Below are 70,980 nucleotides of genomic sequence, written 5' to 3' on the forward strand. Positions count from 1 at the left end.
GACAAGATATTTTATAAAGAACCCAGTCAAACTCTTTGTGGCAGAAGTGAGGTGGCTCGGTAATAATTAATGAACAGTGTATGTTAACCTGGTTATTGGGATGTTTACTGGAGGGCTATATCGGGTTCAAACACCAGTGTTGTTGGGAAACAAGCAGGACGACAGAACAAAGGCTCAAGACAAAACACCTCTCAGCACACACTTGTGGTTGTTACAGGACAATGGCAGAGTCGTTGGCCATGAAGAGACTGGCTCAACCTGCCAAGGAGCCCACCAAACTGATTTTGGACCGCAGGGCCTAAATGCCTGGGAACTGAAAAGACAAAGGAACTCTCACAGAATAGCAGTGACTCTCTCACAGGATGGTAGGGCTCTAGGTAAGATAGAGATGCATGTATGTAGACTACATTGTTTTAAAATCCTTTTCTCTAAATGTTTTATTCCTACTGTTCAGATTAAACAATACTTTGGTCTGGTTTGCAGACCCTCTGGTTAGTCAAGTCACCAGAGATCAGAGACCCCTGCAGGGCAGAAATGCAGGGGCTGAGCCCAGTCGGACCTGCTGGATAAGCACAGTCAATAGGCAGAGTGCTGTAGCCCGGGGCCCGGTCTGAGTGTGGGAGATTCATGGGATTCCAGGCCAGGAGAAGAAGGCCCAAAGTTCTGAGACCTGAGGGGTTGAACTCAGAATCCATGAAGGGGACAGAGGTTAAGTCCAGAACGTGTCTCAGCAGAGATGGGCCCTTGACCGCATTGGTAGGAGGAACGGGCAGTTCCAGCCCTCAGAATCTTCAGGGCTCTTGGCAGCTGGATGGGTCACCTGTCACTACCCTGGTGACCAGACCACTTCAGCTCAGGATGGCAGATCAAACCCTGCTTAGGGAGGGGATGTCAAAGCTGTTCTTACCAGAGGGGCTGAGCAACTGAAATTCTCACAGCTGCTCAACAGACCACAGATCCCTAATGCAGTCACAGGGCAGAAACCAAAAACTCAGGGCACCTAAAAGGAAGTCTGTAGTTTCTTCCTGCCCAGGTCCCAGGGATGCTCAGCCTAGCTTTAAACTGTACCCACCGTGGGCAAACTCCTGGGTACCCCACTCCATTGCAGGTAATGTATATAGCAGGCAGAGATGCTAACAACAGACAAGTACAGAGTGGATACATCACAAACAATGCAGCAGCTTAAAAAGACACTCTGTGGAGACACTGGCATGCACACTGAAATACACAAAGATCCACAGACAAGAGCCACCAGGTACACATGCACTAACAGGGATGTATTCCCTTAACACCACATGTTCCTACATTAAAGGCAGGCTGCATGGACACAATTATACACACAAATTTCTCATTCGCATATGCACGATCACTAAATAATACGCATATAGATTATATACAGGAAACACAAATAATGACACTTATGCAGCAAGCAGAGGAGATGAGCGCATGAATGCATGCATGCAATGTATTATAAACTGAAGTTCTTTGTCTACAAAGAACACAGATATACCAACATACAACAGAGGGGCAATGATATATGCACACACCCCCATCATAGTCATACAGAGTACAATACATCTGGTATATGTACGCATCTAGCTATGCATGATGAGTAGATTCATAGACTTTAAGGTCAGAAGGGATCATCATGATCTAGTCTGACCTCCTGCACATTGCAGGCCACAGAACCTCACCCACTCCTGTAATGGACCCCTAACCTCTGGCTGAGTTACTGAAGTCCTCAAACTGGGATTTAAAGAAGAATTCATGCTGGGTTAGAGAGAATTCAAGTTCCAGAGAATTCATGCTGGGTTACAGGATTCAAGTTACAGAGAATCCACCATTTACACTAGTTTAAACCAGCAAACGACCCATGTCTCATGCTGCAAAAGAAGACTAAACCCCCCCCAGGGTCTCTGCTGATCTGACCCGGGGGGAAATTCCTTCCCAACCCCAGGAACACACACAGGTCAGTCCTGTAGCCACTAGACACATGCATATCTGTATGAAATATACACATGCACACTGTGAGATGGGGAAACAATCACATATGGGACACTCCCAGGCCAGAGCTGAACAAGCCCTTTTACTTACTAATCAGACGTCCGACGCAGCGTCTAGTGACAAAACTCAGCCTCAGAGCAGCTTTTGCTATCACGAGCAATTTGCTCCAGTTGGCTCAGCCTCTCCGGTGCAGTGCCATCTGAACCAGTCGCTCGCCTCCAAGTTCCTGTCTCAGTGCAGAAGGTGGATTCAGCAAACCACACACAAACTTCTGTTATCTCCAGGGGCAACCAGGAGTTGACTGGGGACTCATCACCCCAATAATTTTAAGCAGCTTCTAGGACTGAACTAATTTAGGATTTTAACTCCAATACTGATTTGAAAAGAAACAGCTCTGTCCCTGTTCCAAGGTGCTGCCTTTCGTCTGGGCTCAGGAGCTCGGCTAGTAGACCATGGGGCAAGGCTGTAGCTTATAGCCAAGAAATGAAGTAAACTTTCAGATGAAAGGGGATGGGGCAGCCGGTGCCCTCAACAGTAGTGAAAGAGTCTCCGAGCTGGTCTCTCTCTCCCCACTGCTATAGCGTGCGCATCCCCTACATGGCCCCAAAGCACCAGGTGTACTTCACAGGCGTTAATCACAGATGGCTTTGTGTCTGGGGAATGAAATGGGAGGAGTGATAAAAGCTCCTCCTCCCCCCTCCTTCTGATACCACTGGGCTGGGACTGCTCTGCTTCCCAACAAATTCCCACTCGCCCTCCATTTGGGTCTGGCTGAGTCTCCACCTGCCTGGAAAGAATACAGGGGTATCCATTTCTTCCTTTCCCTTGCCCTCCCATTATGGGAGGCAGGCATTTCACAAATCATTCAAGAAATAGTGTGGTGGGACAGAATAGCCATCCGTCACACCTCCCTAGCAATTCTGGTCTGAGGATCTCCAAGCACTTCACAAACCTTCATGAATTAACGCGCCCAGCTGCTCTGTGCCTCACAAGGATGTTAAGTGACTCACCCACTAGTTCCGAGACCTGAAGAAGAGCTCTGTGTAAGCTCAAAAGCTTGTCTCTCTCCCCAACAGAAGTTGGTCCAATGAAATATGACCTCCCTCACCTTGTCACACTGAGCCACTGGCATTCAGAGGCTGGGATGATGAGGGCTACAGAATAAACTGGGAGAATCAGGACTAGAACCCAAGTCCGCACAGCGCCTCCTCCTGGCTTTAATCTATATGGCACGGGATACCGCAATCAGCCATAACACTAATATTTTTATTTCCATTGTGTCCATGCCATGCCACGGCTGTCACTCGGCCTGAAAACAGCAGGAAAAGACCAATATTTTAATAGCATATGCCTCCATCACCACTTTGGACCAGCACCTACCCAGCAGTCAGAGAGCAGGACGTAAAATCTGAAACACAAGATTACCAGGGAAGCGAACAGGGTCGGTGTGGAGATCATCAGGAGGGCAGAATTACGTGGGAGACATTTTTCATGAGGCCATCTTTTCAGGGGGTATTAAAGCTTTTCAAAGGCCATTGTAATGAGAGACAGTGGGGGCGGGAGGGAATACTCCATTTGCAACTCAGAGCATCTACAGCCCTGAGGTTTATACAAAAGGGGTATTGTATCCGATCCCCAACTATGTTAAAACAGCTGTTAGGTGTAGTGGCTAATTACTTGGCTAGATCAGTTGGTTACCACCTCCTACAGAAGTCTCATAATATTTGGTGTTTCTCTAAAAGTCCTAGGCTCTGGTGTTGTGTGATTACATGAAAAGTCTCAGCCTACACTGAAAACAAAAAAGTTTCTAGCCCTTATGGTTGCAGAGCAAACGTTGAAAATGTGAATCCTAAAGGCTGAAAACCCAAAAGGCAAATGAAAAGAATCCAAAGTGTACTATAATTATTCTCAAATCTTATGATTTTGGGGGCCTCATTAATGGTTTCTGCATGTCTCAAGTGCTAGATGGCAAGAGTGCTAAATTTATGCCTTTGACCATCACGCCTGCCTCAAGCTGGCCCCGGCTGGCAGTTCCATCAACAATTGCCTCAGTACCAATCCCACTAGCCCACAAAGCAGAGCTGGGCTCAGGGGTTTGAATGGGGCGAGCACCAGCTAACCATGCTTAACATCTAAATTCTGGTCTCATGCCAAAGGCTCTTTACCTGGCACCGGAGAAGAGCTTGAGCAGCTGAGACCTGCCCCTCCACCCAACTCATTTCATGAGTGAAGGAGCACAGCGCTGCAACAGAAACATGCTAGCAGTTAAGCCCCCATTTTTGCCACCCCTTGCTCTTAGATTGGCCTGGTTTTTAGTACCCTGTGGCGCAGGAGTCTCGCATATTAACAGCGAAGATGCCCTTGGGACCACAAAGGAGAAATCTGATGCTCCTCCCCTTTATGCCAGCACGGTGAAGGAGAGAGACAAGGAGATGCAGACCCCAGACCAAGCCCACAGACACCTAGCAGAGCTCCATGGGAACTCCAGGGGCCTGTTTGTTTCCATTCCTGTGAGTCGTGGCCAAGCAACTGCCCTGAGCACCTCTGTCACACAACCCGCTTCAAATTTCCCCTTACCAGCCTCCCCAGGGAAGCATCATTACAGACTGGGAAACTGAGGCACAGGGGTTAAGTGACTCACCTGAGGCCACTGTGGGAATTGTGCTGCCAACTTCCCGAAAACCAGGGACAGTCTCTTTTTGCCTCAGAAAAGCTGCCTCCATTCAAGGACTCAGGAGCTTATCCTGGCCAGTGGAAGCTTACCAGATGCCCATGGTTCCCTGGCAAATCATTATAGAAAAAGGTCAGCAAGAGCAGCAGAACAGGACTTACCTTAACAGACCCAACAGTCGCTTATCCAGTCTGGTTTCCTGTCTCTGATGGAAAGGATGCCCCAAGGAGAAGGGGGCTGCTCCTCACCTGGAATGCCTCTGCTTGCACTGACCAGAGGATGTTTGGATTCTGATGTCAGCCCTGTTCCGCAGCCTGACAGGAATCAGGTGTTGTCCCCAGTGTGCATAGAATTCTTCTTTGAGCCAAACTAGTCTAACATGCATTTTGTTAACTTGAACTGGAGCAGCAAAACAAAGAAAACAAATGCCTCATTTTCCAGCTTTGTGGGTGATAGAACTAAAAGTGAAGATTATAATGCCAGACATGGATGGCCTTAAACCATTTGCCTCAGGAATCTGCCAAGAACTTTGCTGAAAAATATGTTCCTCACCTTAGCAATGGAGCTAAGACTTATCACACATCTGCCCACCTTTATTCGAATGAAGCTCCCGCTGATCTGATGGCTCAGGCATTGTCAGTTTCATCCAGAACCATTTACAAATTTGGAACCTAATCCTGTAAACCAGGGTAGGAAAACTTTTTGGCCTGAGGGCCACATAGGGGTTCCAAAACTGTATGGAGGGCTGGGTAGGGAAGGCTGTGCCTCCCCAAAAATCCTGGCCTCTGCCCCCTCCCACTTCGCACCCCCTGACTGCTCATAACTCCCTACCCATCCAACCCCCACCTGCTCCTTGTCCCCTGAGCACCCCCTCCCATGACTCCCCCCACCCCTAACCACCCCCCTGGGACCTCACCCTGTATCCAAACCCCCCTGCTCCCTGATTGCCCCGACCCCTATCCACACCCCCACCTCTTGACAGGCCCCTCGGGACTCCCCCACCTAGCCAAACCCCTTTGTTCCCCATCCCCGACCACCACCCCGAGAACCTCTGCCCCCTGCCCCTTATCCAACCCCTCTCCCCACCCCCACCCCCCGCTCCCTTACCATGCCACTCAGAGCAGCAGGACTGGCCACCATGCCTCCCAACCGGAGCCAGCCACGCCACCACGCTGCCCGGCAGGAGCTCGTAGCCCTGCCTCCCAGAGCTCTGGCAGCATGACGAGCCGAGGCTGTGGGGGAGGGAAGACAGCAGGGGAGGGGCCAGGGGCTAGCCTCCCTGGCTGGAAGCTCAAGGGCCGGGCAGAATGGTCCCGCAGACCATAGTTTGCCCACCTCTGCTGTAAACCCTTAATTAATCCCATTGAAGAGAATGGGACTATTTGCATGACTATGGACCACTTTTGTGGCTGGTAAGAGTTTCAGGAGTCTGTTCCTATAAAGGAAGTTGAATCCCTCATTGAAATGCAATGTTTGGGTACAATACCCTAAAGCAGTTTAGGATACAGTTCTACTTAAAATTTGTCTTTTAATAAGTCATACACATCCTCACCCAACTCCCAAATAAACAGACTGAATACTACATATTTGGGGGGAAGTGAGTAATTAAGCATGTTGATGTTTGTATATACAAAGGGGAGTGTCAGAGGGGACAGCGTGGGGAGGATTCACATGGAGGGTCATGTGGGGATGTCACATGCCCCACCCCTATGTCCCTCCCATGAGTGCAGTACCAGCAAGAAATGATTTCTACTTGCACCACTGGGTGAGTGGGTTCAGAGGCCACCTCTCAGGGTCAGGATGCAGGTGGCCAGGTCCAGTGGCTAGAGCAGGAGTCAAACCAAGAGTCAGAGCTAGAGACCAGGGGCAAGGGTCAGAAACAGGGCAGGACCCAGGGAGTCACACAGGCAGGGTCCAACATAGCAGCCAGAGAGAGCCTAATTGTGCAGAGAGTGACCAGATAGCAAGTGTGAAAAATCGGGACACTTTTTTCGGGGGGGGGGGGGGGGCGGCAATAGTTGCACATATAAAAGACAAAGCCTCTAATAGCAGGATGTCTGGTCACGCTAGTTATGCGGATACTTCCCTGTACCTCTCTTCAGGTTTAAATAGGAAGCCCTGGCCAATCAGTGGTCCCTGTGTTCCTCCAGTCAGGGCCCTGGCGTGTCCCTGAGGTAGCTTCAGGTTTCATGGCCTCTCTGCTCCAATACTTAGTAGCAAGCTACTGGGTGGGAGCAGGGAAGCACTAGTCACCTGGGAATCTTGCAGTCGCAGGGTTCGGAGTTGTGGGGGGTTATAGCACCATTAGCCAAGAGGCTGCTAGCACATGCCAATGCTTTTGTTTAAAAATGCATTTTATTGATTGTATAAATCTGGAAATATCACACACACATATGATCAGCAGGACATTTGCCTTATACAAAATAAACCCATATTTCACCTCTGGTGGCTACTCACCAATTGCCCTCTGAGCAGACACAACAGGCCTGATCCTGCAAGTTGCTGAGCGACTCCTGCTCCAAATGATTTCAAGGAGGGTGAGGGCACTGGATGCCCCACAGGATCAGTCTCTAGCCTGGATTGGAAAGCACAGCTTCCTACCGCAAACATCTCTTCTCAGGAGCAGGGGCCACCACAAGAGCTGGCAAAATCATAGCAGATTCTTTTTTGACATTACATGGGACTGGAGTGATACAGTGAGAAGAGCAGGCCCATCTGATCCCGTTGGAATGGGTAGGGCCCTTCCCAAAAAGGAATGAGAGAAGCTGGCGTGACAGCCCTGCAGACTAAAATCCAATCACCCCAGAATAACCCAGGCAGAAGCACTACAAGATCCCTGCCATACTCCCTCATGCCTGTTCCTTAACCTTGAGATGAAGGAAGCACCTGTAGGCAGTTAGCCATCCCACCCCAGGCACTCCCCATCATTTCATGATGAGACAGCTGAACAATCAGCAGATTTCAGCTTCCGCTGTAATAAATCTTGATGTTCTCCTCAGCTCAGTCCCGAAGCACAGTTTGCACCCACAATTATTTATGGGTCGATTATTTAGGTGCCCAAGTATCTGATTTATAGGCCTGGTTAGTTGGTACAATGCAAGTCTATGTGGCAGTTTAAATGACATCTAAAATTACCTAAATTGCATCTGTGTTTATTTATAGATGGAATAAGAGAAGCCTGCTTACAACAGGGCTAAAAATCTGGCCCAAACTCTGGGTGTATGTAATGATGCATACATCAGAACTAACTGGAAGTGTCCCCATTACAGCCATGAATGGCTGTGAAATTATACTATACAAGCGCACACACTAAAATGCACCATTCAGTTGCATTGTTTCCTGCTACGTACCATCCATCCCATTTCTTGGATTTGCACCTTGTGTATTTAGATTGCAAGTCCTCTGGGCCCACTTTCCGACAGGTCTGTAAGGTGCTTAGTGTGTTGGTGCTATATAAATATTACTGCACACAATCAGCATTCAAAATGAGGGGTGAAGTTAGATGCCTCTGCAAAAACCATAGTGGGCTGCAAGTGAGCTAAGCAAGTGATTTGTGTACGTGAGCTGAATGGTTACCATCTTTCCAAAACAGAAGATTGCGGAGATCCAAGAAGGTGGATGGCAACAGTTTCCAGATTCATCACATGGCAGTTTTTTAGCCAATAATGAGCCAAGAATGGTCCTTGTCAGCATCTTAGGGCCACTTCAGTTGCTCAGTAGGTCATACTGACAACAGCTCCACACCAGTTACTGTAGCACAGAACAATCCTTTTCTACCCCAGCCCAAACCTGTAGCCCCGTGCATTCCAGGAGTGCTACAAGAGTTGATAAACCATTCTATTATCCAGCGGATATGCTCTGAGCAGGAGATCCCATTTATCCCCCCTTTACATCCAAATACCAAAGTCATCGTCCAGGCTCCTAGACAATACCTGAACACTGATAGCGATCTTACAGATCCCCTGGCAGTCTTAAGGATACCAATGTGCCTTACAAGCTAAATAAATATGGATTGCTTCACCCGCCACATAAAAAAAAAAATGCAGCCTTCCCTGTGATGAGATATAGTAACCATTTAAAAGTGCACAGCCACTCAACACGAATTTAGGGCAGGAGATGTAGAAGGGCCTAAATAAAACTACAGGGGAATCTTAAGGAGTCAATGTTTAGTTATCCGGCTGGAATTTGGTCAAGAGACCAGGGCTGACCATATCCAAAATGCAGTGGAATTTCTGATGGCCACAGGTGCCCAGAACGTCAGTTTTGTCTCTCCTCCAAAAGATGGCATCAATAGCAGCCTAGCATCCCCTGATAGAGGGCTGGGGTGCTGGTTCAGTGCAGATGCAGAGGAAATAGAGGACCACCTACTGAACGACCAACACTACTTCTCGGAGTGTCTGGGATACCCCTGGAGGCTTCCCATCCAGGTACTAACCGAAGCCAGCTTACCACACCATAGTTATATTTATAGAGCAGTAGCAATCTGGTAAAGCCACAGCCCAAAGCAGCATAGCTGCAGGACACAGACCAAAATTCATTGTTTATAAGCAAGCCTTCTCCAACCCTCCCAAATGCTTCCCTGGCTGCATGGGCAAGAGAACCCAGCCCTGCATTTCTTACTCCTCACCTTCACCCCCCCCCCCCACACACACACATTTCCTCCAGCATTGCAGGTACATCCCAGTCTGTTCATCTTCACTCCAACAGCGGCCAAAGGGCTCAAATCCACAGGGAATCTACACTAGGAGAAGTGGGCCAGTCACTTTAAGAAGCACACTGAGTTTACTGTTCATAAGTGCTCTAGTAAGGATTCACACATACACACACAGAGGCTGTCTCTCTCCTGGGATGGGTAGGGCTCTTTATCTCCTTAGCCAAAGCCAGGTGTTGATGAGACATGCAGAGACTAGCACAGAGTAGACCAGAAGCTCCTTCTGACGCCAGCCAGTACATTGCTCCTCCAGAGTCCACAGCCTCCCAGAGATCTTGTTCAACTGCAGAAAAAGCAGCCAGGTCAGTTACAAGTTATGCAGCAAATGAGGGTGTATATGCCGCTGCCCCTAGCTTCTACCAGCAGGTGTCTCTGTAGGGTTGGCACAACAGCACCCAGTGCGAGGGTGGGAGCTCACAGCTACTCCAGATCTACCTCTCCCAGCAGGAGAGACTGTCCTGGTGTGAAGAGGATCGTCATCTGGACCACATAGACACAGCAGGCAGTTGCTTAAGGAAGCAAAATGTTAGGGTCCAGCAGAGCATCATTTAGTGTCAGTGACTGAAGTCTGCCAGGGTCAAGCACTTTCCCAGTTGCCTTAGGACAGTAAAATCCCTACAGCCAGCTCTGAGTATAGGAGCACTGGTTGCGAGAGGAGCCCACAGATACACTGCCCTTGCGGGCACCCCAATAAGAGGGGAGGCTTGGATCAATGTAAGAATGCTAGCTGTGGAGGAGCCCACTACTGGTACTGGCGGTACCTGCTCTGATTATCCCTTAAGCAGCTTTCACAGAGTCCAGTTGCAAAACATCTCCTCTCTTTCTCACCTGTTTCCTCATTGCTATGATGTCAGTCACGCCAATCTCCTCCAGGGAGCTTTCTGAGGCTGGCCCTGCGTCCTGGGAGCTAGGAAGAAGGAAAACAAAGAGATGCAAATGTGCAAACAGAGATCAAGAGATGCAATCACATCAGCTCATGTATACAGCCAGGAGGAGGTGAGGGAAGGGTTACCCACACAAAAAGCACACCTGTTGGATGGGGAAAATCTGGGGGGGGAGGGGAGGGATGAACAAAAAAAAAAAAAAACCCACCAGATGTTATTGTGTAGCATGTCTTTTTAACCACACCACAGCCACTTAAACCCTAACAACATGCAGCCCTCAGTTACCATCATTGCAAAATATACAGCACATGCTGCAATGGGTAGTGTTATACAGCTGTGTCTATATTGTTAGAATCCCAACATATGGAGCATAGAGAACGTGATATTTACCATTTGGCAGTTTGCCACACACAGAGTCATTAAAACACAAATTAGGGCCAAGGCCTCAGCTGGCATAGCTCCATTGAAATCTATGGAGCCATGCTGATTTACACCAGCAGAAGATCTGCCCCATAATGTATAAAGCTGCTATTTTTTTCCATTAAAAATCGAGTGGTGAGTGTCTGTCCCAGTGCATGAGCCATGGATCTGTTAAAAGAAGGGTTGTCTAGTTACTGTGCATGATCTCCAGCAGGGTCACTTCACTAGGCAAAGGACCTTAGGAGAAATTCTACATGAGGCCTTAAAAAAAAAAAAAAAAACCCGAACAGAACATGAATGGTGGGGTTTTTTTTGTCTGTCTGCTTCTTACATCACCAGTAGCAAAGATCCCACCATCAGCACTAGTGACAGACCTGCCCATGTGTGAGACAGAAAAAGCTCCACCTTGCTCTCCCATAGCCGCATTGATTCTGCAGGGCTGCTGGGAGTAATAGCTTTGTCTCAGGAAAGTCAGCAGATAGGACTCGAGAGGACAGGCTGGGTAAAAGGGAGCTGCCATTTTCAGAGTCAACTTTTCTAACACAGTGCTCCAAACAGATTTCGTTGTAATTGTAAAATACGGGCCAGCCTCAGATGTCATTCCACTGACTTCAATGCTCCCAATTTACACTGTCTGAGAGGCTCTGGCCCAAAATGTGTACATATAAGACAGATGGGAGATCTCTGTGGATTTGAATTATTTTGCAAAGTTTGCTCTGGGGAAACCACCACAATCCAAGACAGTAAGATGAGGTTTAAGGAAATGGATGCTGATCAATATTATATCTTCATATAACTCTAATACAATGACAAAAGTAAAAATAAATAATTGTGATGCAGCAGTGTTTCTGTCACCAGAGACATAAAATATTAACAACTGAAACAACCCACAATTTTTAATTGAAAAAAAAAATCATGCCAGGCCTGGGTAGTGCCCATTATGGTCTAGACTGAAAATTATCTTTAATTCTAACCCCCTTTTTCCAGTGATGCAACTTTCAAGAATGTCATCTAGTGGTAGATTTACCAAAGGCTTGTTTCTGGTTATGAACGTTGGAGCACAATCAGTCGTCATTTTTTACTCTGTGTGAAAATAAACTTTTCACCTATCAGAAATGGCACATTTGGCTAGGAGAAAAAAAAAAATAGCCAAAACTCAGTTTCAAACTAAGCTTGTTTTGTAGAGAAAACAGACCTCCAAAAACAAGCCAGGTTTGAAGAACGTTAGTCAAGCAGCTTTAAATGTGTGAATGTCACTTTGTGTCTACACAATATAACTTCCGTTTCCCCTGTCCTTCCTCAAAATCATTTGATTACGGAGGTCCTAGCGTGCTGAGAACACAGATGTGTAAATTCCAGGGGCTGCATAGCTCAGCGTAATAGGATCCTGAAAGGTAATTGAAGGATGACTGAGTTATAGCCACTGGTGTTGGGAGCCTACAAAGCTTATAAACTCTGTAGAGAGGAGAGCTGCTGGATCAGAAACTCACGTCAGAGGCTCAAGATCATGGAATCTGTTACCAAATAGCTCTGGATTTTGACTCCGTTTACCGCTCCAAACCCATTCAATAAAACCAACTAGGTAGTGTTAATGCAGAACCCGAGCACTCGTGTAACATTAAGGCAATAGCCTGAGTCACGAGAATGTCACAGGAGACAGATAATTTGGGACAGTCAAGGGAATTATTGATGTTAGCAGAGGCAGATGGCCAGAAGAGTTTCAGATAGTCCAGGCTGACTGCACAGCTAGTTTCCCCTCACCCAGTCATCATAGGCTAGCAATTAGGGGTATAAAGCAGCAAAGAGCACGAAAGTCCCCCCAAAGAGAATATTCTGAACAGCTCCTCTCCTGCTGCGCTGCCCCCGAGGGTTAAAAAGCGCATCTCTGCTTCATGCCACGTTGTGTCTTTGAGGAATGTGAAAAGCGACAGCACCTACACACAGTTGTGCAGATGCAGGCCTGAAGCAAGCCAGATAGTCACCTCGGCTGAGCTCGGTCTCGGGCAGACTTCTTAACACGGTGGAAGAGTAGGTGACCCAGGAAGTACACCATCTGGAAGATGTTCTGCAGGGAGTAGATCCTGCCATTCTGAAGAAATGCAGGGAATGGGGGGCTGGGCAGTGGGCTTGTGTCTGGCCTGCAGGGCATATACAGAATCACTCCGGTTATTACCTTCTGGGCTGGGCGGCAGTTCCCCTCCCCCTCCATTTACACTGGTGCACCAGGGGACCCAGGATTGGGTTGTTCTCAGTATCCTTATGATTGCGCCAAGCCTTACAGTGGAACGTAGTTAGCAATTGTACCATCTCACTTACACCCAGGCATCATGGAATGGATACTTAAATTAGCTAAAACTAACAATCAAGGACTCATGGAAGACAGGTGAGGTCCCAGAGGGCTGGAGAAGGGCAAACATAGTACCTGTCTGGTTTGTTTGTTTGTTTTAAGAGGGGAACAAAGAGGACCCAGGAAATTATAGACCAATCAGCCTAACTTCGATACTTGGAAAGATACTGAACTAAATTATTAATCAGTTTGTAAGCACCTAGAACACAATAGGGTAATAAGCAATGACCAACATGGATCTGTCAAGAACAAATGCCAAACCAACCTAATTTCCTTCTTTGATGGGGTTACTGCCCTAGTGAACTGGAGGTGGCAGAGCAGTAGATGTGATAGATCTGGATTTTACAAAGGCTTGGGACAGTCCCACATGACATTCTCATAAGTAAACTAGCAAAATGGGGTCTAGGTGAAACAACTATAAAGAGGATGCTCAACTGGTTGAAAGATCATACTCAGAGTAGTAATCAATGGTTTGCTGTCAAACTGGGAGAGGATCGAGTGGGGTCCATCAGGGGGTCTGGCACGATTTAATATTTCATTAATTACTTGGATAATGAAGTGAAGAATGTGCTTATCTGCAGATGTTATAACACTATGTGTGAGGGATTGCAAGCTCTTTGGAGGACAGGATTAGAATTCAAAATGCCCTGGACAAATTGGACAATTGGTCTGAATTCGACAAGATAAAATTCAATAGAGACAAGTGCAATGCTTCACTTGTGCATTTTATTTTTTCCTTCCCAACTACAAAATGGGTTATAACTTGCTAGGCAGTAGTACTGCTGAAAAGGATCTAGGGGGGATAGTGAATCACAGACTGACTAGGAGCCAAGAACGTGACGCAGCTGCAAAAAAGGCTTAATACCATGCTCGGGGAGGGCTGGGGGGGTATTAGCAGAAGTATCGTATGAGACCGGCAAAGTCATTATCCCATGCTCCTCAGCCCTGAGGCCTCAGCTGGAGTATTGTGTCCAGTTTTAGGCATCACGCTTTCAAAAAGATATGGGAAAACTGGAGAGAGAGAGAGAGAGAGTCCAGAGGAGAGCAACAAAAATGATCAAAGGTTTAGAAAACCTGACCAACTGGGCATGTTTAATTTTGAGACTAGAAGGCTGAGGGGAAACCTGCTAACACTCTTCAAATATGTTAAGGGCTGTTATAAAGAGGACAGTGATCAATTGTTCTCCCTGGTCCACTGAAGATAGGACAAGAAGTAATCAGCACAGGAGATTTAGATTAGATATTAGGAAAAACTAAGGGACAGCCATCCTTGCATACCATGCCCTGCCAGCCCTTGGCAAAGTCAGTCTTCATAGCATTAGTAAAAGGGAAAGGAGGACTGTGTTTCCAGGAGTCAGCAGGCTCAAGTTCTATCCTTGGCTCTGCTACGGATGTGCTAGTGTAACACTGGGGCAACCTCTCTGTGCCTCAGTAAAACAGAGGTGACGCCTAGCTCAGGAAGGTGTTCAGAATCTTAACGTATTGCTGGTGAAGGGCTCCAGCCTTCAAAGATGGACGGTCCGAGAGAAGGCCAGCGTGCTGTTAAAGATCAAGGAGGGAGATCAACATGGCTCTGAGAAACACGGCCTGTCCAGCCTGAGCTGGTCAAGGCTGACCAGGCATCAGCCACACCTTTCAGCAGGATAGTCAGGCCAAGGGCTGACAAGGCCTTGAGCCCTCAGTGAGCCGAGAGCTCCTCGTACGGAGGATCACACACGAGAGGATGGATCATCTGATGCTGGGACATCATTTAAATAAGAGCATTTTACTGGAACTTGCCAATATGGGCTTGGTCCCTTCCTTCCATGCCGCTGCCTGTCAATACCCTTAGATCGATGGGGGGGATCATGCCTTCCATAGCGTGAGAGTTCTGCTGGGCCAATGGGCCTTCTGAACACAATAAGAGAGGCTGAGCATTCAGCCTGGGAATTAACCCCTGGCAGTTCTCACCGGTCAGGCTTCTGGTTCGTGCAACGCAAGGCAGTCTGGGGGGTCTCGCTTAGAGTTCTCTCCTTCCGCAGTCTGCCATGGTGGGTCTGTTAGAACGCACACACAAACCAGAGTATTAGTACTGACTCTGCGAGTCATTCCCCTCATTCAACCCTTCAATGATCCCACAGCATCCCCTATGCTCTGCCATCGTCAGCCAGGGGTAGGAGGCAGCGGAGGGCAACAACCCCAGTAATTCATTAGAACTGCTACAGCTCTATTGCAGCCCCACCATATCTACTGTGAAACTGCAGTGCCAAGTGGGTTTTAGCACAGTAAACGAATGTGCTTTCACAGCCACGTGGGCCTGATCCCATGGTCTTCACTCCAGTAAAGACCCACTGGCATCAATGGGAGTTTTGCCTTGAGTAAGGACCGTGGCAACAATTTCAAATTCATACTCTGCCACTGGGGTAGCACAATAACCTATTTATGCAATAGCCTCCTGGCCTACACAGTAGTTATCTTAGCCCGCTTCTTATACAGTGCGACACATAATATATTATGTCATAATTATACAAGCATTCAGGCCATAAAGGCATTAATGTGACATATTGTGTTTAGATCCCGGAACAGCATATGCCAGAACGCATCTCCACACCAGCCTTGCCCATGATCAGCCTTGCTCCACGAGAATACATAAAAAGGACAGTGTCTCAATGCAAACGTCATATTCGAATGAAACCCCTTATTGAAGCTGAAAGAATTTGTATACAACCTTGTTTGAAGTTTGTTTATTCTCTTGCATTTCATTTGGCTCAGACAGCAAAGCTAGACTGACCTGTTTATGCCTTGGTTTGATCATAGGCTAGCCTCCTGCCATAGCATATGAGGAGACTTAAAATATACAAGGGGGGGCGGGCGGAAACAGATGAGTTTTGCCATTCCATAGGAGCAGGAGAAGGCCCAGTGAGCCAACCTTTCTTGGAAATATTTCCACTATCATCGAGTTTTATGGAACAACCTTGAACTTGAGCCTGAAGTGCATATGTGACCATCCCATGCAGTGTCATCCCTTCCCAGCAGCAGCATTCCCTTATCACCCACAGTAGAGCTACATGAAATTTGGTAGCTTCCTTTCACAGCTGGCTGTGGAAGCATTTCCCTTGGTTTCAGTTCACAGCCAGGACCTGACTGGAGCCAGAAAAGTTGGAGCTGGCATTTAGATTAATGAGTGAGCTCTGAAGAGAGAGAAATTAAGCTCTACATATCTTAGCACTCCTGTAACGCTCCAGGGGGTGAAGGTGCCTTAGAGAAGGCCTGGTTGGAATGTCTGGATGACTAAAGATGCAAGTTTCTACCTGTAATCGTTGGAGAACGAAAGACAGCTTCTTTCTTCTAGATTAGTTTTGCGTTAGAGTAAAAATTTGTCTCTGGATTATTGAACACTGTTTTGACCCCAAGTACTGATAAAACTAAACTTCTTTTCCTGTTTGACACAGTAGAAGGGTTGAAAAGGGATCCCACCACCCAGCTGGCCTATATTTGGGACACACCTAGTGCTTAATTTGTGCCAAGGCTGAGCCCCAGCACCACTAGGTTTGGCAGTTCGTAGCTCTGGCACCTCTGGGCTTGCTGCATCCATTAGGACTGTAAAAAAAAAAAAAAAATTGCTTGAGCCCTGGCACCTCTTTCATTACAAATTAAGCACTGGACACACCACATGAAACAAAGTGGCACCAGAACACATTCTGCCCAGAGGAGATAACAGCAGTGGACATTAGTGGTGGGGCAAAAATTAATTCAGAGAGAACCCCTCCAAAGATCTCTTGTTCTGGACAGAACCAGAGTTCAGAAGAGTAGACTGCGACATGAGTCATCCTATTGAGCTATTCTGCAGAGGTGGGAGCTCTCCTTTTACACATTGTCTGTCTTGTCACTTAAATCAGGACTTCGTCACAGGTACGGGGCACTATCAGGTGGGCTATGGGATGCAGAAGGAAGACGACACTGGGGACAATTTCACTATCCCAGGAATTTTTCCTCTGGGAGACTGCCTTGTTACACGTGCCCAAGTCTGTTCCAGATACAGTACCGATCGCTTGCGTTTCTGGGTGCCTGACTGGGTCGTGGTGTCCAGAAACAGGAGCTCCCCAAATCCTGTAGGCTGGGTGGAAGGGTCCTGAGGCATATGCACAATAGAGGGGTGCTGCCTTAGCTGGTCCAACAGGAGAGGCCTTCGACTATCATCCATCATCTCTACAGAGAGGAAAGAGCGGGCAGTTAGAAACATTTGCCTATGTCCCAGAACATAACAGCATCGTGTTCAGACTGGGGGCTGGGGGTGGAAGTGATGTCGAAATCCCTGTGTTTCTATGGCTACCAATACAATACCCCTCCAGAAAAACACACAAAAAAAACCCAAAACCAAAACCACCCACACCCCTGCAGCTTTGACAGTCATTGTCTGCAGTCTTTATCCGGTGCCTGTTCCAGGTTTTCCCATAGAAATCCATTTCAGGATTTCCTCCCCACCTCCCTCCCTCCAGCAATCACTGGAGCACTCTTCCCCTTAGCTGAAAGTGGGGCAGGCTTCAAACTACTCACCCACAGGCACATGGAAATCCCATGCCGGAATTCTTACACCCACATGGACCGGAAACTGAATGGAGAATGATGACAAAACTCCTCTAAGACATTCACTGCTTCAGGCAGAGTCTAACCGTGCCCCTATTTAGCCTCTAAGGCCCATGAAAACAAGTAGAGCCATCTGGCACTGACGGCAGCAGTTGGCTACTAGTCAGCATGTTCAATCTCCCCAAAAGCCAGGCTCCAGAGAAGGAATCAGAGTTTTACCTCCAAGTCTCTAAAAAAAAAAAAAAAAAGAAAGAAAGCATTCCTTGGACACACACCACCAGCTGTGCTGAGGATAAGCCAGCCTTACTCTCAAGGCACAGAGAAGAGGCTAGTACACTGCAGTTTGGGCGTTGGTGTTCAAAGAGTAGGGGCCCTGAGTCCTTGTTTACCTGGCATCCCAAGGAGGAGACTCTACCAAGGGGGGGGGGGGAGATCTGGATAATGCAGATTGTAGCTCCACCTCCCCCAAGCAGGGACTTCAAGATATTAGCCAGCTTGAGTGGCACCAAGAGGATCTTAGATCTTTCCCTCCTCCACCCTATCCCTCTCTGATGAGCGCACGCACACTCATTAACCTTGGCTGAACAACACCCACCTCAAGCCCTCTGCCCCTGAGGCTGCACAATCAGAGCAATTCTGGATCCTAAACGCTGTTGCTCCCACATCTGGAAGCCTGCCTGTCACCAGCTCCACAAGCACTGCCAGAACCAGCCTCACCGTGGCCTGGCTTTAACCCTCACTCATATCTCTGGCACTTCCTCTTGGCTAATTTAGTCTCTCTTGGCTCCTTGCTGTCTAGGGCCCAGAATGCAGCAGCAGGACTGCTCTGCTGCCCCAGAAAGCTGCATTACTCCCGCCTCCATCACCATCTCTGGCTTCATACCCACTTCCAGACCTAAATCCACAATTTCCCACATGGCTTTCAAAGCTCTCCATAGACTCACGCTGCTCCAGCTACACCGCCATACTGCACAGCTACCTTCTCCTGCCTCTTCACTCTGCATCTTCTCTCCACGCTTGGAAAGTGTAACCTCTCCTCCCTCATCTCTCTGGAGCCCATTCCCTCCCTGCCATCGGGCGCTTTGGCACCTTTACTAGGGTGTGATGATCATCACTTCCCACATCATTCTAATACTCCTCCCCACACCTCCCTCATGCTACAGGAAGACAGAGATCTTTTGCCTCTTCGCCACTCCAGCCCCTGCTTTTCCCCCTTCTCGCCTCTCACACGGCAGCCGCCGATGCAATTCTCCCAAACAAACCCTCGGTCCCCACTCTCAGTGCAAAGTGTGTTGGGATCGGCCAATGGGGGATGCTACACAGAGTCCATTGCATTTGATCCTCTGTGCTAGTCCATGTCCAGTCAGAGCCGGCCCATTCCATCACCTGCCAGCGACAGCCTATCAGGGATGTGCATCCGGAAGGAAGGACGAAGCTCCTCAGCTTCTCTCTCCTTTCCCAGTGGGTTGGACTCTTGCACCACCTGCAGCCTGCTGGGCACCTGCATGCGCTGATTGATGGCCTCCATGAAGCTCACGTCGCATGGGGCTCGGTTCACCTCCAGGCCCCGAAACGGCCACATCATCATTTTATTCCCAGCCTTACTTTGGCAGCCTGTGAGGTCACACAATAAAAAAAAAAGCCAACACAGCACTGAAAGAAAGTTATCAACACCAAACCCTCTCACATCCTGCCATGGTGGGCACAATTTAAGATGCAAATGTAATAATAATCCCTAACTCTCATACAGGGCCTTTCATGGGCAGACCTCAAAGTATTTTACAAGGGCGCCCATCTGTGAAATGGGGGGTGATACTGGGGAAACTGAGGCACAGAGCAGTGCAGTGAGTTGCCCAAGGTCACCCAGCAGGCCAATGGCAGAGGTAATCAATAGAAAAAACCAGACACTGTTTTAAAAACCAAACAATGGCACACCCTAAGAATTAGCTGGTGGGAGGAGACAAAAAGATTCTGATAATGATTAAAAATGGAAAATTCCTGTCGGAGGGGAAAACCATGTTCATACTCACATTTCTCCATATGCAAAGAGCATTCCTTACTGCTGAAAGTAGATGGCAATGAGCAAGAAAGTAGTAAATTGTCCATAGGAAAGAGCACAGTATACATGGTACAGCCAGGCAAAATTTTTCCACCAAAAAGGTTTTGTTTGTATTTTTGAGGGAAAACTGGGTTTTCAATTCAACTCAGAATTTTATTTTATTTTTTTCATATGAAAAGAGTGTTCTGGCCACACAAAATTTCAAGTCTTTGTCAAAAAACAGAGAAACGTTTATTTTCTTTCAGGGAAAAAGCTGAAATTTTCCTCTGGGAAATTTCAACAAAAATTAATTCCCCGCTGCCATTTTCAGAGCAATTTTCTGCAAGAAAAAGGCTTGTTTTCTGAGCAGCCCTAGTGTACCTTTAAGAAGAAAATGGTCACAGTCTCAGAGAATCATAGAAGATTAGGGTTGGAAGGGACCTCAGGAGGTCATCTAGTCCAACCCCCTGCTCCAGGCAGCACCAACCCCAACTGAATCATATCAGCCAGGGCTTTGTCAAGCCAGGACTTGAAAACCTCCAAGGATGGAGATACCACCTCCCTAGGTAATCCATCCCAGTACTTCACCACCCTCTTAGTGAAGCAGTTCCCCTTGAGTATCCAACCTTGACCTCCCCCACTGCAACTTGAGACCATTGCTCCTTGTTCTGTCATCTGCTACTGCTGAGGACAGCTGAGCGCCATCCTCTTTGGAACCCCCCTTCAGGTAGTTGAAGGCTGCTATCAAATCCCCCCCTCACTTTTCTCTGCAGACTAAATAACCCCAGTTCCCTCAGCCTCTCCTCATAAATCAAGAGGGGCTTTTCAAAACTTAATGTTTCAGTACACAGCAAACATAGCCTTGGTCTACACTAGGAGTTGAGGTTGAATTTAGCAGCGTTAAAATCTATTTAACCCTGCACCCGTCCACATGACGAAGCCCTTTTTTTCCCCGACTTAAAGGGCTCTTAAAAATCAATTTCTTTACTCCACCCCCGAAGGGGATTAGCGCTGAAATCGGCCTTGCCGGGGTTGAATTTGGGGTACTGTGGACATAATTAGACTGTATTGGCCTCCGGGAGCTATCCCAGAGTGCTCCATTGTGACCGCTCTGGACAGCGCTCTCAACTCAGATGCACTGGCCAGGCAGACAGGAAGAGGCCCGCGAACTTTTGAATTTCAATTTCCTGTTTGGCCAGCGTGGCAAGCTGCAGGTGACCATGCAGAGCTCATCAGCAATAGTGACCATGATGGAGTCCCAGAATCGCAAAAGAGCTCCAGCATGGACTGAGCGGGAGGAACGGGATCTGATCGCTGTATGGGGAGAGGAATCCGTGCTATCAGAACTACGTTCATTTTTGAAATGCCAAAACATTTGTCAAAATCTCCAGGGGATGAAGGACAGAGGCCACAACAGGGACTGGAAGCAGTGCCGTGGGAAACTTAAAGAGCTGAGGCAAGCCTACCAAAAAACCAGAGAGGCAAACGGCCGCTCCGGGTCAGAGCCCCAAACATACCGCTTCTATGATGAGCTGCTTGCCATTTTAGGGGCTTCAGCCACCATTACCCCAGCCGTGTTGTTTGACTCCTTCAATGGAGATGGAGGCAACACGGAAGCAGGTTTTGGGGATGAGGAAGAGGATGATGATGAGGAGGAGGTTGTAGATAGCTCACAGCAAGCAAGCAGAGAAACCGGTTTTCCTGACAGTCAGAAACTGTTTCTCACCCTGGACCTGGAGCCAGTACCCCCGAAACCCACCCAGGGCTGCCTCCCGGACCCGCCAGGTGGAGAAGGGACCTCTGGTGAATGTACCTTTTAAAATACTATACATGGTTTAAAAGCAAGCATGTTTAAGGATTAATTTGCCCTGGCATTCGCGGCTTTCCTGGATGTACTCCCAAAGACTTTGCAAAAGGTTTCTGGGGAGGGAAGCCTTATTCCATCCACCATGGTAGGACACTTTACCACTCCAAGCCAGTAGCACGTACTCGGGAATCATTGTAGAACAAAGCATTGCAGTGTACGTTTCCTGGCGTTCAAACAACATCCGTTCTTTATCTCGCTGTGTTATCCTCAGGAGAGTGATATCATTCATGGTCACCTGGTTGAAATAGGGTGCTTTTCTTCAGGGGACACTCAGAGGTGCCCATTCCTGCTGGGCTGTTTGACTGTGGCTGAACAGAAATGTTCCCTGCTGTTAGCCATGGGGACGGGTGAGGGGCTAGCCACGTGGTGGGGGGAGGCAAAATGCGACCTTGGAACGAAAGCACATGTGTTGTGTATGTAATGTTAACAGCAAGGTTTACCGTGAAAGAGTGTACCCATTGTTCTATAAAATGTGTCTTTTTAAATACCACTGTCCCTTTTTTCCCCCCCTTCCACCAGCTGCATGTGTTTCAAGGATCACAGAATCTTCTCCTTCCCAGAGGCTAACGAAGATTAGGAGGCGAAAAAAAACGCACTCGCAATGAAATGTTCTGAGCTCATGCTGTCGTCCCACACTGACAGAGCACAGACGAATGTGTGGAGGCAGACAGTGTCAGAGTGCAGGAAAACACAAAACGACCGGGAGGAGTGGTGACAGGCTGAAGAGAGGGCTGAAGCTGAAGGCAGCGTGATGAGAGGAGGCAGGATTCAATGCTGAGGCTGCTGGAGGATCAAACTCATATGCTCCAGCATATGGTTGAGCTGCAGGAAAGGCAGCAGGAGCACAGACTGCTGCTACAGCACCTGTGTAACCAACCGCCCTCCTCCAAGTTCCATAGCCTCCTCACCCAGACGCCCAAGAACACGGGGGGGGGGGGGCCTCCTGGCCACCCAGCCACTCTGCCCCAGAGGATTGCCCAAGCAACAGAAGGCTGGCATTCAATAAGTTTTAAAGTGCTGTGTGGCCTTGTCCTTCCCACCTCCACCACCCCTCCTGGTGCTTCTCTCTTCCACCACCCCTCCTGGGCTACCTTGGCAGTTATCCCCCTATATGTGTGATGAATGTGAAGCAACAATGACTTTATTGCCTCTGCAAGCGGTGATCGAAGGGAGGAGGGGAGGGTGGTTAGCTTACAGGGAAGTAGAGTGAACCAAGGGGAGGGGGGTTTCCATGAAGGAGAAACAAACAGAACTTTCACACCGTAGCCTGGCCGGTCATGAAACTGGTTTTCAAAGCTTCTCTGATGCTCACCGCGCCCTCCTGTGCTCTTCTAACCACCCTGGTGTCTGCCTGCGCGTAACCAGCAGCCAGGCGATTTGCCTCAACCTCCCAGCCCGCCATAAATGTCTCCCCCTTACGCTCACAGATATTGTGGAGCGCACAGCAAGCAGTAATAACAGTGGGAATATTGGTTTCGCTGAGGTCTAACTGCATCAGTAAACTCCGCCAGCGTGCTTTTAAATGCACATTCTACCACCATTCTGCACTTGCTCAGCCTGTAGTTGAGCAGCTCCTGACTACCGTCCAGGCTGCCTGTGTATGGCTTCATGAGCCATGGCATTAAGGGGTAGGCTGGGTCCCCAAGGATAACTATAGGCATTTCAACATCCCCAACGGTTATTTTCTGGTCTGGGAATAAAGTCCCTTCCTGCAGCTTTTGAAGCAGACCAGAGTTCCTGAAGATGTGAGCGTCATGTACCTTTCCCGGCCATCCCACGTTGATGTTAATGAAACGTCCCTTGTGATCCACCAGTGCTTGCAGCACTATTGAAAAGTACCCCTTAGGGTTTGTGTACTCACCGGCTTGGTGCTCCGGTGCCAAGATAGGGATATGGGTTCCGTCTATGGCCCCACCACAGTTAGGGAATCCCATTGCAACAAAGCCATCCACTAGGACCTGCACATTTCCCAGGGTCACTACCCTTGATATCAGCAGATCTTTGATTGCATTGGTTACTTGCATTACAGCAGTCCCCACAGTAGATTTGCCTACTCCAAATTGATTCCCGACTGACCGGTAGCTGTCTGGCGTTGCAAGCTTCCACAGGGCTATTGCCACTCGCTTCTCAACTGTGAGGGCTGCTCTCATCTTGGTATTCTTGCACCTCAGGGCAGGGGAAAGCAAGTCAAAGTTCCATGAAAGTGCCCTTACACATGTTAAAGTTTCGCAGCCACTGGGAATTGTCCCAGACCTGCAACAATATGCGGTCCCACCAGTCTGTGCTTGTTTCCCCAAGCCCAGAATCGGCGATCCACCACATGAACCATTAGCACCATGATGCCCACATTGCCAGGGCCCCTGCTTTGAGAGAAGTCTGTGTCCATGTCCTCATCACTCTCATCACAGTGCTGACGTTGCCTACTTGCCTGGTTTCGCTTTTCCAGGTTCTGGTGCTGCATATACTGCTGGATAATTCGGGTGGTGTTTAATGTGCTCCTAATTGCCAAAGTGATCTGAGCGGGCTCCATGCTTGCCGTGGTATGGCGTCTGCACAGAAAAAAGGCGCGGAACGATTGTCTGCTGTTGCCCTGACGGAGGGAGGGGCGACTGACAACATGGCTTACAGGAAATTAAAATCAACAAAGGGGGTGGCTTTGCGAGAAACAGAATGGCCCCCTCAAGGATAGAACTCAAAACTGGGTTTAGCAGGCCGTTGATTTCATGGAGGGAGGGAGGAGAAAAAGAATACAAAACAAACCTGGTCTATTTCTTATTTTGAGCCACTTCATCTATCTTTATAGATCTTGCTGGCAGCAGACTGTGCAGTACGACTGCTAGCCATCGTCATCTCCTGGGTGCTCGGCAGAAGACGGTGCAGTATGACTGCTGGCCATCGTCTTCTGCTGGCTGCAGATTAAAAGACAGTGCACTGCCGGTAGGACTGAATCGCCATGAGACGAAACTTAAAAGGGAAATGACCTGGCTGAATCACTCCCATGTTTGCCCATACGCCCCTGACCTCATCGAGGTTGGTTAAAAGAGCACCTTGGACTACATTGACGACTGCTACCAGTCATACTGCACTGTCTGCTGCCAAAATGCAGTACCGTGTCTGCCAGCACCCAGGAGACATACAGTGACGGTTAGCTGAGTGGGCTCCATGTTTGCTGTGGTATGGCGTCTGCACAGGTAACTAAAGAAAAAAGGCGCAAAACGATTGTCTGCCCCTGCTTTCACGGAGGGAGGGAGGGAGGGAAGGGGGGGGGGGCCTGATGATATGTACCCAGAACCACCTGTGACAATGTTTTAGCCCCATCAGGCACTGGGATTTCTACCCAGAATTCAAATGGGCAGCGGAGACAGTAGGAACTGTGGGATAGCTAACCACAGCACAACGCTCCGGAAGTTGATGGTTGCCTCAGTACTGTGGACACACTCCGCCAATTACATGCACTTAGAGCGTTTGTGTGGGGACACACACAATTGACTGTATAAAAACGCTTTCTACAAAACCGACTTCTATAAATTCGACCTCATTTCGTAGTGTAGACATACCCCATAGGTGTAGCAGTTTTACTGTTTAAAAAGCTACGAGCGAGAGGAGCTAGGCAGCATTTTTCAAACTATGGGTGAGGACCCCAAAGTGGATCATGACTCTGTTTTAATGGTGTTGCCAGGGCTGGTGTTAGACTCCCTGGGGCCCAGGGCCAAAGCCTGAGCCCAGATTATAGGCCCCCTGCCTGGGGCTGAAGCCCTTAAGCTTCAGCTTTGGCCCCCCTGCCCAGGGCGGCAGGGCTTAGGCTTTGGTCCCCGCTCCCGGGGCCGTGTAGTAATTTTTGTTGTCAGAAGGGGGTCGTGGTGCAATGAAATTTGAGAATGCCTGAGCTAGAGGGAAGGCTTTGGTGGGTGGGAGAGTAAATTCCATGTGTTCCAAGGCACCCAGACAAAAGCACAATCCTCTATGAAGATTGAAGGTGTGCAATGGTGAACTTCCTAACAGGTGGGTTGAGTCTCAGTGGAGATGCTTGTTAGGACAAATGTCAAGGAGATGATCCCAAAAGTAGCCAGGGAATACAACCAGGGCTTTAAAAAGCAGTAGGGCCACCACTGTCAATCACCCACTCGGTAGGCACCCAGTGTGCCGAGAAAGCACAGGGGAGAAGCTACTAGTCAACAGAACTCAAGCAACGTCCAAACTGCTGTTACACCACATGGTTATCCTGTTAAGATAGTTGTCCTTTCACAAAGTCTCCATGGCAGGCTGGCCTAAAGGCCTCTGCCACAGAGCACAATGTGACAGGGACTTTGCACCACTCTGCAGCCAGCCGCTGGTTGAAGAGCAGTGCCCAATGTGACAAGAGGATCTGGACTAGACATGGGGAAGGGGCAAGTGCTGGGGTAAGTGGGGAAAACCCCAGGGATCCAGGAGGTGCATGCAGGGTCTGGCTTGGGTGGCTGGAACATTGTAAATGTACATGGGAGCTTTACTAGCGTGTCTGTACAGTGCCTTGCACGATGGGGTGATGAATGTGGGTTGTCCCTAGGAACTTTGTGACCAATATGCTTATTAAATAAACAATAGAGGAAAAAAAAAAACAATCAATCTATGGGCCCTGCCCCAAAAAGTAACAAAAAAAAAAAAAGAATGAAAAGCAGGAGGGGAGCAGTTCTGGTAAAGGAGTGTATGAAGACCAACCCAGGAAGGATTCAAGAAACATATTTCTCCAGCCAAGAGAGTTTTGCTGTGGATTTATTTTAAACAGCTCAATTCTTTTTCCCTAGAGAAAATCATCATCATCAGATGGGTACTGGGGCTCTAGCCACAGGCCCCCACCCCCCGCCCCCCCCCCCCCCCAGCAGCTGCTCTTTTGAAGCTAGAAACCTCACAGAACAAGCCACACTGGCTGGGTGCAGCAGGAAGTCAAGCAGAGAGAGGTGCTCTCCATGGGGCTGCAAGAGGGGGAGAATAAATGCTGGGGAGAAAAGCACCCGAGTTCCACTCCCAGCTCTGCCGCTGACTTGCTGAGCGACCTTGGATATGTCAGTCTCCCCACACCTCCATTCCCCCATCTGCACCAGGGAGATCACACCAAATTCATTCATGTTTGTGGTGCAGTCAGCTCTCTCCAGGGTGGGAGTGGAGGGGAAGCACAAAGATTATGTGGGCTCCCCAGCTCACACAGCCACAGGGGAGGCAGCATAGCTAAGCTGATAGAGCACTGGGTTGGGACTCAGGAGAACTGGGGTCTATTTCCCAGCTCTGCCTGAGTGGCCTTCAGCAAGTCACTTCCCCGTTCTGTGCCTCAGTTTCCCCTCTGTAATATGGGGATAATGACACTGCCCCCTCTTTGTTAAGCTTTTTGGATGTAAAGCACTGCATCAGAGCCTGGTGTCAGAGAAGGCATTAATGGCCAAAGAGGATTTTAGCTGGGAAGAAAACATGCAGCACGGCTTGGCTCAAAAGCCTCCCCCAGTTTTTGTTCTCTTTATAGGTTCGGCGGCAGCAGGGAGAGGGAAGGACTGAGAAGCAGGCCAGCAGCTAGGCTATTTCCATCGCGGGGTGGTGGGGGGAGGGATGAGACAGAATCCAATCAGAGCCACATCTCAGACCAATCCCTCTTCTCAGTCATCCTGGCTACCTCCCACTCCACACCTCCCACCACACACCCTGTCCCCACTAGCCGGTCCCCTGCTGGATCAGGATTTCCGTAGCAATGGCTGCGGTTCCCCAGGGAGCCCAGCAGGGGCGCCGAGGGGCTCAGAACCTCAGAGAGGAAAAGAACCACCCGAAGGATGGCAAGGGGAGCGGAGGCACCAAAAGGGAGATGAGGTCAGAGGAGGAAGCTTCAGGAACACAAGTGAACACACTGGGGCCCAGCCTTGTTGATGGCAGTATGCCCCCAGTCTATTTTTAGTAGCATTGCCCTGATTTTCTGCCCAGTCACCCATTCACTTGCCTTCTGAATCCACCACGGCACCAAAGCCTTCGGCTCTGTGTGGGATCTAGATACACAAGCTCCTCCCCACCCTGTCCTGACACCCACAGAGGTGTCGGGCAATGGATGGCACTGCACCACCCTGCAGAGATGCCAACTTCTCCTTGTGACAGTCCCCTCCGATCCCTTTGCCCTCACAGGCTGGGCAGACAGCCCCCAAAACCAACATGCAGGTAGCACAATCAGAGAGTCCAGAGGCTTGGCTCTGAAGATGTTCCTGAGAGTTTGCTCGGCCCAAGGCTGGCCTCAGATAGGAGGGATGCATGGTCCCCTACGGCTGAGTAAAGGGGCTCTGCTGAGCCAGGCATGGGAGTTTCAAATAGTTATCATCCGGCTTCAGGGGCTGATCACTTTAAAAATGTGTCTAGAGGGTCATTAAATCTAACTGGAAAAATATATCAGCCAGGCAGTTGCTCTCGACAGCCTGCTGCATAGGGGAAAAGGGCCATATCCTGGCCCATACGCCCAGGGCCTTTGTGCCACTTGGATGGTCCAAAGAGCACAGGGTCATTGGGGATTGCCCTGATGTCAGGGGAATCCCAGGGTGCTGTAAAACCCCGTAGCCAGGTCTATGTGCCCCATTCCTTTGCAAACATAGGGGACACCCTGGGTGGGCTGGGATAGCATGGAGCCAGAGTACAATGCGCTGCATCCATTCTCAGCTGGCAGAGGAGACTAAATGGCTTCATGCAGAGCCGCCCTCATGCTGCTCTAAGTCATACTGGTGGCTGATTCAGCCCCCAGGGCTGAGGCTCAACAGAGCTAACAGAGACCTTAGAGCCACTCCCCACCCTGACCGTCACTCAAGGTTCTGCACTGAGCACAGCTCAACCAGGCCCAGAGATCTGGCCCAAAGAATCTATCGCAGGAGACTTTCAAAGCCATCAGAGGGCAAGTTTTTATTATTTGCACTACAGTTGCACTTGGAGGCCCCCTCCCGCCCCAAAAATCAAGAATCAGGGTTTCTTTGCAGTAGGTGCTGTACAAATAGTATAACAAGCAATCCCTGCCCCAGAGCTCACAACCAGGGTTATGAGAAAGCACAGCAGGTGAAAGAAAGGAGAGGGTGGGGTGGAAGGACCAGGTGACTGCGAAGCAACCCATTTCCATCATGATCAGCAGTCTCCCTTTGCCACCTGCCTCAGTCAGTCAGTTCTCTCTTCATTAAATCAAGTCAAATCTTTACTTAAATAAAAAAAATAGAAACTTATCTGACATCAACTGCTAGAATCTCCTGCTTTCAAGTGTACGCTCAAGAGAGCTGCGTTCCCCCAGGTCTGTTCCACAGTGTCAAAGTGGGGGCTTCTCCCGACAAGTGTCAGTTCAATGGCATCCTCAACTGAGTTGTTCCTTGAAGCCCCATTAGAAGAACAAGAGAACATAAGAATGGCCATATGGGTCAGACCAAAGGTCCAGCTAGCCCAGTATCCTGTCTTCCGACAGTGGCCAATGCCAGGTGTCCCAGAGGGAATGAACAGAACAGGCCATTGAGTGATCCATCCCCAGTCATCCAATCCCAGCTTCTGGTAGTCAGAGGCTAAGGAGACCCAGAGCCTGGGATGATGTCCCTGACCATCTTGGCTAACAGTCATTGATGGCCCTATCCTCCATGAACTGAGCCAATTCTTTTTTGAACCCAGTTATACTTTTGGCCTTCACAGCAACCCCTGGCAACAAGTTCCACAGGTTGACTGTGTGTTGGGTGAAGAAATACTTCCTTACGTTTGTTTTAAACCTGCTGCCTATTAGTGTCATTGGGTGACCCCTGGTTCTTGTGTTACGGGGTAAACACTTCCTTATTTATTTTCTTCACCCCGTTGATGATTTTATAGACTCTGTCATATTCCCCCCTCCCACCTTAGTCGTCTCTTTTCCAAGCTGAGAAGACCCAATCCTTTTAATCTCTCCCTGTGGAAGCTGTTCCTAATGTGCCTAATCATTTTTGTTGCCCTTCTCTGTACCTTTTCCAATTCTAATATCTTTTTTGATATGGGATGACCAGACCTGCACATAGTGTGGGCATTCCATGGATTTACATAGTGGCATCAGGGCACTCCAGAAAAGCAGTTGCTGAACTTTATGCATATGATTAAGTCCATTCACAGATTGTTATGCCGGAGGTCAGAACAGATAAACGATCCTTGTTGGCCTAACAAAGGCCAAGAGAGAGTCACTGTATCAAAGACCTTACAATATTACGCAAGATGGGGGAGGGGGGAACTGAGGCATGGCGAGGGGAAGTGACATGCCCAGGATAATCCAGCAAACTAGTGGCAGAGACAGGAATAGAAGCCACATTTTAGGAGTCCCAGTCCACTAAACCGCTTTTTATCTGCGGTATTGAATCAGGGCCTGAATGCAGATGCTAAAGCAGTGACAGGCACTTCTAAAAAACCTGTTACAAGCTTTAACAGCATGTACCCCACACTGCTATCCCAGAACGGTCTGCAGAGCACATCCTTAAACTAGCTCTGTCCTCTCTTCCATCCCAGCCCCCCAAATCCTGAAAAAATAGAAGTATCTTGCAGCGAGCCTTGGAGATCAGTAGATCTAGGCCAGGGGTGGGCGAACTACAGCCCACACAGGCCGGATCTGGTCCATCAGGGCTTTGGATCTGGCCCGCAGGATTACCAACCCCGTGGTGCTGCGGGGCCAAGGCAGGCTCCCTGCCTGCCCTGGCCCCGCACCACTCCCGGAAGCGGCTGGCACCACGTCCCCGTGGCCCCTGAGGGAGAGGGGGCACAGAGGCTCAGCGTGCTGCCCTTGCCTGCAGGCACCGTCCCCCGCAGCTCCTGTTGGCCAGGAACAGGAAACCACATCCAATGGGAGCTTCGGGGGAGGTACCCGCAGGCAAGGGCAGCACACGGAGTCCTCTGCCCTTCCATCCCCTAGGGGCCGCAGGGACATCGTGCCAGCCACTTCCAGGAGTGAGCCAGAGCCGGCAGGGAGACTGCCTTAGCCCCGCTGCATGCCACTGCCACCCTGGAGTGGCTCAAGATAAGCAGCACCATGCCGAAGCCCAAACCGTGAACCCCTCCGCTCTCCAGCCCCCTGCCCTGAGCCCCCTGCCACACCCCACAGCCCTCCTGCCCCCCAACCCCCTGCCGTGAGTCCCTGGTACACCCCATACCCCAAATCCTTGCCCTGAGCCCCTTCCTGCACACCACACCCGCACCCCAACCCCCTGCCCCAGTCCTACATTCATGGCTCTGGATGCCATTTCCCCACTCAAATATGGCCCTCAGGCCAAAAAGTTTGCCCACCCCTGATCTAGGCCCTGGTAGACCAAGAGACAAAGTAAATGCCAGAGTCAATGAACCCTCACAGAGAGGCCCTTTCTCCAGACCCCTAGCTCACTGGTCACAATTGTAGTGTATGCAATCTATGGTCTTTTCCTTCAGGTTTTTGCTGTGTTATAAAGCAATGTGGGTCATTAGAAAACTCGACATTAAAAGAAGCCATGCTCAATTCCTGCACAGTGGAAGATCTATTCGTTTTCTAATCACCAATGGAAATATCACAGCTTTTAAAGAGCTCAGGGACCAGAGGGGAATGAGGACGTAGGCCCCAAGGAGAGTCAGACTAATAAGACTAAAAATTCAGCTGTCAAAATACATGAGAATGAAGGGCTCAAGCAGATGGATTTCCTTCTTTAAAAAAAAATAAAATAAAAACTACACAAAAAACAAACAAAAAAAACCAAACACCACACAATCACCTTTCTTCAGGGCTTTATTTGCAGCCGCAGAACGAGCCCATCACATCAGCAGAACAGGAGTGGCTTTTGGGCTGATTCTCTGCATTTTAAGCATCAAAAGTCAGAGAAAGTTTCTGACTCAGCCAACCCTTCCTGAGGGGGGCACTCAGGAGCCCCTTGTCTGGAGGGAACCACCTGCCCTTATTCCATGAAAAGCTTCACCAGGTACTGTGACCCCACAAGTGCTGGATGGGGGTTTAAATGTGCATTAAGGACCCTGTGGAATATCTGCCCTTCTCCTCTGAAGACATAAGGTCTAATCCTGTTCAAGTCACACATGGAAGTGACTTCGTTGGCCTCAGTTTTGTCAATCTTACTGTAAAGAGAGGACCGGAACACTAGGCAACACCCATTGCTGGAATGTAGGGTGCTGCAGAGCAAGGGTGAAGGGGCACTGGCAGAGCTGCATGGAGAGCCCAGGGATGAACCAGAGGTGCTGAAGGTTTGGGACTGAGATGGATAGGCAGAGCGAGTGGGTGGGTGGGACCGGAATGGCAGGGAGGGCTGAGATGCATGAATGGAGCTGTGAGTGCCTAGTAGGGGGATGGCAGGAGGCACTGACTGCAGATTTAGGCTAGAGGTGCATTGGCAGAGCTGGGGGACAGGAAGTGCTGAGGAGCATTTCAGATCCCACACACACACACAGAGCTTTGATCCAAACACTGACCTTATTAGGCACTGGCAAGGGGACAGTGCATTGCTAACAGATCCATTCTTTGGATCAGATGTTAAAAAAAATTGAGATCACTTCGGGCTCCCAGTACTGGGAAGGTGTCATGTGCTTCACACAGAGAGTAAAGGATGACCAGCGTTTTGTGCTCAGTCTCATTAAACCCTCCATGAGCTGTGGCAGTTGGGTAGGAGCTATTATGGATTGCTTAACAGGCCACGTTCTGAGCCAGCGGGGGTAGAAGTAACTTTCCTGACATCTGCCTACACCAGATTGGAATTTGATCCAGCGACTGCTATGTTTGCTTGCACAGTGACTGCATTCCCACAGGTAACCCGTCCCTGCAGAAAGCACTCCAGGACACCTCAAGTAGCAGAGGTGTTATCGGAAACAAGTGCATTGTCCTGCTTAATGAATCAAGCTCTGCCCTTAGTGCCAAAGGCTTCTGGGAGCAGCCTGGCTTGCAGCATGGCATCGGGCCAAGGAAGGAAAAGCAGGTGGGCTCCATGTGCGAGGAGGCGAGCAACACATACAGCGATAGCAGGGGAGGCAGAGTAGAGAATGAGCTCTACTGACATCCACAAGAGGGGGCCTTGTAATATCACAAGCAGCAAGAGCTGAGCTCCAGCCATGAGGAACAGGAGGGCTGGCTTTGCCCTGTTAGGCTGGTATATGTATCACATACTCTTCAGTGTGTGTGTGATTACATATGCCAGCCTAATACAAATCAGAGGGGAAACCCGCACTTCCAAAAACAGAACTCATTTAATTTTCCCTACAGAAAACAACAACGAAGCCCTAGCTGGGAGGGAAACAGCCCAAGGTAAACTGCACCAGGCTTATGCCGAAATCAAGAGGCAGAACTCGTCAGGAGAGAGATTTGTTTCCAGTTCGCCTTACGAGGCAGCCAATCACCCCTGCCCCAAGATAAACAATCATTCCTCCCCAGTCCTGATCCTGTCCCTGGAACATAGGGAAGCTCTGTAAACACACTTCTCCCTGCAAGTCACAGGCATACATACCTGATATTCTTAACCTTGGTTTTCTGAGTTTTTTTTAAAAATACAACAATAATTTTTATGGAACTCTGAACAGCCTTCTATCAGGTCAAGCTTCAGCAGGGTATGGTACATGCAGATGTAAACTTCTCATTCTACGATTTCTTACTGTCCCTTTGTACATGACAACAGCTGTAAACCCCTTTGTACAAATTCTGCAATTATTTTTGTTCTTCCCAAAATCTTTTTTCAAGGAGAACTTTGGGTGATGCAGATTAAAAGGGAAAAAGTGTGATCTGTTTTTATTTTAGCATGAGCTCTTTAAAAACAATATTTTGGAAAAGAAAATATCGTTTTCACTTCCAAGTCAACATGAGTGAAAAATGGACATTTTGCAAATTAAATTTTAATTAAACAAACCAAACAAACTAAAAAAGAATAAAAGTAAAGTCAAGAAAGCTAAGCCAGGAGCCTGATGTCTTTGTCAGGCCACAGCTAGGAAGAGAGAGAAGCTGGAATCGTTCACGTAGTTAGCCCAGGCAAGTCCAGAGTGAATTGCTCCAGAAAGGAAACTAAAACTTTGCTATGTTGTGCACCCTCTCTAAAGCCACAAACCCACCATCCCCCTTTGCTCTAGCCAACTTTGTTCCCCTTTCAGCTGATTAGCTTCATGGTATTCTTGTGTTATTTCCAGTTTATTAATGAAACTTACTAACCTGTAAACAACTCTTCTTCCGGTCCCTTGCAATCAGCTGGACGGTGATGTCAACCCCAGAAGTCCTGATCCCTCCCATTTTGGCAGTTTAGGCTCCAGAAAAGCTGTGGGATTGGCTGAATGATACAGCTGTCTTTCACTCTTTTAAAGAGACAGAAGGACCGGTTAATGAGACATGGCAGGTGGCTAATTAGCACCTGTCTTCTTGTCTGTGGGAGTTAGAAATCCACTTACCTTGTTACGCACACAATATGTTCGGCATTTTCCCTCAAGCCTCCTGGCTGGAGCGTTTCATCCAGCACTAATCCCTGACATGGCAAACAGCTAACTCTTAGTGGCTGTGTGACGCTTTGCTTTTCTACATGACTTTGCTTCTGAGGACCTCCAAGCATTTTACAAACACTAATGACTTCAACCTGTCAGGGAGAGGTAAGTAGCTACCATCTGGCAGACTTGGTAACATGACTGGTCTAAGATCATTTCACCAAGGCAGAGCCAGGAATAGAAGTAAAATCCTCAAGCTTTAACCACTAGACTGTTCTCCCTCCCATAAGGGCCCTAAGACAATGCTCTTCTGCCATTCCCAGGAAACTTCTTTCAATTCTTTGTAAGGAAGTTATTAGTTTTACTGCCATAGTGTTTAAAAGCTCTAGTCCTGGATCAGGACTCCATTGTGCTGGATACTGTACAAACAGAACAGAGAGCTTCCGATCTACGTATTAGTGTGAACACAGGATTGTGAAAAATTCCTCTGCTCCAACTGTGTTTTCCCCAACTGAAGTTACAATCCCCTGAGTGACATTTTAAGGTGCTTTCCATCTACAACACCCTGGCTGCCCATGAGGCTGCTCCACCCTCACAGCCGGGTGTTCCTGCTGACAGTCACTAGATTTGCACTCTGGGGGACTGGAAGTGGGACAATGGCAGTGGAGGGCTCTCTGCTCTAGAACTCAGTCCCCAGATAGATTGGGACCATGCACTTGGTAGAGGGCAGCGGTGTAAGAGAAACATGCTTTCTGGGGTTTCGATGGGGCTGGTGTCTCAGCTCTGTACTGTATCACTGCGCTATTACCGGGGCGCCTGGCTGTTAATCTCCCCCCATCCTCCACTCCACAAACTATCTGCCATTCAATGGAAATCCTTCTCAGTAACACTATGGTTTTGTTATTAAAAACGTGACATGGTCAGGTTAAAATATGTATTTTTGAAAACGTGATTGAGCTCTCTGAGCACCTATGCTCAATGGCATGCTACAGCGTGGAAACTGAAGAACGTTACCCGCTAATTTCCTTTGCCCCATTTATTGCGGTTGTTTATTTTTGCATCTTTTACTCTGGACAATGTACACTGCCCGGTTTCAGTGGTGCATCTCTAGTCAGTTTTACTTTGAGACGCTCCAGCTGGGGCATGTCCTTATGTGGGCTGCAGGCATGGCACGGAAAAGTTTAAATCCAGACAAAAACCCACGTGCCAGGCCTAAGTGTCCTCAGAGAGTCTTAGCAAAAGAAGGAGCCACCATCAACACCACATCAACCTGTCGAGGGTTACTGCCTGCTAAGTGGTATGAGATGATGCAAAAGTATGGCCGGTTTTAAGGAGTTCTGAATCACCTTCCTGGAGCCATGGGCTTGAGATTCAATTCCTGGCCATAGAGTTCGGTCACAAAAGGGCTTAAGATAAACCCCAAGTTGCCTCCGTCCTGCTGTTTATGGGGGAGATTCTCAAAGATGCCTAAGCAACTTGGGAGCATAAGTCCCACCAAAAGTCAATGGGACTTAATGCTCCTGAATGCTTTGTAGGTCCTTGTGGAAATCTCACCCCACATCACCACTGCAGACATTTAATCAACCTTAGCCTGGGCCACTGCTTGAAAAGTCATAGCAGCAGTTCACGTCAGGGCTATAACTGCAGCCAATCAATATCACCCAAGAAACCCCCTGGGCCCTGCTTGTTAGCAGTATTCTCTCCATAAATGTCAGCTCCGTGGGGCGAGGACTGCATTTCATTCCCTGCACTGAATACGCCATCAGCAAACACCACCTTTCCCTCTGGTTTTCATTCCTGGTGCATTGGCACTGGGGAGACAGTCGGGGATGGTCAGCCAGACAGCTGATTGCTTGGCAGGGACACTGGTAGGCCGAAACCAGACCAGTGCATATTGCCTTCCAGACAAGGCTCTTGAGCTGCGCTATAAATATCACAGCATGGGCTAATCTTCCCAATGTGCCTGTGAAGTAAGCATTATTCCCACTTTACAGGGTGACAGAGGTCACAGTCCAAAACAGACTCTAGCCAGTGCTGGGCTGTAACCTGAAGACAATACGCCCTGTGTTTCCAGCACAGCGTTCTATGAGCTGCAAGTACAGTTTCAAAGATGAATTTCATGCCATTCTTTCTCTCTCAATAAGCATAATGCCAGCTCTAGCCCTGCATGCAGCGTTCTTTAGTCCTTCCTTTCAAGCTGAGTTTACTGATCACCTTCATCCAAGTTAGAAAGCTAGTCCATAAAAGGCACACAGGGCCCAGTTCATCCAGAAACCTTGTACCGTGTGTAGCTATTTACACTCATACAATAGGTGTGAAAAATGGTACCCTTGTGATTTCATAGTGCTTCACTTTGCACTGATGTAAATGACTACACAAGGTGCAAGGCTGAACTGGGCCCACAGAAAAGTCCTCCATCCTAAATAGGAGCTGACCTCCCCCCCAGAGTAACTTGGAACCAACAAGTTAGTTCAGTTAAAAGAAAAGTCACACTAAACAATTTTGACAGTGTTTTTTTTTTTTTTAATAAATAACATTTTGGCACAGAAATATACCAAGTTTTACAGAATACAAACCGCAGAGTTAATTACTGTGAATATTACAGAGAGAGAGAGAGAGAGAGGAATAAATTCCCATCTATCTCCCTCTGTTCCTTTTCAGGCTCTGGTGGATCCTGATCCGGCTACAGACCATATATACCTCTCAGCCCACTAAGGCCCACGTGTGGACTACAGCCCCAGAAGGAGAGAGAGACAACAAACAGTAGTGCAGGCATCTGCAAACAATGCAAGCGCGGTGCCTGGAACAGAAATAACATTTTCTCTAACCTTCAGTTTCCTGAGTCCACCTTTCCACTGTCGGACATTTTCCAGAATGAAGGAGTGAGAACACAGGAGGTGCTTGGGCCAGAGGCAAACCTGGGACAGTTGAGAGGTATATGTAGTGACGGGAGTTTCCATCCAGCTGAAATGTCCTTTCAGGTGCTTGTGGGGGGAGGTTTGTGCTTGGTAACATTACAGGGATGGCAGTGCTGGACGCTTCAATACTAGCACAGTGAGACCACCACATCAGGGGGCTGCCAACAAGAAGGGGGGGCACAAGGGAGAGAGCAGGAGCCCCCCTGGCTAAGCCAAGCGCCTTGCAATGAGGAACTCACCAGCAGGGTTGTAAAAGAGACAGTGGGAGGTGCAGCTCAGAGAAGCAACTGGATTGCTTTCCAAGATGGCATGCAACAAGAGTACGGGCAGTTTCATTCCCTCAGTAATTCCTTTCGTGCTTATCCTAAGTGTAAGCTGTCGTCCTTGTAACAGTCAGGGCATAAGTGCACTGTGCAACTCATGGGCACTACATAAACATCACCAATAATCCATTTCTCCTCAAGAAAGTAACAGAGCTGAACCATTGTTCAGATCCAGTAAGCAGTAATCAGCTACTTTTCCAAAGCAGCTTTGAAAAGGGGACATCTCCAAGATAAATATCAGACCCTGCAAGACAGAATTAGCCTTCCAGTGCTATTAGCAACACGAAAAGCAAAACAGAGTTCACTTTATGCCATTTGTGTACTGGATGCATTTCATGGCCACGCTGCCATGGGTCACTTTCTGATCACTGGTTTCAGAGTAGCAGCCGTGTTAGTCTGTATTCGCAAAAAGAAGAGGAGGACTTGTGGCACCTTAGAGACTAACCAATTTATTTGAGCACAAGCTTTCGTGATGCATTCGATTAAGTAAGCTGTAGCTCACGAAAGCTCATGCTCAAATAAATTGGTTAGTCTCTAAGGTGCCACAAGTACTCCTTTTCTTTTTCTGATCACTGTCAGGCTCCTCTGCCTTTGCACAATGTTGCAGCTTTTAGGTTCACAGGACTGCAGAAGAGGTTTAAAGAGTTTAGGGAAGTTTGAGGCACACGGTTTTTGTTGGTTTCATTAAACCTTTTGCTGGGGTTTCTCTTTGATTTTACTGTGCTCATTGTGCTTCTGTTTTCTGAAGAGAGGGGAAGAGAAGGAAAGAATTTGGAGTGAGGCAAAAGCCCACTGGGAAACAATAACAAAGGTGATGTCAGTCAGAGAGCCAAATTCACAGCTGGTGTATGACAATGGAGTTGTGCCCTCGTAAGAGCAAGGAATTTGGTCCACTGTTTAATTAAGTTGCTCTCTGTAACTACTCATGATGTTCGGTTCTCAATGTTTTGACCGCAATAAAAAGTCAGGGACTAAAACACAGATTTTTCAAAAAAGATATTTAGAAAACCAAACATGATCAGTGTGTCTGACGCCTTGTTTCTTTAAAAAAAAAAAGCTGACGATATTCTGTGAAATCCAGGCCTTAGCCAGATCAGCCCACGCCTTCAATTTCTGCACATTCCATGCATTCTGAAATGGGCCCAAGAACAGATACAAGGGAGCAGCATGGGAGCATGAGGTCCACTATTGCTGATGGAAGCTGGGCCACTGAGTGTGCATTGCAACTCTAGAGAGTCTGACAGCACGTTCTGGTTTTAAATTGGTAGCCCTATAGCCTGAAGTTCAACACAGCCCCTACGGAAACCCCACAGGTAATCCAATCCATGTCCACGCACCAAAGCACTCTTAAACCCAAGAGGCCTCTGCAGACTGAGGAAGCTCAAAAGAACCTGCAGAATCTTATAGGGAACTTTCCTAAGCTCCGTCCATTTATCTTGCACTGGATTGTTTGTACCTTGATCCAAGGATCTCAAAGCACTTTACATGCAGTAAATTTAGCTTCACAACACCCCCACAAGCTACTGTCTGTCCGGAGGAAGAAACTGAATCACAGACAGGGTAAGTGACTGTCCCAAGGTCACACACTGCCTCAGGGACAGGGCCAGAATCCAGACCTTCTAGCTCCCAGTCCTATGCCTTAACCACAATCTGCCCCACAACATGCAGCCTCTGTATGTTTGTGATGTTTCATAGATCTCTTTACGGTTACAAGTAACCAAAAGTCATAGGAAAGAGTGGAGATTTGACCTCCTGGCTGCATATAAAGCACAATGCTGTGAACATGGGATCTTCAACAGAGAGTCACATTTGTGATGCTTGGTAGTGTCTTGTAACAAACATGCACCATGCAGAAAATGCCTCCTCCCCATATGGCCAGCCCCAGCCTCTGGAGACATTGCCAGGGGTTGGGGAGGGGAAAGAGTCCACCAGCTCCGGCAACTCCCCGCACAGCACTTCCTGCTGAACAGAAACATCACAAAGCACCTGAGCTGACGGCAGCATGGTTCAGTTGGCTATTCAGAGCGCCTGAGTGTCTAGGGGCTTCCTCTGAGTTATGGGCTGGACAGCACTGAGTTCCTCTTTCCCCCACTTTACTTCACAAGACCATGTTCACCCACAATTCCCCCTCCCCTTTCCCTTGTTCCTCTGCTCTCCCTCGTCTGTGCCTCCTGCCTCCTCTAGCTCTGCCCTGCCCTGCCCTGCCAACTGTGTGAGCTCCAGAAGGCAGCAAGTGGCAACACAAGACGCTGAAGCAAGTCATGCTTGCCTTACCCTGGCAGGTGCACCAGGCCCTACGGTCCCAAGTCAATTCGTCCTGATCTCACAAAGCCCCAGGGATTCCCCTCTGCCTTAGCAGATTCTGTACAGTAGCCTCAGCACAGATCACACTGTGGGCCTTGGAGACCAGTCTCACATCCTCACCTTGCAGAGCTGATGGTCCCGCAGAAGCAAAGCTGCAATGGACATGGGGAAGCACCTCTGGGGTGCAGGATGGCAGGGGTGCTGCACTGCATCTGCCTCCAGCCTGGTGAGCATGTAGTTCAACGCATTCCTTTCTGCAGATTGTTCACAGACTGCACTGGTATAGGAAGCTGGAGCATGGTGGGATGGGGAATGGGATGGAAAGACATCCTCTTTAACTGTGTCCAATTTGTGGAAGAGGCCCTGGCAGAGGTCTGGGAGGGGAACGGGGAAGAGTCAAGGAGGAAGAGGCATCCCCACACTTAAAGAAAGGGAAGAACCTTAAAAATCTGCCAGAATCAATCTTTGATTTGGCGTCATGCAGGGCAAAAGGACAGACCACTGCCCACCTGCCTCAGCCACACACAAAGACAGGAGGCACAAGAAGACAATCCCAGCTCAACACCCTCATCCCCAATTGTTACAGAAGCACCGCTCACTAGAACAGATGTTACGAAAAGCAGTGATCATTGAGACACAAACCCCAGTCCCCACCTCTAGAGACATTCTCTACCCAGGCGCTAGCCCCTGGGATATTCCCCTTTGGAAATAAGATACAGGATCACAAAACATCTCCCTGGTTGCAGCCGCATCCCGCAGAAGATCACAACAATGCAGGTGGGCAGAATGAGCAGAGAAGAGGGAGGAGGACGATATAAACTGCATCTGTTTCACTGATCCTGGTAACAGAGCTAGAGAGTGGATTTGTTTCACCCTTTGTGCAAAGCTGTACAGGGATCTCAAGTGATTGACATTCACACACACCCCTGGCAAGAAACCAAGGAAAAATAAATCTTCCAAAGGCAAAATAAAATATCAGTGCTAAACAAGTGAGCAGTGAAATAGCCAGGACCATCCCCTACCCTCTCCCAGACAAAGATCCCACAGTCCAGATGCAGGGAAAAACAGAACCTCATCCAGACGTTGGAACAACACGATTGCTGAGGCACAAACCATCATCGGCTCCACTGATGGATGCTGCAAGAAACATTGAAAAGATCCTGTCTATCTGTTCGCTGGTCCCATGACTACGGGTGTCTCAGCGCCATGGATGCCAGGGACAGTGTGTGCATATGCAGTGAGGCTGAGGTGGGCACCGAGGCAGCAGTGTGGCTGTTTCAAACACAGGACGACACTACACCTATTTTTTGGATTGAACACACGGACGAGAACCCCCACCGGGCCAGCGACCATCTGCCACTCATCTCCTGCTGTTATGGCACTTATGGGAAAGGGCTGGCGGGGCCATTCTCCGTTCTCGCAGCCTGGCGCTCCACAGAGCACCCCTCCCCGCTTCTGTGAGTGCCACGTCGCATGGGCAGAGCCGCCTGTTTGGGGTGGGCAGGAAGCACCTCTTGCCCCTCGGGAAGGTTTTGTTCATGCTGCTCTGCTCTTCCCACTACAAAAAGAAATGGGGCTTTGCTGGGATACAGGGAGAGGAACTCCACTGCTGCGAGATCCTTTCACCCCAGTGATCATGGGCACCAAGGAACCTAACACAACCTGCCAGGGTGCCTCTAGGGGGCTGGTCTCTCTCCATGCAGAGCCTGTGCAAGCTGGATTGTGGCTGCAGGAGAGGGGGGATCTCCAGGGAATTGTGGCTTCTTGCATCGGTGGCTGCTCTCCACTGCACCCCAGCCTGGACTCTGGTGCCACCCCCCACCCCCCGTTAAGGACGGTTATTTTTGGTGAGCGAAGAAGGTAAGGCTTTTCCGTGATGGCATCGTCTAGTAAAAGTGAGAGAGAGAATTACACCAAGAGGAGGGTCCAGGCGCAGGGAGCTAGCGCCACTATTTGCCCAAGGCAGGGGCCACTCCCACTATCTCTTCGTATTTGGGTGGTGGGTCATTGTAGGAGACGCTGGTTTCCTCGCCACTGCTGCTCTCCGGGTGCCCGGTCACCTCCTCGTAGGAAGGGGGCGGGGTGGCGCTAGACAGTCTGGAGAGGACTGAGACGGAATGCTCCGGCGGGTAAAGAGTGCCATCCAGCTGGGAGCTGCCTCCTGCTCTGCCATCAGCAGGCACCCTGCTGCCTGGCTCGCGCTGGGACTGGCCGTCCCCCTGGCTGTGAGATGTCTCTCGGTACACCATGACCCTGGGAATGCTGCGGCCCGCTCGGCTGGCCAGGTAGCGGTTCTGGGCGTACGAGGGACGGTGGCGCGTGGCCTTCTGCAGCTGACACCTCCAGATGATGAACAGGGCAATGACTATGAGCAGAGCCACTCCCAGGAGAGGCACCACCACATACATGGCATCTGAGCGCTCTGTGCCCTGCCCGGGGTCCTTGACGGAGTAGACAGAGTTGGTGTAGCCTTTCCAGAACTCCATCTGCAGAGGGGAACAAACCAGCACCAGTCACAGGCGTTCATGTCAAAGCAGTGCCCCTCAGCTTGGTGGCCGAAGGAAGGGGCTGCTCGCTTACACGCCCAACTTCTACCCTGTAGCTGAGGTAGAACTGTTCCGCCACCGCCTACTGGTTCCCCTCCAACGGAACACAAACCCGGGAGCCAGTACCGGAGACATCATGGGAACCAGTGCACAGGTTTCTGGGCTCTCGCCCTGACAGCAGCAAGCGGCCCCATGAGAGGCTGAGGGCCCCTGTGTTAGCACCACCTCCTGCCCTGGTTAGACTGGGGGGCAGGGAGCGGGCCACAAGCGCACGGTAGCAGTACCAGCCATGCCTTGCCCACACCCTGGCTTGCAGTGCAAGGACACCTGGCAGGGAGATGGCGCTGCGTGGGACAGGTGAGCTGAGCTCAGGTTTCCTGCTGACACCCAGGGAACAAACCACCTCACGGGCAGGGCAATCCGCTCTCTCTCCCCTCCATCTCCTTCACGCCCCCCTCAGGGCTCGAGTTATTCCATCTCCTCGGGCTCTGCTCCCCACAGCCTCACCCCCCATGTACCGTTTTCTCCTTGTTCTCAAACACCTCCTTGACCTCCTCATAGCTGCAGATCTCCTCGATGCACTCTCGCTCGATGGTGCCCTGGCGGAACTCCTCCAGGAAGCTGTTGGCCCGGGGGAAGCGTTTGAGAACCGAGTGGGCATTCTTGGCCCCCAGGAACACTGAAACACACAACGCAGAGAGGCGCTAAGGACTCCCACGCACCCAGCCCCAGCACGATCCAACGAGCGGCCTCTCGCTGCCACAGGGACCAGGCTACTACACAGGTGGCAGCTTTGGGTACCCAGCAGCACAGGTGCCCACTGGCTATGCTACACAGCCCAGTGCTAGAGTCCACCCACCCAGTCCCGCGAGCTCAGAGGGCACAACATCCTACCAGAGAGGGGGCAGAACAGCGTTGAGCAGCCCTTACAGGCTCTCCCGCTGCCTACGACCAAGCTGGCCAGTGCTAGCGTGATGGAGCCAGACGGGAACCCTGCGCTGGGCTGAGGGAGGACAATGGCAAGAGAGAGTCACAAGTAGAGTTTTAATAGTCCCCACCCCCACACCAACAGAACACAATGACCTCGGCAGTGCCACATCACAGCCCATCCCTCTCTCTCAACAGCCCTGAGTGCTTCCAAGTGCGGGCAGGACTAGACTGAGGGGAAAACGTGCGAGTGCTACACCGGGCTGGTTGTAACTTCAGGCCCTCGGTGCTATTGTCCGTCCCGCCCCTCTGCCCAAGTGAAATCCAGTGCTGTTGGGATGCAGGGGGAGGAGATCAGAACCCAGCCTGCAATCAACCCACACAATGCAGTGGTGATCACGGAGGGACCCTGGGCCACATCCACTAAAAGCATTGGCCAAGCTCCAAAGGGATTTTAGTCACACCTGGGGTATATTGTTCATGTTAAAACCCTGTCTGCCCTTTGGTTTGCTGCTCCCTGCATGTGACTGAGGGTCTCCTGTTGCAATATCACCCACCTGCAGTCTCCTGTCTAACGGCATCGGAAGCCTATGCAACACCCAATCTGGGCTGGTCCAGCCATCCTGTACACCTGCCCTGGTTCCTTACAACACCACGTGCACTCAGTTCAATTGGCTGGGAACCACCGGCTGAATTAGAGGCAAAGTGCCCACTGCAATAGGGGACCGGAGCACAACTGGTAGCGCTATGGCACTGCCCCCTTTATGGCCACAACAGGAGGCGGCAGCCCCAGGGCCCAGGGAAGAGGCATGGATGGAGGAACAGGAGCTCCCGAGGCAGAGGGTCTGAGCCCTCCCCTGGCAGGCTGCGTGGCCGGCAGCACCACCATGGCTCAGGAGAACCAACGTGCCATGCGTCTATCTGCTGCCAGAACCAATGATGAGCAGGGACTCTCGGTTAAGAGGCACCACCGTCTGAGGGAAGGAGATTGGGGCTTTTGCAGCCCTTCTCTACGTCATCCTCACAGCCTATGCTGCAGCTACATTATAGGTCAGCAGATTAGGCGGCATCTGCACCAGCGCTGAACCACGATAGCTGCAGCAGGGGATCATGCCAATCTAAGTACCAATGGGCCAATGCACCTATGCTAGCTGTGCTCTCCCCCACTCTCCCCGCCCCTTATGCTGCATTACCAATCCCACGTTCCCAGTACACCATTGCAGGGTGAGAGATTCTAAAGGGCCTTCTGTGATCCCCGAGGGATTGTCGGAGATGAGGCCAAACTCCCATAGTTCCCCAGGAGTTGGCATTATTTCCATCTCCCTTTCTCAAACAGGCCAGGACAAACCCTCAGCTCAGGAATGGTTCCAGCTGGAGCTTTGGAGAGGCCATCCCGAGGTGCATCCGACAGCTGCTACGAAGTACAGAGAGCCCTGACAGCATCTGTGAAGAGCCAGAGACCAATACCAGCAGTTCACGCAGCTTCGGCTGCAACGCTCATGCCCCTACCCCACCTATGGCTGGATCTGTGCAGTACACAAGGATGACACTCCACAGATGAAATCCCACTTTGGGTCCACACCATGCCACAAATTGGGGACACCAAGTGGTTCAGGACCTGTGAGGAGCAGCAAGCAGCTGCATAACTTCATACTAAGAAAGGACACTTTTCAGTGCAGTGGGTGTGGACTAGCCCCAATGCAGAAGCACCAGCCCACAAGGAGGAGACAGCCAATCACCCTGCCGAAGAGTGGCAATTGCCCTGTGGAAGCTATCCACCCAGGACAGTTATTTCTCCCTTGGGTCCCAGTTTGGGGCTAGGAAGTCTCCAGCAGGTGCTGGTTTCAGATTCTCGCAATGGCATGGCATTCCATCCAGTGGCATGTGCTCAGAGCAGCCAAGGTGGCAAAGAGAATTCATGGATTTAAATAATCAGGGATCCCACAAAGATCATGCAAACATACCCAGGGTGCTCAGAGCACGCAGGAGAATGGTCAAACACTCTGGACTCTTCCAGGAGAACAGAGGGGACCCATACTCTCACGGAACGTCCCAGGCAGTGATGGGGTCTCTATCCCCACAGCAATTCAGGGTCACCCAGCAGGCCAACCAGTGCCTCAGTTCATGAAACCATTCCCAGGTGGCACAAACCCAGAGACCTGTATCCAGGACAGTGCACATTTGGGAGACAAGGCCAGGTGGGTTACCAGTCATGACACTTCACTGACTACTGCAGTAATTATCTCTGCAATCACATGCATTTTGCAAAATCCATGTGAAAGCAAAGGCAAGGTCTCCTGTGCACAATGGAGTGAGAGGGCAGCGGGATTTGAAACAACTTTCACACAGCCAAACTGTTACACATGAAGCAGTTGTTCATTAGCACAGCCTGCAATTTGCCCAGACAGTAAGTGCTCTGTGCACACACTTTCTAACTAATGGCAGGACTTGGAAGAAGGATCATGCGAGCAGTTAACTAAAAATGTTACCTTGTCTTTAACTAGGAGTCATTTGTTGCTATATTGGTGGCAGGTTTCTCCTTATGTTTTCATGAGACCTTCATTTTTCCTACTCTCAACTGGTATGGTGAGTGGTTTTATGGAGTATACTGCTCCAGAGGCATTGATGTGTTATTAGCAATTACTGCTATGACATGCCACCATCTTTTGGTCATGATGGGATACACTTGATGAGTTACTGCATTTACTTTTTTTCCCTGGGGTTTATTAATATTTGCTCTGGTGAGGGAGTTTATGAAAGAGAGAACTGCTGTTGTATGGACTGTGACACTGCCAAATCAGGTGGCAGCTCATGCCAAAGTCCTCATGTCTCAACTGATCACGGAAAAATATACAGCTGGAAGCAGTCTGGCTCACCTGTGTGTTAGTGTTATTAAAATAGGTATGAGAATTTAATAACATGTTTAACCTTTACAGATTGCTTGTGAATTGCTGCATGCATTCTCACCTCAAAATACAGGATACAGACGCTGCAAGTAATATTTAAGCATTTGTATTGTAAGCTTCTGTGACGCTGTAAATCACCAGACAACAGAGACATTAACTAGTGTAAAGTGCTAGTCACCAACAGAAGGTGTTACGTCCTGGCCAAGAGGAAGGCCCATCAACATCAGATGGACTATTGTAGAACATTAAAGAGAACAAAAGACATTTGTTGCTCTGCTCTTCCTCCCACCACGAAGATGAGTCATGCAAGTGGATTCCTCCCATCAGCTGAGTTCACAACTCAGAGCACAAAGAATCATAGGACTGGAAGGGACCTTGAGAGGTCATCTAGTCCAGTCCCCTGCATGGAGAGAGAGAAATAAAAACACTTAACAATAAAGAACTGGATCTCTATGATGCTTGGACTCTGGGGGGCAAGATTTTCTATGCATAAGCAAAAGATCCCCAGAGCTTAGTCCACGTTAGCCCTAAAGGACATATAGAGCTTGTTTTTTATAAAAGCTTCTACCTCTTGAAACTTAAGATTGTAACTCATTTGTATATTTATGTTTACCTGCTTGAATCTTGTAAATAACTCATTTCCTTTTCTATTTACTAAATCTTTAAATAGTTTATTATAGGATTGGTTACAAGTGTTGTCTTCAGTGTGAGATCTAAGGTGCGACTGATATATGGCATATCAGTATATAATATGACTCCATATGAAGGCTGTTACTGAGCCGGAGTTTACACTTAATAATTGGTTGGCGAAATCTAAGTATAGAACTAGCAGGCAATTTGGGGTTTGTGCCCTGGTTCTTAGCAGTCTGCCCTGAGGTTGGCAGTCACGCTCCTGAGTCACCGCAGACAGCTCGACATGGATAATAAAGAACAATATGAAGGATGTGAATTACAATGACTTCTCCAGAATCTACTTTATTATACAAAGATGCAGGCCAACTGCAATACTAGACCAGAGCAACATATTTACAAAAACAATGGGAATGGAGAGGCTATTTTACAGTCAAGTGCATCTCGCTGGGGCCCCAGCTCTCCTATTTCTTCAGTCTTTGTGAAGGAGTTTCATGGGGAATGGCTGTGAGGGAGCTGTCCTGAGAGGAGCACTGAACAGCTTAGCAGGGATGTATTGAGCAGATGATGCAGGGATCGGTTGCTGGGTCAGCTTTGGCTGTCATCTGCTCTTCAGCCTTCATGCACTGGGTGGAGATTTCACAATGGAGCTGTCTATCCTCAAGTCATTTCCTATCTTTCTGGAAATAGCGTGGCACTAGCTCCTCGGCCTTCTGCCTTGACCCATCCAGTCTTTCAGAAGTGCACCTCACTTCCTCCTCCTCACACTGGAACACTCACTCCGATCTCCTTTGAGTCTCCCTCTGTGTTTCCTGAAGTGACAAGCCTGTTCCTGCTTTTCCTGGACCTCAGGTTTGCCAGCCTTTCCAACACTGTGCAACCTTGCCACCTGGCCCATTCCCTGCTCTGGGACATCCACGGTGCTATACTGGCTTCTATAATGAAAAGAAACAAATAAGAGCTTCAATAAGGAAATCAAAAGCTTGATCATTCCTTGGATCATTAAGGAACACAATGGAAGTCATTGTTCTAGCTCAATTTTGAATGCCAGTGCCTCCAGAAAGGCTCTCCTTGGACTGGAGCCCGCAAGGACCCCTTAGAATTCACAATTGTTACAAGAAGGGTGGAGATGCTAAATCGTTGGAACGAAGGACAAGGAAGGGATGGGGAGCTACTGACAGTCAGTATAACCACACAATCAAAGACTACTTATCAGGCAAACAGGAGCCTCAGAGACATGTCTGTGCCGATGGTCCCAGCAAGAGTGAGCAAGGGATATCAGAGCGAGGCAGGAGGCTGGTAGGTTAGCCCTGGAGTCACTCAAGTGGACACTGGGGGCCAGGCTCAGAGAAGGCAGGGGTTGCGTCAGCTTCTACAGCAGGGGATGGCACACATTTTGGCCCGAGGGCCACATCTGGGTGGCGAAATTGTATGCAGGGCCATGAATATAGGACTGAGGCAGGTGGTTGGGGTGCAGGAGAGGGTGTGGGATGGGATGCAGTGTGCAGGAAGGGGCTCAGGACAAGGGGTTGGGGTGCAGGAGGGGTGAGGGGTGCAGAAGGGGGCTCAGAGCAGAGGTTTGGAGTGCAGGAGGGGGTGCAGAGTTTGAGAGAGGGTTGGGGTGTGGGATGCAGGAGGAGTTTGGGTTGTGGGCTCCGACCCGGCGCTGCTTACCTCAAGTGGCTCTAGGGTCGCAGCAGTGCAGCTAAGGCAGGCTCCCTGCCAGCCCTGGCCCTGCACCATTCCTGGAAGTGGCCAGTATGTCTGGCAGTGGCTCCTGGGGGTGGGGTGGGGCAGGCAGCTCCGCCATGTGCTGCTCTCGCCTGCGGGTACCACCCCCTGCCCAAAGCTCCCATTGGCCACGGGAGCTGCAGGGGGGTGGTGCCTGCAGGCAAGGGTACTGCACGGAGCCCTCTGCCTCTCCCCTCCCCTCCCCAGGGACCATAGGGATGTGATGCCAGCTGCTTCCGGGAGCGGCGCAGGGCCAGGGCAGGCAGGGAGCCTGCCTTAGCCCTGCTGCGCCACAGGGCTGGCAATCCCGCGGGCAGGATTGAAAGCCCTGATGGACCGGATCCAGCCCACAGGCCGCAATTTGCCCTCCCCTATTCTACAGGGTAAAGGGGAATAAGCATTGCCTCCAAACTGGATGGGAGGTGTGTGTGTGTGTGGGGGGGGGGGGTGTAGAGATTTTCAAAGGCACTAAGACCAGTGAGCCCCAGTGACTGTCAACAGCAGGGTGTGCCCCTGAAGATCTCCCTCTGTACGCTGGAGCACAAGCGTGACGAAAGATTTACAGACACAAAGGAATAAGGATTACAGTTAATTGGTATCCACGGTAGATTCTTTCAATGCATTCAGTGCCTGACAGCAGGTAGGATAAACAGTAATTATCCTGGCAGCTCCCATGGCCTGTGTTAGCTCTACATCACTTTGATAACAAAATATGCCAATGACTGTCTTTCATGCATTAATCAGACAGAATGGCACATGACTGAGGCCAGATAAGAGCAGCATGCTAATTGGGTGCCATAGCCCAGGGACCAACAGATGCAGTGCCACAAACGTTTGGCCACAGCAGACAAGAGGTAGCTTCCTGCCACCAAGTTCTTATTTGTAGGCTTAAGCTGCAGTTTGTGTTATTTTGTTTTCCCCCCTTACTTCACCAGCTTCGAGTCCAAGCAGATGGCATTGCTCAGCGGCTGCTGGGTACAGCCACCCTAACAGTGAACGTGGCTCATATGGCCAAAAAGGCATTGGGCAGTGTTACTGGGGAATTATTGGGGAAGGGCTTGGTAACTGTGGAGCCAGGGATGGCAGGGTAGGGGGAGAGGTGGGCCCTTCCACCCTTGTCTGAGGCGACAAGTGCCTTTTAAAAAGCACTAATGGCAGCATCCATAACAAGCCACTCTTTCCCCTGCACCTGCCCTCAGCCACTGGCACAATATATATAACAAAGAGCTGCGTACCTGGCACAGAGTAGCCCTCGTCCCCCAGCTCTTCCTGCTGGCTCAGCTCGACCGCTGTCTCCACTGTCAGGTCTGGATCCTGGCATGCCCCAAGCAGATCCCAAGATCCCTGGCCTCTCCCAGTCTGGCTTCAGAACCAGGGCTATCCTCAGCTCCCAGCGGAGCACTGAATGCAGCCTCTGTGCCACGCAGCAGCACATCAGGCTGCACACAAGAGCGAGCAGGGAGGATTCAGTGTAGCTCTTTAAAGATCAAACATGCTTTTTCCACCCTGCTATTACTGTCCCAGCTTTATCGTGCTGAGCAATCAGGCCCTTGATATTGTCACAGCACAGCTCACTAGTCCAAGCAGCGGCCATTACAGTGGGTTACTTGGCTGTTTGCTTACACAGCAACTGTAGGGCCTGGGTAACCTCCCCTTCCCAGCTAGTCAATGCCCACAGCACTCTCAGATCTGCCCATACCATACTCCCAGGAGCCATACTGGCGACTGGAGCAGAACAAAGTCAAATTACTGCTGAAGAAGTGGGTTGTTGTGAACACAGTGCACAAATGAGCGCCACCACCTGGGCAGCACAGGTAACAGGCCCCCAGCCAAATGGCCCCAGCATGGAAAGCAGACCAGGCAGGCTGCCTAAGCAGTGACCAGTGCACTGTGGGAAGGGCAGAGCAGCACTCTGCATGACTGGGGCTATTAGGCCAGCAATCTGTGCCCACTCTGGCTTGATAAGGTGGTGAGAGCAAGGCTGAGCCAAATGGTGGCATAACTGAAAACGCAGTTGGGTGGGGGTGCCTGGTGTGCTACAGGCATGCGAGAGGGACCAGCAATTCACCCAGCTGTTCTCCTGTACACCAGGCTCTGACTCTGCAGCCCAGGAACACACAACGAAGAGATGTGCAGGAAGAGACAGAGCCGTGCCTCAAGCCTCTGATCCTAGAAGGGGCCATGACACTGCCCCACTCTAAGACCCAAGGCAACACAGACTATTCCCTACCCTCTTCTCAAAGAGGAGGCTACCAGCCCTTTCCCCCACCACATGCAAGAGACCCATCCCCCAACACCCCTTGCTCCAGAAGAGGTGAAGACACCACGCTTGCCCCTCCCTGCCCTTGAGGCCCTCATTGGGAAATACTTACTTGCCATGCTGTCTTGCTCAGATACTCAGGGCTTTCACCTACCTGTTGGGAAGAAAATGGGAGAGTCATGGAGGGCTCAAAGCCACAGGCCGTGGTTCCAAGCCCTTGGTCACACCAGTAGCAGGGACTGATCCATGGGGAAAGATGGCTTTTTCTGGAGCCTAGGCAGCCTGCTGCAGGACCCAGCTGAGCTCTATATACCCATCATCTCTACAGGAAACCATGACCCACCCAATACTGCCCCCAGGCTCCTTTGGTACACACCACATGTCGCAGAATGGCAGCTGGCCGTCGCCAGCTCATCCAACCCACTTTCAGACCTCCCACCCCACATGTCCATTTAGCTGCCCCCAAATCCCCTGGCTTCAAGACAGAGCATATCAGTGGCTCTGCATAACTCCCGAGTGCCCAAGAGGCAGGCCACAAGGTCTACAGGGATTCCCATCAGTCAGCTCAGAGCATCTTTGTCTCTCAGTGAGCAATGTGCCCCACTTCAGTAGGAGAGGGTAAAAACGCCCCCATGGCTTCTGCTCCATCACATCATGCAGGAGAGATGTAGCACACTCAGTCCCCACATATTAACTGACTGCTTTATATCATCTAGCCTCAGGCTGGCGGGCGAGAGGCCTAGAACATGCAGGCTTGCAAAGTGCTTTACAACCTCTCCCCACAGCAGGAGACTTTGTACTTCACTGCCAGGCTACGTCCAACTTCTGCTGCCCTAACATTAACTACCCCTCGTTCCAAGGCCAGAGCCTCTTACGTGGCCAGGAAGGCTCTGCCAGCCAGTCTAAACCCTCAGTGTGCACTTAGGAGCCTTACTGGTCTGAGAACTTATAGCCTGATCCTGCAACCTGTGGAGGCCAGGTCTACACCACAAAGTTTTCCTGGAATAGTTATGTTGGGCAGGGGTGTGAAAACACAGCTAGGCTGCCAAAAACCTCCATGTAGATGCTGCCAGCATGAGTCCTTTTACCAGTATAGCTTACCTCGTTTGGGCTGGAGGTTCAACCACACCGGCAAAAATTCTCTTTATGCTGCATCTCCTCTAGGTGGCTCTACTGGCATAGCCTCCCTCATGTAGACTGCTTGGGGTGTTCTCAGCTCCCTAAGGCAGTAGGAATTGAGGATGCTCAACCACCTCACAGGATCAGGCCCTTGAAGAAGAGAGTTTGGACATCTGGGTGCATAAAGAACAGTGTCCATAAAATGAAAGATGAGCTAGATGGCCAGGAGCCCAGAGCCAAGCCAGAGGGTGAGAAACAAACAAGATTTCTTCACCCAGAGGTGCCAGATCAAAGCCAATCTCCACAGCACATAGATACTGTACTACAGGCTTGAAAACTTCACCTGGCACCTGCTAACTTTAGGGTGAATACACCAGCCACATGAAGGAAGAAACACCCACAGAACATAAGCTGTTTGGATTTGTACAGCACCTGGCACACAGTAATGGTCCAGTAATGGACCAGGGCCCAAGGCACCACTTCAACACAAGTTGAGTAACAGTAATATAGTAATAGTATCCCCAGCTGCTAGAAAGAGAGTGTGCTGGAATGCACTGCTTAGGGGAATCGAGCAGCCTGCTACTCTATCCTTCCCCCACCACCCGGCTACTGCTACTGTACCCATTCCCCTCAACAGCCTCCAGTGTATTTATGTTTGAGCCCTTCTCCACCATTAACGGTTCCAGTGGATGCGTCTGCTGTTCACAGCTTTCCCGCGTAGCTGCAGAATGACAACTGCTGACTGTTTCACTGCTGCTCAACCTCCTGAATAGCAGCAGCACAAATGAGAAGAGTTCCATTAATGCTGCACAGCAAAACTAACAGCCCCGCAGTGAGGCTACAGCGGTGTGCAAACTCAGGAAGGCAATACTACATTTGGAAGGTTAACTTGCTGTAAACAATGAAATCACATTATGCAGAAGTGTCAGGTGTCCCTCCACACACAGGAGCAATTTCCTATTCACCAGTGACAAGAGGATCCTTCAGACTCTATTCTACCACCTCCCCATTGTGCTCTGCTAGCCAGCTCAAGCCCATGATGCATCGTTACAGGAATTCCCCAGTTTTTCTCCCCCCATCTCAGATCTGCACAGCAGAACCCAATTCCATCCAGGGGCTCTAGTGACACTGCAAACCAGAGAGGTAAAAAGATTCTCACCGGACTTTACTTTTATTATTGGGGGTTGGGGGGAGAAACAACAAGAAATAAAAGCTACACTAGTCTGAGGTCCAGGATTTACAATACTCAGATCTAGATCAGTCCTTACATAGCTCAGCAACAGTTTCTAAGCCCAGTTACTTTACTCACGAAATAAATAAAAGTCACATCTCTTCAAAACCCAGAAACCTAAGGCTTCCAGTAACAGAGCAGTTTTCTCTTACCCCAACAGAGCAGAGAGTAGTGAACCTTGCACACAACCTCTTTTTGGTTATTACTAACATTTCTATCCACCAACACCACAACTGTGTCTTACATGATTTTAGAAGCTGTTGTATCAAGAATGGTTAGACACAGAAAATAAGTCTGTAACCACATGGAATGCACATTTCAATGGCCTAAAGCATTCTCTAGCAGTCTGTGAAATATTGACTGCAAAATACATGCTGGAATTAAAGTGGGGATGAAGGAAAAAAGCAAGATAACCTGATTTTACAGTCTGCTATCTCACATTCCACCAGGGGCTAGGAAGACAGACTGGACCAATATAGATGCTTTCAACACCGGAAATTTTTTGTAAGCTCTGGTTAGCCCAATAGAGGAAACTTCAGTCCCTAAAACATTGGTGTGACACAGGTTGAGAACTTGTAACTATAACGTGGTCAGTTGCATCGGCTATAATCAGAGGTTGCTTTGCTCTGGCTAATTTTTGCTTATGTTCAGTTTCATTAAGAAATAAAGATTTACGTGTCAACAGGAGAGGGTTACACACAAACCCTCATCTTCATCAACAATACTTAAAAGGGACAAGGTGGTCTACAATCATTAATTTATCCTCACACAAGTCAGTGGCAAGAGCTGGGATTAGAAATCAGGAATCCTGGCTCATTAGGCCACATGGTGTCTCTGATGAGCGGTGATGTATGCCCCTCTTGCGAGGGGACACATTTCAGGGGGTAGGGGTATGTGTGTGTGTGGCGGGGGATGGGGGATCATTTTAAGAAAGTTGATATTTTAAACTTAATTATAAGCTTGAGGCCGGGCTGGTAATTCTTGAATTAAGCATGCAAAGGGCCAGCTGATGGGACGCAGGTCATGTGAGGAACATGAGTATATTCCTAGCACGAAGGAGTAGGGCTATTTAATCCAGTGGAAAAACAACCTGGTAGATATGAACTTCAATATTCATGCGTATACCATACACATGATTGACGTGCACGTATCATAGCAGCAAGTGACATAGATTATATAGAAATGCATTTATATTCTGGGCATGTATTTCACATTTCTGAACACACCAGCATTATAGGTACCCATACAAAACACAGGGTCTGGAACACAAAATACTCCACCTCAAAGGACACTGAAGAGTTAATTTTTTCTGCCTAAGGATGACAAAAAGCTAAGGAATCCAAACCCAGAACCCAGCCTCAACGCCCACCCGATCAGTTCCCCTCTGAACAGTGTTTTCCTCCTCTATAAATACACCATCAATAGGAGGTTGCCATGGCAATGGTGAGGAGGCGTGAGGGATACAGCAATGGGGATGCTGATGCAGTCACACATTCGTGTCTTCCAGACCTGGCAACCCCCGGGCTCCCCCCACCCAACGATGATGCTGAAGAAGGAAACTGTGCTGGTAGAATATGGTATCCTCCACCTCTAGCAATACAGGCAGACTCTGCGTGGGTGTGTGGTCTGAGGGAAGGATGTACGCAGAGAGAGAGATAAGCCAGAACCCCCGATCTTCTTGCCAGCGCAGGAACGGGTTGTGGGATTCCGTAACATCACTGACGTGTGGTGGCACGTCGAGAGGCTGCCGGATTGTTGGGCGTCATACCGCCAAGGATGCCAGCTGCTTTGCAAGTTCTAAGAACTATTTTTGTTTTCAAAGCCAAGATCAACACATCGGGGAAGGCTCCACAGGCTCCAATTCCCAGAGACCACAAAGCCCCATGGTTGCCAGGATGCCATCCCACAAACCAATCCACAAACCCTTAATGGGACCAGAATTCGTCCCCACAAACCAATCCTAAAACTCACCAGGTTTGGAGTGGTATGCTCGCAAACAACTGTGTAAGCTGATACGTACCAGCCAGGCACGCTCCAGCTTCAGCCCCCTGGACCTGCCCCAAATCCCACAGTAGCCCCAGTGAACACACCTTCCCCCACAGTCCACAGCACCCACACACCCTACCAGATACTTTCCTAGCTCCTTGGAGTTTAGCATTCAAGTACCGATTCGTTTCACTCTTCCCTCCATTGCCATCGGTGCTTCCCCGCGCCCCCGCCCATCCCAACCCCTCTTTCCTTCCCCATCACTTCCCTGACATTCCTGCCTCCCTCCTGATTCCCAAAGGTGGACTCAACCCCCTTCCTCTCTACTCCAGTGCCCAAAGCCCCAAGCCCGCCCTCCCCCTCAATCCCAGTACCGTCCCTCTTCTAGCACACCCCTCAGCCTCCCACCCAGTCTCTACTGCACCCCCAATTCCCACAGCCCTGGGTTGTCTCCAGCTCCTAAAAAGTCATACTACTTCACACTACCCTGCCCCATTTCTTCCCCCCTTCTCCTCCACTCCCCACAGTGCCCCCACCAGACATCCATCTCATTCTTCCTCCAGCCCCTTCCACATACCCACTCCTCTATCCACGCCCCCCATCCCTATGGGCCCCCTCCCCATCGCTGCTCCTCTATCCACCCCCCATCCCTATGGGCCCCCTCCCCATCCCTGCTCCTCTATCCACCCCCCCATTCCTATGGGCCCCCTCCCCGTCCCTGCTCCTCTATCCACCCCCCCATTCCTATGGGCCCCCTCCCCGTCCCTGCTCCTCTATCCACCCCCCCATTCCTATGGGCCCCCTCCCCGTCCCTGCTCCTCTATCCACCCCCCCATTCCTATGGGCCCCCTCCCCGTCCCTGCTCCTCTATCCACCCCCCCCATTCCTATGGGCCCCCTCCCCGTCCCTGCTCCTCTATCCACCCCCCCCATTCCTATGGGCCCCCTCCCCGTCCCTGCTCCTCTATCCACCCCCCCCATTCCTATGGGCCCCCTCCCCGTCCCTGCTCCTCTATCCACCCCCCCATTCCTATGGGCCCCCTCCCCGTCCCTGCTCCTCTATCCACGCCCCCATTCCTATGGGCCCTCTCCCACTGCCCTCTCCTCTCCCTTTCCTCTAGCCTCCTGACTCTTCTTCTCCATCTCCCCCTATTTCCCCATCCACTACCCTCCCCAACTCCCTCTCCTCTCATCCCCTGCCCCTTGCCCTATTCCCCCACTCCATGGCCCTCCCCTCTATCCCAACCCTATGCACCCTAAACACCCACCCCTTCTCCCCTCCCCATCACCCCTTCGCCCATCCACCCCATACCCCTGCCCCTTCTCCCCTCCCCATCCACCCCATACCCCTCACCCCTGCCCCTACTCCCCACCCCATACCCCTCACCACGACCCCCTCCTTGTACCTCCCCTCCCCCCAGTACCTCGTGCCCGCCGCAGCTCCGGGCTCCCCGCGCGCGCACACACAGAGCCGACGGCTCCCCGCCCGCCCGGCGCAGCCCAAGCCTGCAGCTACCAGTGTCCACCCGCGGACAAGGGGCGGGGCGGGGCGGGGCTGAGCCGCCCTCTCTGTCCAATCACAGAGCGGGGGCGGAGCTGGCAGACGTTTACGGCCAATCATTCAGCCGCTAAGGCGTGAGAATTCCATCTAATCTGCCCAATCACAAAAAGGGAGGGGAGGACCGCCTCTCCCGCTGTGACCAATCAGCGTGATAACGGCGGGCCTTGCCGCCTGCTGTGTCCACTGAGAGGGCAGCCTTTGAAGGAAGGGCCGTCCCATTTCTGGGTTTGAAGGCCATTGCGCCGCAGGGTGCTCTGGGAGTTGTAGTCCTAATGGCTGGGTCATGCCAGGCCGCTGCAGGGAGTGGGCACGAAGCTGTGGGAGGTGTCTCCGCTCGCTGCGGCTCTGATGCGCCCCTCACCGCAGTGTCTGGGCCCATCGCACCAAGCCAGGGCTTCGTTGTGTGTGGCTGCAGCGGGACCTGGCTCCACCATGCATGTTCAGCCACAATTCTCCACTTGCCCCAGACTTGGAAGGAAGTTGCTCCCAGTGGAGCCTTGCGCAGCCAGAGAGCTGCTGGGGTCATGGGGGAGGGTCCCTTTGCTCTAGGCCGAGGCTGAGATCCCAACCCTGTTGTGCCAGGTGCACACACAGTAAGGCACAGGCCGTGTCCAGGGAGCTCACAGTCCACACAGACAGGGCAGTTAAAGACATGGGGTGAGATGGGCCAGGCTTCACCCTGCTGACAGGTAGTAGCACATCCCACTGCCACTCTGACCCCAAAAGCATTGTTGGTGCTGTTGCTAACAACAACAGAGAAGGGCTCAAACCAAACAATTCCGAGCTGCAAAAGTTGGTCCCAGCACCACATGTTGCAGCATATAAATAACTAAAATGATGATGACTAATGATGCTCTGCACTTCTACAGTATCTGTCATCTCAGGCTCTTACAACAACACCAGGGAGGGAATGGGGATTAAACTGGCCACAGATAAACTTAGGCTGGAAATTAGAAGGCTTCTAACCATCACATGAGGGAGGTTCTAGAACAGCGTCCCAATGAGGACTAGTTTTAAAATGGAGTTCGGTATATTTATGAATGGGATAATATGAAAGAGCTGCCTGCGATAGCAGGGGACTGGACCTGATGACCAAGGAGGTCCCTTCCAGTGGTTGACTGAGGGTTGTCACTTGCCCAGGTTTTCCCAGGATCATCCCTTGTTTGAGGTAGCTGTCCTGGGAAAATCTATAAGGGGGCTCAGTACACTCTGGCAGCTGTCTAGGTTTATGGGTTTGGTCTCCAGATCATCCCTGATGTCCTGTTTTTTTGTACCTCAGAGGAGCCAACCCTACCCGTCCTTTGTTCCTAACACTGCACAAACAGCCATTCACTCATGGCATAAAGAAAAGGAGTACTTGTGGCACCTTAGAGACTAACCAATTTATTTGAGCACAAGCTTTCGTGAGCTACAGCTCACTTCATCGGATGCATACTGTGGAAAGTGTAGAAGATCTTTTTATACACACAAAGCATGAAAAAATGGGTGTTTACCACTACAAAAGGTTTTCTCTCCCCCCACCCCACTCTCCTGTTGGTAATAGCTTATCTAAAGTGATCACTCTCCTTACAATTTGTATGATAATCAAGGTGGGCCATTTCCAGCACAAATCCAGGGTTTAACAAGAACGTCTGGGGGAGGGGGTAGGAAAAAACAAGGGGAAATAGGTTACCTTGCATAATGACTTAGCCACTCCCAATCTCTATTCAAACCTAAGTTAATTGTATCCAATTTGCAAATGAATTCCAACTCAACAGTCTCTCGCTGGAGTCTGGTTTTGAAGTTTTTTTGTTGTAATATCACAACTTTCATGTCTGTAATCGCGTGACCAGAAAGATTGAAGTGTTCTCCGACTGGTTTATGAATGTTATAATTCTTGACATCTGATTTGTGTCCATTTATTCTTTTACGTAGAGACTGTCCAGTTTGACCAATGTACATCGTCAAATGCAAGGCACTGCATTTAGCCGTATGGAGTGGAAATCTATCAACTGCATGAAAAAACTTGTACAGATACAGACAGACATCATCTTCCTTTCCAAATGCAAACAGATGGACATCGTACCAAAAGGACTGAAGGTAAAAAATCCATTACAATCTACATACCACACAGACTATGCTGACAGCTTGTGCCACACGCTCTCAAAGAAACTGCGGAACCACCTGATCAACATCCTCTACAACAAACAGGGAAAGATTAAGAATGAGCTCTCAAAAATGGATACTCTCATAAAAAAACAACCTTCCACACAAACTTCCTCGTGGCTGGACTTTATTAAAACTAGACAAGCCATTTACAACACACACTTTGCTTCTCTACAAAAGAAAAAGGACACTAAACTTTCTAAACTACTACATGCCACAAGGGGCCACAGCAATGGTTCCCTCAACGCACCCAGCAATATTGTTAACCTATCCAACTGTACTCTTAGCCCAGCAGAAGCAGCTGTCCTATCTCAGGGCCTCTCCTTCTGCCCCTCCAGCCCCACGAACATGATACAGTTCTGTGGTGACCTAGAATCCTATTTTCGACCTCTCCGACTCAAGGAATATTTCCAACACACCTCTGAACAACATACTAATCCATAGAGACCTCCCTACCAACACTACAAAAAGAAGGATTCTAGGTGGACTCCTCCTGAAGGTCGAGACAGCAGACTGGACTTCTACATAGAGTGCTTCCACCGACGTACACGGGCTGAAATTGTGGAAAAGCAGCATCACTTGCCCCATAACCTCAGCCGTGCAGAACACAATGCCATCCACAGCCTCAGAAACAACTCTGACATCATAATCAAAAAGGCTGACAAAGAAGGTGCTGTTGTCATCATGAATAGGTCGGAATATGAACAAGAGGCTGCTCGGCAGATCTCCAACACCACTTTCTACAAGCCATTACCCTCTGATCCCACTGAGAGTTACCAAAAGAAACTACAGCATTTGCTCAAGAAACTCCCTGAAAAAGCACAAGATCAAATCCGCACAGACACACCCCTGGAACCCCAACCTGGGATATTCTATCTACTACAAAAGATCCATAAACCTGGAAATCCTGGGAGCCCCATCATCTCAGGCATTGGCACCCTGACAGCAGGATTGTCTGGCTATGTAGACTCCCTCCTCAGGCCCTACGCTATCAGCACTCCCAGCTACCTTTGAGACACCACTGACTTCCTGAGGAAACTACAATCCATCGGTGATCTTCCTGATAACACCATCCTGGCCACTATGGATGTAGAAGCCCTCTACACCAACATTCCACACAAAGATGGACTACAAGCCATCAAGAACACTATCCCCGATAATGTCAAGGCTAATCTGGTGGCTGAACTTTGTGACTTTGTCCTTACCCGTAACTATTTTACATTTGGGGACAATGTATACCTTCAAATCAGCGGCACTGCTATGGGTACCTACATGGCCCCGCAGTATGCCAACATTTTTATGGCTGACTTAGAACAACGCTTCCTCAGCTCTCGTCCCCTAACGCCCCTACTCTACTTGCGCTATATTGATGACATCTTCATCATCTGGACCCATGGAAAAGAAGCCCTTGAGGAATTCCACCATGATTTCAACAATTTCCATCCCACCATCAACCTCAGCCTGGTCCAGTCCACACAAGAGATCCACTTCCTGGACACTACAGTGCTAATAAACGATGGTCACATAAACACCACCCTATACCGGAAACCTACTGACTGCTATTCCTACCTACATGCCTCCAGCTTTCACCCTGACCACACCACATGATCCATTCTCTACAAACAAGCTCTGTGATATAACCGCATTTGTTCCAACCCCTCAGACAAACACCTACAAGATCTCTATCAAGCATTCTTACAACTACAGTACCCACCTGCGGAAGTGAAGAAACAGATTGATAGAGCCAGAAGAGTTCCCAGAAGTCACCGACTACAGGACAGGCCCAACAAAGGAAATAACAGAACGCCACTAGCCATCACCTTCAGCCCACAACTAAAACCCCTCCAATGCGTTATTAAGGATCTACAACGTATCCTGAAGGATGACCCAACACTCTCACAAATCTTGGGAGACAGGCCAGTCCTTGCCTACAGACAGCCCCCCAACCTGAAGCAAATACTCACCAGCAACCATATACCACACAACACTAACCACACTAACCCAGGAACCTATCCTTGCAACAAAGCCCGTTGCCAACTGTGCCCACATATCTATTCAGGGGACACCATCACAGGGCCTAATAACATCAGCCACACTATCAGAGGCTCGTTCACCTGCACATCTACCAATGTGATATATGCCATCATGTGCCAGCAATGCCCCTCTGCCATGCACATTGGTCAAACTGGACAGTCTCTACGAAAAAGAATAAATGGACACAAATCAGATGTCAAGAATTATAACATTCATAAACCAGTCGGAGAACACTTCAATCTCTCTGGTCACGCGATTACAGACATGAAAGTTGAAATATTACAACAAAAAAACTTCAAAACCAGACTCCAGCGAGAGACTGTTGAATTGGAATTCATTTGCAAATTGGATACAATTAACTTAGGCTTGAATAGAGACTGGGAGTGGCTAAGTCATTATGCAAGGTAACCTATTTCCCCTTGTTTTTTCCTACCCCCTCCCCCAGACGTTCTTGTTAAATCCTGGATTTGTGCTGGAAATGGCCCACCTTGATTATCATACACATTATAAGGAGAGTGATCACTTTTAGGTAAGCTATTACCAGCAGGAGAGTGGGGTGGGGGGAGAGAAAACCTTTTGTAGCGGTAAACACCCATTTTTTCATGCTTTGTGTGTATAAAAAGATCTTCTATACTTTCCACAGTATGCATCCGATGAAGTGAGCTGTAGCTCACAAAAGCTTATGCTCAAATAAATTGGTTAGTCTCTAAGGTGCCACAAGTACTCCTTTTATTTTTGCGAATACACACTAACACTGCTGTTAGTCTGAAACCATTCATGGCATAGGAGTCACATAAGACCCAGCTTGATTCTCAGACTTTAGGTGGACTGGAGACTAGAGTGCAGGAAATTTGGGTGGGGAGAAGGGATTCTCTTTTTGACATATAAAATGGGGCCCTTACTATGGGAGTGCAGGATGTGGGGTCCACACAACTGTAGCTAAGAAACATTAATTTAAAGGGGAACAGCAAAGTGTTGTTTAAATTGAGGATATAAGTGATTGATGCATAATATGGAGAGCATAAGCTGCCTATTAGCTAGAAATCAACATTTTTCCTCGCTGAATCAAACTGAGAGGGGATCCATGCTCTTAAATGACAGAAAGAAAGGTCTGTGGACTCAAACGGGCTTTGCCAACTCAAGAAATAGCTGAAGAGGTTCACATAATCTCCAACTCTACAGTAAAATGTTAACTAAAGTGCAACATGCCTAATGTCCACCAGGTGTCAGTAGCTGCTAATATTTTAGAAAGGCCTGACAGCACAGTAATTAGGACGGGTATCAATTAGAGGTCCTGGAGTTTTCATTACAGTTTACAAGTAGCATACGTTTTTGTTTGGAGGCTGTGTTTTAGAACTGGGACCCTTATAACAATAATAATACCTATAAGAACATAAGAATGGGCATATTGGGTCAGATCTATGGTCCATCTAGCCCAGTATCCTGTCTTCCAACAATGGCCGGTGCCAGATGCTTCACAGGGAATGAACAGAACAGGGCAATTATTGAGTGATCCATCTGCTGTCATCCAGTCCCAGCTTCTGGCAGCCAGAGGCTTGGAGATCTGAGAGTCAAGCTGGGTTCTTCCTGGCTCATGGATCCCCAGCAGGATTAAAGATTCTGCAGCTGGAACGTAGCTGACAATGGCATGGATGATCCTTAAGCCAGAACAGATTCAGAGCTAGGATGGCTCTGCAGGTCTGCCCATAAAAGCTCGTTTCTGTCCACAGAGGCAGCAGCTATGACTCGGGAAGGGCTGACACCTGAACTTGTACCAAAACTACAACCCTGCCTTGGAGTCCCACCTCTTGTTATTTCATTGTAGGTCTGTGTATGGACACCTATTTCACCTGTTCTGATTCGCTCCTGACTTCAGCACACTCAGAAGAAGGCACTTTGACTCTGGGATAAGAGCACCCCTCCCCAGGGTTTGTCTACATGGACATTGCACCAGTTGAACTGATGGGGTCACTCTGCAGCCACTTTTAGTTAAGCTGCTGCAAATGCATGCGTGGGCCCAGTGTTGGGCATCCTCAGCAGACGTGACCCTCATCCCCCTATGAACCTGCTCACTCACCGCAAGAGCCAGCCTGAAAGAGGAGCAGGTGGGAGTGGGGAACGGGTCTGAGGAGATGGGGGCATTGGATGTTCAAATGGCAAATACGCTCACCCCTCAGTCCATTCAGCAGCATCTTCTAGCAGCGTGACTAGAACTTGGATCTCCTGATTCTTAGTGCAGAGCTTTAACCACTAGAGGTTGCTGTCACACTATTAGTTCAGGTTTCAGAGTAACAGCCGTGTTAGTCTGTATTCGCAAAAAGAAAAGGAGGACTTGTGGCACCTTAGAGACTAACCAATTTATTAGAGCATAAGCTTTCGTGAGCTACAGCTCACTTCTTCAGATGCATATCGTGGAAACTCCACGATATGCATCTGAAGAAGTGAGCTGTAGCTCACGAAAGCTTATGCTCTAATAAATTGGTTAGTCTCTAAGGTGCCACAAGTCCTCCTTTACTATTAGTTCAGCGAGTCACAGCTAGTTTTGTCGTGAAGAAGGGGCAGAAATGCTGCTGCGTGGTGTGGTTCCCCTCGGTGGCTCTAGGCCGCGCTGCATTCGGCCACTAGATGGAGCTATTTAAGCAGTTTGACATAAAAATAAGAGTTTCCTGTCCTCAATGCCACTGTAGATTCTGCTCTGAGCCTGACTGCATGGCAAGGCTGGTGTAGTGGAGGGCATTGGGCACCCCCTGCAGCCTCCCCCAGCCCCATTAGCCTGCAGGGCTGCACTGTCCTTGCCTGATGACACCTGTCCCCAAGTGCTAATGGAGAGGGTGCCCCAGGTCAGAGCACAGATTGGCACCCGGCCTGGCCAGCAACATAGTTCTCGCCCCACCCAGAGACTGGCTATCAGCCATCTGCCCCCTGCAGACAGAGGTGCAGGTTGTAGACGCCATAATCTTGTGCCCGGCTCCAGGGACAGCAGTCAGACCTTGGAGCAAAGGCACTAATTTGGCACTTCCCTTTGCCGTTTGGGGCCCCCTTGTCCCATCCTCCCCACCTTCTGTTGAGCACAGTGATGACCCTGCCCTGCCCCCACCAGGTCATTCCCCGACCCACAGCCCTCTCCCCTCATCACACATGTGCCCGCTTCCCCATGCTAGGCAGATTTCCTGGCCATGGACTCCAGAGCACCATGAACCCTGATGTTAGAGGATCACATGCTTTATTTCACTCGTCAATGCCCTGCTATACATTAACCCCCAGAACACACAGACTAAAACCCAGAGCCACAGCTGAGCTCCACCAGGGCACCAGCACCCCCGAGTGGGAGCAGACACTCCCTCGGGGTTAGGGGGAGCAGGCTGGAACACTCACTCTCAGCCCAGCTCCCACAGCGTTGTCTGTCCAGGCTTCTTCCTTGAGACCTCCTCACCCGGCTCCCAAAGGGGCTGGTGCAGAAGGGCAAGCTGACCTCTGCCCTCGGCCCAGCCCCACTCCCCAGCACTAGGCAGGCATTGCTCAGGGGACGTCATAGTCTGGAATGGGAGAGTCCTCTCCCTGGCAGACACTTAGACCAGCTGCCCCGAGCTCTGACTGCTCACCTGGGACAGGCGTGGGGGCCTCTCGCCTCCCGCAGGACCATCTTGGAGTTTTGCAGCCCCTGGGTTTGAACTGTGCTCCCTGCTGGAGAGACCTGAAAATGCTTCCAAACAACCCTCTGGCCCCCATCACCGCACACAGCCCGGTGTAGGACGGCAAGGGCCGGGGTCTCAGAACCTTGGGGCGGAGTCTCTGGCAGGCTCCTTTACCGGCAGCATTGGGAAAGGTGGTGGCATTTATCCCCACAGCTGAGTCTTGCCCAGGTGCACTGGGCACTGTGGGGGTCACTTCAGACAGAGCTTTATTGGCTGGCTGGCCCCAGCTGGCCCCTGATGGCAGCTTGCCTCCTGCCGTAACACAGACTCCTCCGCCTGCTGAACCCACTCCTCCGCCTGCCCTTCCTCCCCCCAGCCTTCCTCCTCCTCCTCGCTGTCGGAGTCCTCATAGAGGCTGATGGTGGCTTGCACAGGGAAGTTCTCCAGCAGCTTCTCCCCCTCACTGTACAGGTAATCGAAGGATTTGGAGCGGGGCCAGAAGAGTCTGTGGGGAAAACATGCTTGACAAATACAGGTTCCTTTGCTTCCTCTTTGGAAAGCCCAGGGGTGTGAAAGAGGCACCACATCCTGCATGGGGCCCAGCACTGGGCTAGCAGGGGGTTGCAGGTCAGGAGTGAGAGGCATCAGCACAGCTGCGTGTGGGGCTGCAAGGCAGGCTTGTGGGGTCTTGGCAGACCTATGGGGCAAAGGCAGGGCGGGACTGGCCAAGCACGGGGGCACTGCAGGGCTGGCCAGTGGGGCATTGGCCGAGCCAAGTGCACGAAGTTGACGCTGCACTCTAGTGAGCACCATGAGCACTGGTTACCCGCCCCAGCGAACAGAAACAAGCAGCCTGCCTGCCATCACTGTGGGATGCACGTACCTGACGGGGTGCCGGAACAGTGCCGATGCCTTGCCAGAGCCACCATCCACCATTGTCTCGCTGCCACGGGCCTTGGGAAACACAGAACAGGAATTCGGATGCATGCCTTCAGCACCTACGCTGCAACCTCCCCCCAGCATGAAGGATGGGGGCAAGTTAGGATCCCTTTGGGGGCTGATGGGATTCCAGGGGCAGGGATGGCGGATGCACTGGGAGAGCCCAGGGATCTCCTGCTGGGAAAAACAGGATGTAACTAAGCAAAGGAAAAGTTAGTTTGACTAGCAGGAAAGATTGGCCTGCCAGTGGGATCTCTTGGGCCATGGGATCATCTGTCAAGGGAAGAAGGAGCAGCTCCGGCACACAGGACCCACCAGCTTAGATGAAAGATCAGCCATTGTTGTTTGCAGTGCTGTTGTAGCCGGGTTGGCCCCAGGAAATCAGAAAGACAAAGTGGGTGAGGTCATGTCTTCTATTATCTTAATATTTCTCACCAACAGAAGTTGGGCCAATAAAAGATATGACCTCACCCACCTCATCAGACTAGATCAGAGACTAGGTCCATATGGCCTGTCTCTGGCAGGGGCCAGCAGTCAAAAAAGCAAACAGAACGCTGGTAATCATTAAGAAAGGGATAGATAATAAGACCGAAAATATCATATTGCCTCTATATAAATCCAGGGTACACCCCCTCCACCCCCCCACTGTTCCTCAGACGTTCTTGTTAACTACTGGAAATGGCCCACCTTGATTATCACTACGAAGGGTTTTCTCCCCCCCTCACTCTCCTGCTGGTAATAGGTCATCTTAAGTGATCACTCTCCTTACAGTGTGCATGATAAACACTCATTGTTTCATGTTCTGTGTGTATATAAATCGCCTCACTGTATTTTCCACTGAATGCATCCGATGAAGTGAGCTGTAGCTCACGAAAGCTTATGCTCAAATAAATTGGTTAGTCTCAAAGGTGCCACAAGTCCTTTTCATCTTAAATACTGCCTGCAGATGTGGTCGCCCCATGTCAAAAAAGATATATTGGACTTGGAAAAGGTTCAGAAAAGGGCAACAAAAATGATCAGGGGTATGGAACAGCTTCCGTATGAGGAGAGATTAATAAGAGTGGGACTTTTCAGCTTGGAAAAGAGACGACTAAGGGGGGATATGATAGAGGTCTATAAAATCTTGACTGGTATGGAGAAAGTAAATAAGGAAGTGTTATTTACTCCTTCTCAAAACACAAGAACTAGGGGTCACCAAATGAAATTAACAGGCAGCCGGTTTAAAACAAAGAAAAGGAAGTATTTCTTCACACAACGCACAGTCTTTTGCCAGAGCATGTTGTGAAGGCCAAGACGATAACAGGGTTAAAAAAAGAACTAGATAAATTCATGGAGGATAGGTCCATCAATAACTATTATCCCAGATGGGCAGGGATGGTGTCCCTAGCCGCTGTTTGCCAGAAGCTAGGAATGGGCGACAGGGGATGGAGCATTTGATAATTACCTGTTCTGTTCATTCCCTCTGGGCCTCCTGGCACTGGCCACTGTCAGAGGACAGGATACTGGGCTAGGTGGACCTGTGATCTGACCCAGTATGGCCACTCTTATGTTCCACACCATCTGCTGCAGAGGGAGAACCTGCAAGCAGGCGGTGAGGGACTAACCTCCCCGCAGGGAGAGTGGCATCCTTACTCCCACTAGTAAGAGTTGGGCTCATAGCCCGAACACGGAGGGGTCATACCTTTTGCTCTAGCTGATTCAATTTTTCCGTGGTGCCTATTCTAACCCCAGGATGTTAGTATGCTTTTATGAGCCCTGCTAAACTCTTGGCCTCTGTGATGCTTTGTGGCAGAGAGTCCCGCAGGCTAACTGTGTGGTGCCCAGCAGGAAAGTATTTCCTTGAACCAGTTCTGAATTTGCCTCCCACCAGCATCCCCTTGTACTTGTGTTAGACCCAGCCCCTTCACTGATGCATGCACTGTAGGGACCAGCCTGCATAGGCCGGAAGAGGAGGTGAGTCCTCTCCCAGCTCTGGAGTGTCCAGTGCTTTCCAGGCAGGATAGGAGATCAGCAATGGCATGAGATGAAGAGAGGGGACGTTTAGGCTGAATAGCAGAAAAAGGTTCCTGCTCGTGAGATGTGGGAAGCTGTGGGACCTGCTCCCAGCAGAGAGTGGGGAGCCCTGTTGCTAGCCCGGCCGGGATGGCAGCCCTGGCATGAGGAGCCAGCTGCCCTTCTGGGACTTTGTCATCTCTCCTGGAATCTGAGGCTCCTTTGCCTACTGGTATTCTCCAATGAGGCAGGGCACATGAGCAGTGCAGGGAGTAGGGAGGCCATGCTGGCCGCTCCCCATCCCTGGGGGAATCACACCCAGCAAGGCAGATTTCCTTTCCTTCCGGCTGGCTGCCACCCATGCTGAGAGGGTGAGCCTGCTAAGGGGACACGGTCTGGCCTCCTCCACACCCCAGCCTCACTGAACACACTCCCTGGTGCCCACAGCAAAGACGAGGGCCAGGGAGGAAGCTGGCTCTACCCTCGGGAGGGCTTTATCCATTGTAATCTCTCCCTGTGCCAAACCCCTGCCTAGCGCAGCTAACCCCTGAGGAATCCCAGCCCTGGCCAGGGAAGAGGCATCCCTTTCCCACCGCCCAGAGCCCTCTGAAATCTAACCCCCCACAGCAGCTATACAGGGAGAGCCAGCCCTGCCAGCAGAGGTGCCAACCTGGCACTGGCCTACACTACCCACTGCAGGGAGGGGGCTCGTTTCACAGCTGCTTGCCTTCAAAAGGAGAGTCTGTGCCAGCTGGGAGGGCTGGGAGAAGATGCCCTGTCTTCCAGACAGGTCTGCCTGCCAGCCTCCAGGATGCCAGCCAGGGTGGTCTGCCCCCAGCCTCCAGGGGGCACCAGCTGGGGGGTGAGAGGTTGGCCTGCCAGCCTCCAGGGTGCCAGGCGGGAAGGGTCATCCAGCTGGGAATGTCTGCCCCCAAGCCTCCAGGGGGCACCAGCCTGGGGGGTCCACTCACCAGCCTCCAGGGGTGCCAGCATGGGGGGGTGGCTGCCTGCCAGCCTGCAAAGTGCACCAGCCGGGGGGGTCTGCCCACCAGCCTCCAGGGGTGCCAGCATGGGGAGTGGTTTCTTGCCATCCTCCAGGGGTTCCAGCCAGGGGGCGTCTGCCCCCCAGCTTCCAGGGGGTGCCAACTGGGGAGGTCTGTCCCACAGCCTCCAGGGGGTGTCAGCCGGGGGGGTCTGCCTGCCACCCTCCAGTGGTCACCAGTGTGGGGGGATCTGCCCACCAGACTCCAGGGGGCACCTGCTGGGGAGGTCTGCCCCCCCCCCAACCTCCAGGGGATGACAGCCGGGGAAGGTCTGTGCACTAGCCTCCAGCAGGATGCAAATGGAGACTACACAAAGGATCCCATGCATCAGTTTGCCAGGCCCTGCACTTAGAATAACTTTGCTTGGCTCCCACCCCCTCAGTCCTTTTCTGCCTCTGAGTGGTCCCTGTGTTCAGCCCAGCAAGCCAGTGGAGCTCGGAGGTTAGAGGTGGAAAAGGCCCAGCAGCTCAGCCTGTCCAGCTCCTGGGGCCAGCCAGGATCCGGCCCTGTCAGGTGCTGTCCAGCCCTAGCTATAAAAAAGTGTTGAGGGATGGATCTCCCCTGGGAGCCAATCACCCAGCCCCCCCGATCTCACAGCCAGGCAGCTTCCCACGAGCTCCATCCTGAATTCCCCCTCTGCAGTGTGTCCCGTCAGGCGAGCTGAAGCTCTGGGCCTCATGGAAACAGAATCCAGAGCCGGAGGTCACCCAAGGCTACCTCCCTGGTTCCCGGACCAGTCCCTGCTGGACAGCGACTAGCAGTGTGGGGCCCAGAGCTGAACGCAATAACCCCAGGGGCTGGGGACAGCAAAAGAACCTAGGGGAAATGCCTCGGGAACAAGGCTGCTCAACCTAGGAGCGGCCCCACCGTGGGGATGCTGTGATGCAGAGGTCTGCAGCCCAACCCCGCCCTCCGACCCACCTTGAGCCCCAGAGGGACTAGGCGGATTCTGGGGCTGGGCCAAGCTGGATACCCTCTGATCAAGAAGGGTGAAACTCACTGGGTCTGTCTGGTCCCTGTTCTGCCTGCACAGGTCCTTTGCAGTGGGAAGCCAGGGTCTCCAGAGCGGTGGGAATCTGCGAAGTGAGACAAGAAGAGGGGGTGAAGTGGGCCAGTCAGCGGTCATCAAGCCCAGGGTGCTATCATGCTGAGAAGCCCCAGCTCGTCACAGCTGATAGAGCCGTGGCATCACACAAGCACCAACGCAAATGCAGGCCCATAGTGCCTGCACACCCACACAGGACAAGGGTGTTCTCAGCACTAAAATCCCCTGTCCTGCAGCCCCCCCACATTCACACACAAACGCAGCGATGCAGCCCCGTCCCCAGCCCTCCGCCTCCCCCGCTCCGGGGGATTTGTTTTTTGTGGGCAGACCCTGTCCCCAGACTGCCAGCGGTTTTGCAGGATGATCCTCGGAAGCCCTAAGCTTTGCAGTGCCAAGGGATGGTCGGGAAGGGGAAAGCGCTGCAGTCCCCACCCTAACCCTCCCCCCAAAAGTAGAGCTCAGGGGCTAAGGGCTAGCAGTGACAGCAGGAGAGTTCCTGCATCGTGATCCTCTGACACAGCCTCAAGGTGTCCCCATCTGGGAGGTGGGTTTAGGGGCCTGTTTCTGAGCCCCCAGCGCAGAAGGGAAGAGAAGCACAAAGCCCTTATTAACAATCACAGACAGACGCACCCCATTCCGTATGACACTCCCCGCCACCACCCCTTTGCCAAAAGCAGCAAGACAGAGTGCCACACTTCCCCCTCTGCCGGCCCCATCTCCTCTGACTCGGCTGCGCCAGCCACAGAGCGGGTAATGGGCACTGTGGCCACAAGACCCTCATTACCTTCTGCCTTGTTCTTGGCCCTGCACAGGGCATCCACAGCCCCAGGCAGCTGGGGGGCCCCAGAGCCAGCCGGCCAGCCCGAGGGGAGTGTGGACAGAAGCATCCATGGTGTGAGCTGGCGAAGAAGGAGCAAGGTCTCTCTGTCTGGCCTGTCCTAGGAGCTCTTTATAGCCCTCCCAGCCTGGCTGGGGCTGGTGAAGGGGGAGAGCAGGAGGTCCCAGGGTGTCCAGCATGTCCCAGTTGAGTAAACAGTGGCTCAGCAGGAGGCTGGGGGGGCACCGTCAGCTCCGGTGGAAAACCAAAACACAGAAGGGAAAAGTTAGACACCATTTGTGAGAAATGCCCCAGGGAGTCAGGGGGAGCGGGGCGGGGACAATTAATGAGGGTGATTAGGAGCTTTGTCCCCATTACCCTAAGGGAGGGGACTGGAGGGGCAGTAATGTGGGGAGGAAATGGGTCTGTGCAGGATGGCCCAGCTAATGGAGAGAAGGCCAGAAGGAAAGAGAGGGAGGAGAGAGTGACTTTCGAGGGAGGGGGGCAAGGAACAGAGGAGGGGAGGAGAGAGAGGCGTGAGATTTCAAGGCTGTAACAAAGGGGTAAAAAGGGAAGCAGGCCTGGCTCGGTACTAGTTGGGGGTTTCTCACTGCAGGCCCCATCCGGCTGCCAAGGGCACCCACAGGGCAGGGTCGGGCCTTGGGCTCAGAGTCCCTGCTCTCAAGTCACTGCTGTGTAGGCTGGACAGCACCAGGGCAGCCCAGAGATCCAGCCCCAGCAGCACCGGGCGGGGCGGGACGCACATAGTCAAAAGGATTTGCTCTCTGGGATGTAGGTGCGCGGGGAGCAGCCCTGCAAGGGAAAGCGACACTTCGGCTCCTCCTCCGGGGCTGAGCTGCATCACTGATTGCCGGAGAAACAGGCGACTGGTACCTCTGGGGCAGCACAAGGCAGCCAGATCCCCCTAGGCCTGTGTTCTCTGGCAAGAGAGCGATGGATAATTCAGCAGGGGTGATCA

General features: G+C 50.5%; 2 protein-coding genes across 11 annotated transcripts; both read right to left on the reverse strand.

Annotated features, from left to right (window-relative positions):
* Positions 1-7,011: 7,011 nt before the first annotated feature.
* LOC140917591 (mitochondrial fission factor) lies at positions 7,012-33,723 on the reverse strand. 4 transcript variants are annotated; one of them, XM_073360734.2, is made up of 8 exons: positions 33,648-33,704; positions 19,634-19,662; positions 18,990-19,217; positions 17,062-17,225; positions 14,988-15,073; positions 12,673-12,828; positions 10,215-10,293; positions 7,012-9,669 (listed from the first exon to the last, which is right to left on the reverse strand). In XM_073360734.2, the coding sequence occupies exons 2-8, from the start codon at positions 19,641-19,643 to the stop codon at positions 9,538-9,540; spliced, it is 855 nt and encodes a 284-aa protein (XP_073216835.1). In that variant the 5' UTR covers positions 19,644-19,662; positions 33,648-33,704; the 3' UTR covers positions 7,012-9,537. The 4 variants fall into 4 exon arrangements, with proteins under 4 accessions (XP_073216835.1, XP_073216836.1, XP_073216837.1 ...); XM_073360735.2 differs by having other exon boundaries at positions 19,634-19,665; XM_073360736.2 differs by lacking the exon at positions 19,634-19,662 and having other exon boundaries at positions 33,648-33,723.
* A 3,945-nt stretch (positions 33,724-37,668) lies between these two features.
* Positions 37,669-56,312, reverse strand: PRRG3 (proline rich and Gla domain 3). Of its 7 annotated transcripts, none has more exons than XM_073360739.1 (5): positions 56,215-56,312; positions 51,557-51,724; positions 50,568-50,609; positions 42,520-42,680; positions 37,669-41,941 (listed from the first exon to the last, which is right to left on the reverse strand). In XM_073360739.1, exons 3-5 carry the CDS (start codon positions 50,572-50,574, stop codon positions 41,405-41,407), a joined length of 705 nt encoding a protein of 234 aa, XP_073216840.1. In that variant the 5' UTR covers positions 50,575-50,609; positions 51,557-51,724; positions 56,215-56,312; the 3' UTR covers positions 37,669-41,404. The 7 variants fall into 7 exon arrangements, 4 of the variants coding, with proteins under 4 accessions (XP_073216840.1, XP_073216839.1, XP_073216841.1 ...); XM_073360738.1 differs by having other exon boundaries at positions 51,557-51,747; XM_073360740.1 differs by lacking the exon at positions 56,215-56,312 and adding an exon at positions 54,777-54,991.
* Positions 56,313-70,980: the final 14,668 nt, after the last annotated feature.

This window comes from Lepidochelys kempii, chromosome 9 (genome assembly GCF_965140285.1).
Source record: "Lepidochelys kempii isolate rLepKem1 chromosome 9, rLepKem1.hap1, whole genome shotgun sequence".
Lineage (NCBI taxonomy): Eukaryota > Metazoa > Chordata > Testudines > Cheloniidae > Lepidochelys > Lepidochelys kempii.

Bases quoted from the DNA above. Each gene is read 5' to 3' on its own strand.
- LOC140917591 (XM_073360734.2), bottom strand. The intron at 17,226-18,989 runs GTGATGGAATGG...TCCTCTCTGTAG, and splicing joins TGATAGGCTGTCGCTGGCAG to AGATGATGGATGATAGTCGA. The intron at 9,670-10,214 runs GTGAGAAAGAGA...CTTTTTCTGCAG, and splicing joins TCATAGCAATGAGGAAACAG to TTGAACAAGATCTCTGGGAG.
- PRRG3 (XM_073360741.1), bottom strand. The intron at 41,942-42,519 runs GTACATGGGGGG...TCCCCTCTGCAG, and splicing joins TTGAGAACAAGGAGAAAACG to ATGGAGTTCTGGAAAGGCTA.